Source organism: Neofelis nebulosa, chromosome X (genome assembly GCF_028018385.1).
Source record: "Neofelis nebulosa isolate mNeoNeb1 chromosome X, mNeoNeb1.pri, whole genome shotgun sequence".
Taxonomy (NCBI): Eukaryota; Metazoa; Chordata; class Mammalia; order Carnivora; family Felidae; genus Neofelis; species Neofelis nebulosa.
In genome coordinates this window covers 82633768-82705856 of record NC_080800.1, presented here as the reverse complement: position 1 = coordinate 82705856, position 72089 = coordinate 82633768, and the positions used below count along the sequence as shown (strand labels likewise).

At 39.6% G+C, this 72089-nt stretch overlaps 1 long non-coding RNA gene and 1 pseudogene across 1 annotated transcript; one reads left to right on the top strand and one right to left on the bottom strand.

Annotated features, from left to right (window-relative positions):
- The first annotated feature begins 34617 nt into the window (after nucleotides 1-34617).
- Nucleotides 34618-37669, top strand: LOC131501928 (uncharacterized). The gene is made up of 3 exons (XR_009256929.1): nucleotides 34618-34714; nucleotides 36152-36261; nucleotides 37229-37669. It is a non-coding gene; the product is annotated as an uncharacterized LOC131501928 (long non-coding RNA).
- A 28158-nt stretch (nucleotides 37670-65827) lies between these two features.
- LOC131502944 (ragulator complex protein LAMTOR5-like) lies at nucleotides 65828-66101 on the bottom strand (annotated as a pseudogene).
- Between the last annotated feature and the right edge of the window lie 5988 nt (nucleotides 66102-72089).

Sequence of the window (72089 nt, the reverse complement as noted above, 5' to 3'; positions counted from 1 at the left end):
CAGAGAAAGAACTTCACTGATCTGAAACATACCTTTTTCTCTATTTTAAAAATGTACCAACAATAAGTTCTGATTTTCATATAATTTATACATTAGATTATCATTTCAGTTAAAATTTTAATTGTTGCAAACTTTAACCTGATAATACAGTTTCAAATTTTAACGAATCTTTCCAAGTTTGTGCTACTATAAGCTACTATGAAAAATATTATACATGCATTCTATGTATTTTGTGTTTTTCCATGCACTAATTCCCATAAGTATATTATGTTAGTCAAAACATGAAAACTATCCATTTTAAGAAATTTTTAGGGGCGCCTGGGTGGCGCAATCGGTTAAGCGTCTGACTTCAGCTCAGGTCACGATCTCGCGGTCCGTGAGTTCGAGCCCCGCGTCGGGCTCTGGGCTGATGGCTCAGAGCCTGGAGCCTGCTTCCGATTCTGTGTCTCCCTTTCTCTCTGCCCCTCCCCCGTTCATGCTCTGTCTCTCTCTGTCTCAAAAATAAATAAACGTTAAAAAAAATTTAAAAAAAAAAGAAATTTTTATAAGTGACATACATGTCACTTAAAAAATATATACATATATATTTACACTATGTATACATATACATACATATATATATTCACACTACATATATGTACGTATATATACATATATATATATATATATATATATATATATATATTTACACTTATTTGCATGCTAAAAGAGTGAGGTAATGAGCCTATTTGCTCACCAGTTCACCAATAATTTAAAAAGTTCACATGCTGATAAAACAATTACTGTTTTTTGTTTTCTTTTTATTTATCTATTTAAATTTACATCCAAGTTAGTTAGCATATAGTGCAATAATTATATCAGGAGTAGAATCCAGTGACTCATTCCCCTACATATAATACCCAGTGCTCATTCCAACAAGTATCTTCCTTAATGCCCCTTGCCCATTTAGCCCAACCCCCAACCACAACCCCTCCAGCAATCCTCAGTTTGTTCTCTATATTTAAGAGTCTGTTATGTTTTGTCTCACTTCCTGTTTTTATATATATTTTTTGCTTCCCTTCCCTTATGTTGATCTGTTTTGTGTCTTAAATTCCGCATATGAGGGAAGTCATGATATTTGTCTTTCTCTGACTAATTTCACTTAGCATAACACACTCTAGTTCCATCCATGTAGCTGCAAATGGCAAGATTTCATTCTTTTTAATTGTCTAGTAATACTTCATTATATATATATATAATATATGTATACATAATATATAATATATATGTATATATAATGTATATATACATTATACATATATAATATACATATATATATAATATACATATATAATATATATATGTATATTATATATATATATATATACCACATTTTCTTTATCCATTCATCTGTCGATCGACATTTGTACTGTTTCCATACTTTGGCTATTGTTGATAGAGCTGCTATAAACATTGGGGTATATGCGCCCCTTCGAAACAGCACACCTGTATCCTTTAGATAAATACCTAGTAGTACAATTGCTCGGTCATATAGTTGTTATATTTGTAATTTTTTTCGAGGAATCTCAATACTATTTTCCAGAAGGGCAGCACCAGATTGCATTTCCACCAGCAATGCAAAACTTCCTCTTTCTCCACATACTTGCTAAAATCTGTTGTTACCTGAGTTGTTCATTTTAACCATTCTGACTAGTGTGAGGTGGTATCTCATTGTGGTTTTGATTTGTATTTCCCTGATGAGGAGTGATGTTGAGCATTCTTTCATGTGTCGGTTGGCTATCTGGATGTCTTCTTTAGAGAAGTGTCTATTCATTTTTTCTGCCCATTTCTTCACTGCATTATTTGTTTTTCGGGTGTGGAGTTTGGTGAGCTCTTTATAGAATTTGGATACCAGCCCTTTGTCCTATATGTCATTTGCAAATATCTTTTCCCATTCTGTTCATTACTTTTTAGTTTTGTTGATTGTTTCCTTTGCAGTGCAGAAGCTTTTTATCTTCATGAGGTCCCAATAGTTCATTTTTGCTTTTAATTCCCTGGCCTTTGGAGATGTGTCAAGTAAGAAACTGCTGCAGCTGAGGTCAGAGAGGTTGTTTCCTGCTTTCTCCTCTAGGGTTTTGATGGTTTCCTGTCTCACATTCAGGTCTTTTACCCATTTTGAGTTTGTTTTCGGGAATGGTGTAAGAGTGGTCTAGTTTCCTCCTTCTGCATGTTGCTGTCCAGTTCTCCCAGCACCATTTGTTAAGAGACTGTCTTTTTTCCATTGGATATTCTTTCCTGCTTTGTCAAAGATTAGTTGGCCATACGTTTGTGGGTCTAATTCTGGGGTTTCTATTCTATTCCATTGGTCTATGTGTCTGTTTTTGTGCCAATACCATGCTGTCTTAATGATTACAGCTTTGTAGTAGAGGCTAAAGTCTGGAATTGTGCTGCCCCCTGCTTTGGTCTTCTTCTTCAATATTACTTAGGCTATTTGGGGCCTTTTGAGGTTCCACACATATTTTAGGATTGCGTGTTCTAGCTTCGAGAATGCTGGTGCAATTTTGATTGGGATTGCATTGAATGTGTAGATTGCTTTGGGTAGTATTGACATTTTAACAATATTTATTCTTCCAAAACATGAGCACGGAATGTTTTTCCATTTCTTTATATCTTCTTCAATTTCCTTCATAAGATTTCAATAGTTTTCAGCATACAGATCTTTTACATCTTTGGTTAGATTTATTCCTAGGTATTTTATGCTTCTTGGTGCAATTGCGAATGGGATCAGTTTTTTTATTTGTCTTTCTGTTGCTTCATTATTAGTGTATAAGAATGCAACTGATTTATGTACATTGATTTTGTATCCTGTGACTTTGCCGAATTCATGTATCAGTTCTAGTAGACTTTTGGTGCAGTCTGTTGGGTTTTCCATGCATAATATCATGTCATCTGCAAAAAGTGAAAGCTTGACTTCATCTTTGCCAATTTTGATGTCTTTGATTTCCTTTTGTTGTCTGATTGCTGATGCTAGAACTTTCAACACTATCTTAAACAACAGCAGTAAGAGTGGACATCCTTGTGTTCCTGATCTCAGGGAGAAACCTCTCAGTTTTTCCCCATTGAGGATGATATTAGCTGTGGGCTTTTCATAAATGGCCTTCATAATGTTTAAGTATGTTCCTTCTATCCCGACTTTCTCAAGGGTTTTTATTAAGAAAGGATGCTGAATTTTGTCAAATGCTTTCCCTGCATCGATTGACAGTATCATATGGTTCTTCTCTTTTCTTTTATTACTGTGATGTATCACATTGATTGATTTGTGAATGTTGAACCAGCCCTGCAGTCCAGGAATGAATCCCACTTGATCATGGTGAATAATTCTTTTTATATGCTGTTGAATTCTATTTGCTAGTATGTTGTTGAGGATTTTTGCATCCATATTCATCCGGTTTATTGGCCTGTAGTTCTCTTTTTTTTTTTTTATTGTGTCTCTGTCTGGTTTGGGAATCAAAGTAATGCTGGCTTCATAGAATGAGTCTGGAAGTTTTCTTTCCCTTTCTATTTTTTGGCACAGCTTGAGAAGGATAGTTATTATCTATGCTTTAAATGTCTGTTAGAATTCCCCAGGGAAGACATCTGGTCCTGGACTCTTATTTGTTGGGAGATTTTTGATAACTGATTCAATTAATTCGCTGGTTATGGGTCTGTTCAACTTTTCTATTTCTTCCTGTTTGAGTTTTGGAAGTGTGTGGGTGCTTAGGAATATTTCCATTTCTTCCAGGTAGTCCAGTTTGTTGGCATATAATTTTTCATAGTATTCCCTGATAATTGTTTGTATCTCTGAGGGATTGGTTGTAATAATTCCATTTTCATTCACCATTTTATCTATTTGGGTCCCCTCACTTTCCTTTTTGAGAAGCCTGGCCAGAGGCTTATTAATTTTGTTTATTTTTCAAAAAAAACAACAACAACTCTTTGTTGCATTGATCTGCTATACAGTTTTTTTTTTAAATTCTATACTGTTTATTTCTGCTCTGATCTTTATTATTTCTCTTCTTCTGCTGGGTTTGGGGTGCCTTTGCTGTTCTGCTTCTATTTCCTTTAGGTGTGCTGTTAGATTTTGTATTTGGGGTTTTTCTTGTTTTTGAGATAGGCCTGGATTGCAATGTATTTTCCTCTCAGGACTGCCTTCGCTGCATCCCAAAGCATTTGGATTGTTGTATTTTCATTGTCATTTGTTTCCATATGTTTCTTAATTTCTTCTCTAATTGCCTGGTTGACCCATTCATTCTTTAGTAGGATGTTCTTTAACCTCCATGCTTTTGGAGGTTTTCCAAACTTTTTCCTGTGGTTGATTTCAAGTTTCATAACATTGAGGCCTGAAAGTATGCATGGTATGATCTTAATTCTTTTATACTTATGAAGGACTGTTTTGTGACCCAGTATGTGATCAATCTTGGAGAGTGTTCCATGTGCACTTAAGAAGAAAGTATATTCTGTTGCTTTGGGATGCAGAGTTCTAAATATATCTGTCAAGTCCATCTGCTCCAATGTATCATTCAAGGCCCTAGTTTCTTTATTGATCCTGTGTCTAGATGATCTATCCATTGTTGTAAGTGGAGTATTAAAGTCCCCTGCAATTACCACATTCTTATCAATAAGGTTGCTTATGCTTGTGACTAATTGTTTTATATATTTTGGGGCTCCCATATTTGGCACATAGACATTTATAATTGTTAGCTCTTCCTGATGGATAGTCCCTGTGATTATTATATAATGCCCTTCTTCATCTCTTGTTACAGCATTTAATTTAAAGTCTAGTTTTTCTGCTATAAGTATGGCTACTCCAGCTTTCTTGTGACTTCCAGTAGCATGATAGATAGTTCCTCATCCCCTCACTTTCAATTTGAATGTGTCCTCAGGTCTAAAATGAGTCTCTTGTAGACAGCAAATAGATGGGTCTTGTTTTTTTTTGTTTTTTGTTTTTTGTTTTTTGTTTTTTGTTTTTTTTCCGTTCTCATGCCCTATGTCTTTTGGTTGGAGCATTTAGTGTTATTATAGAAAGATATGGGTTTAGACTCATTATGATGTCTGTAGGTTTCATGCTTGTAGTGATGTCTCTGGTACTTTGTGATCCTTGCAACATTTCGCTCACAGGATTCCTCTTAGGATCTCTTGTAGGGCTGGTTTAGTGGTGATGAATTACTTCAGTTTTTGTTTGTTTGGGAAGACCTTTATCTCTCCTTCTATTCTGAATGACAGACTTGTTGGATAAAGGATTCTCAGCTGCATAATTTTTCTGTTCATCACATTGAAGATTTCCTACCATTCCTTTCTGGCCTGCCAAGTTTCAGTAGATAGATCTGCTACTACTCTTATGGGTCTACCTCTGTAAGTTAGAGCCTGCTTATCCGTAGCTGCTTTCAGAATTTTCTCTTATCCTTGTATTTTCCAATTTCATTATGACACGTCGTGCAGAAGATCGATTCAAGTTACGCCTGAAGGGAGTTCTCTGTGCTTCTTGGATTTCAATGCCTTTTTCCTTCCCCATGTCAAGGAAGGAAATCTCAGCTATGATTTCTTCAAGTACACCTTCAGCACCTTTCTCTCTCTCTTCCTCCTCTCGAATCCCAATTATGCATATATTACATTTCATCACATCATTTAGCTCCCTAATTCTCCCCTCATACTCCTGGATTTTTTTTTTATTTCTCTTTTTCTCAGCTTCCTCTTTTTCCATAATTTTCTCTTCTAATTCACCTATTCTCTCCTCTGCCTCTTCAACCCGAGCTGTTATCGCCTCCATTTTATTTTGCAGCTCATTTATAGCATTTTTAGCTCCTCCTGACTGTTTCTTAGTCCCTTGATCTCTGTAGCAATAGGTTCTTTGCTGTCATGTATACTTTTTTCAAGCCCAGCAATTAATTTTATGACTATTATTTTAAATTCATTTTCTGTTATATTGCTTAAATCATTTTTGATCAGTTCATTAGCTGTCGCTACTTCCTGGAGTTTCTTTTGAGGAGAATTCTTCCATTTCGTCATTTTGGATAGTCCCTGGAGTGGCGCAGAACTGCAGGGATCTTCCTCTGTGCTATCTGGAGTAATTTGCGTTGGTGGGTGGGGCCACAGTCAGACCTGATGTCTTCCCCCAGCCCACCGCTGGGGCCACAGTCAGACTAATGTGTACCTTATCTTCTCATCTCCCAGGGGCAGGACTCACTGTGGAGTGATGTGGCCCCTGTATGGGCTACTTGCACACTGCCAGAGTTTTGGGGCTGCTTTGATGTGATCAGGTGTATTAGCCGGGGTGGATCTGCAAAGTGCACAGTGGCCAGAGGTGCAGACTCAGCTTGCTTTGCCTTCTATTGTCCGCTTTGGGAGGGGCCCTGGCACACCAGGAGGGAGGCAGACCTGTCAGAGGGATGGATCCACAGAAGCACAGCATTGGGTGTTTGGGCTGTGCAAATAAGTTCGGTGATGGGAATTGGTTTCCTTTGGAATTTCAGCTGAGGGATGGGAGAGGGAGATGGCACTTACCAGCACCTTTGTCCCCTCTGAGCTGAGCTCTGTGTTCCCTGGTTCAGCAAATCTCCCTCCCAGTGTTCTTTCACCCTCAGCGCTCTCAGAATGCAGAGCTGTTGAGTTTTAACATTCCAGATGTTAAGTCCCGCAGGCTGTCAGAACTCATGCAGACCAGCCCTTCTGCTTTTTCAAGCCAGACTCGGGGGCTCTGCCTTGCTGGCGGGCTGCCCCTCCACCGCCTCAAGTCCCTCCTTCCAGTCTATGTAGCACACACAGCCTCTCCACCCTTCTTACCCTCTTCCATGGGCCTCTTGTCTACACATGGCTCCATAGAGTCTGTTCTGCTAGTCTTCTAGATGTTTTCTGGGTTATTTATGGAGATGTGTGTGGAATCTAAGTGAACAGCAGGACGAGTTGAGCCCAGCATCCTCCTATGCTGCCATCTTCCTACCCGAGTTCCGGATCTTCTTTTTTCATCCATTCTGTTATCCCGTGTCTTTTGATTGGAGCATTTAGTTCATTGACATTTAGAGTGAGTACTGAAAGATATGAATTTATTGCCTTAGTATTTCCTGTAGAGTTGAAGTTTCTGGTGATGTTTACTGGTCCTTTCTAGTCTTTGTTGCTTTTGGTCTTTTTTTGTTTGTTTTTGTCTTTTCTCCCCTCAGAGAGTTTCCCTTAAAATTTTTTGCACAGCTAGTTTAGTGGTTATGAATTCCTTATGTACTGTTTATCTGAGAAACTATTTATCTCTCTTTTATTTTTATTTTTATTTATTTTTATTTATTTATTTATTTATTTATTTTAGAAAACAGAAGCAAAAGTTTTATTAAATGAAACCAGTTCAGCTTCTCAAGTGAAACTCCATATAAAGAAACATCAGAAAAAATCTGACCAATCAATACTGAGAAAAGGGAACATGATATAATCTTGCGGATGTATGTCTTCGCTAACATATTTAATCTAAATATGGTAACAGTTTCCGTAGGGATTTTTTTTTTTTATTTTTCTTTTTTTTTTTTAACGTTTATTTATTTATTTATTTATTTATTTTTTTTTAATATATGAAATTTACTGTCAAATTGGTTTCCATACAACACCCAGTGCTCATCCCAAAAGGTGCCCTCCTCAATACCCATCACCCACCCTGCCCTCCCTCCCACCCCCCATCAACCCTCAGTTTGTTCTCAGTTTTTAACAGTCTCTTATGCTTTGGCTCTCTCCCACTCTAACCTCTTTTTTTTTTTTTCCCTTCCCCTCCCCCATGGGTTTCTGTTACGTTTCTCAGGATCCACATAAGAGTGAAACCATATGGTATCTGTCTTTCTCTGTATGGCTTATTTCACTTAGCATCACACTATCCAGTTCCACCCACGTTGCTACAAAAGGCCATATTTCATTTTTTCTCATTGCCACGTAGTATTCCATTGTGTATATAAACCACAATTTCTTTATCCATTCATCAGTTGATGGACATTTAGGCTCTTTCCATAATTTGGCGATTGTTGAGAGTGCTGCTATAAACATTGGGGTACAAGTGCCCCTATGCATCAGTACTCCTGTATCCCTTGGATAAATTCCTAGCAGTGCTATTTCTGGGTCATAGGGTAGGTCTATTTTTAATTTTCTGAGGAACCTCCACACTGCTTTCCAGAGCGGCTGCACCAATTTACATTCCCACCAACAGTGCAAGAGGGTTCCCGTCTCTCCACATCCTCTCCAGCATCTATAGTCTCCTGATTTCTTCATTTTGGCCACTCTGACTGGCGTGAGGTGGTATCTGAGTGTGGTTTTGATTTGTATTTCCCTGATGAGGAGCGACGTTGAACATCTTTTCATGTGCCTGTTGGCCATCCGGATGTCTTCTTTAGAGAAGTGTCTATTCATGTTTTCTGCCCATTTCTTCACTGGGTTATTTGTTTTTCGGGTGTGGAGTTTGATGAGCTCTTTATAGATTTTGGATACTAGCCCTTTGTCCGATGTGTCATTTGCAAATATCTTTTCCCATTCCGTTGGTTGCCTTTTAGTTTTCTTGGTTGTTTCCTTTGCTGTGCAGAAGCTTTTTATCTTCATAAGGTCCCAGTAATTCACTTTTGCTTTTAATTCCCTTGCCTTTGGGGATGTGCCGAGTAAGAGATTGCTACGGCTGAGGTCAGAGAGGTCTTTTCCTGCTTTCTCCTCTAAGGTTTTGATGGTTTCCTGTCTCACATTCAGGTCCTTTATCCATTTTGAGTTTATTTTTGTGAATGGTGTGAGAAAGTGGTCTAGTTTCAACCTTCTGCATGTTTCTGTCCAGTTCTCCCAGCACCATTTGTTAAAGAGACTATCTTTTTTCCATTGGATGTTCTTTCCTGCTTTGTCAAAGATGAGTTGGCCATACGTTTGTGGGTCTAGTTCTGGGGTTTCTATTCGATTCCATTGGTCTATGTGTCTGTTTTTATGCCAATACCATGCTGTCTTGATGATGACAGCTTTGTAGTAGAGGCTAAAGTCTGGGATTGTGATGCCTCCTGCTTTGGTCTTCTTCTTCAAAATTACTTTGGCTATTCGGGGCCTTTTGTGGTTCCATATGAATTTTAGGATTGCTTGTTCTAGTTTCGAGAAGAATGCTGGTGCAATTTTGATTGGGATTGCATTGAATGTGTAGATAGCTTTGGGTAGTATTGACATTTTGACAATATTTATTCTTCCAATCCATGAGCAGGGAATGTCTTTCCATTTCTTTATATCTTCTTCAATTACCTGCATAAGCTTTCTATAGTTTTCAGCATACAGATCTTTTACATCTTTGGTTAGATTTATTCCTAGGTATTTTATGCTTCTTGGTGCAATTGTGAATGGGATCAGTTTCTTTATTTGTCTTTCTGTTGCTTCATTGTTAGTGTATAAGAATGCAACTGATTTCTGTACATTGATTTTGTATCCTGCAACTTTGCTGAATTCATGTATCAGTTCTAGCAGACTTTTGGTGGAGTCTATCGGATTTTCCATGTATAATATCATGTCATCTGCAAAAAGCGAAAGCTTGACTTCATCTTTGCCAATTTGGATGCCTTTGATTTCCTTTTGTTGTCTGATTGCTGATGCTAGAACTTCCAGCACTATATTAAACAACAGCGGTGAGAGTGGGCATCCCTGTCGTGTTCCTGATCTCAGGGAAAAAGCTCTCAGTTTTTCCCCATTGAGGATGATGTTAGCTGTGGGCTTTTCATAAATGGCTTTTATGATCTTTAAGTATGTTCCTTCTATCCCGACTTTCTCAAGGGTTTTTATTAAGAAAGGGTGCTGGATTTTGTCAAAGGCCTTTTTCTGCATCGATTGACAGGATCATATGGTTCTTCTCTTTTTTTTTGTTAATGTGATGTATCACGTTGATCGATTTGCGAATGTTGAACCAGCCCTGCATCCCAGGAATGAATCCCACTTGATCATGGTGAATAATTCTTTTTATATGCTGTTGAATTCGATTTGCTAGTATCTTATTGAGAATTTTTGCATCCATATTCATCAGGGATATTGGCCTGTAGTTCTCTTTTTTTACTGGGTCTCTGTCTGGTTTAGGAATCAAAGTAATATTGGCTTCATAGAATGAGTCTGGAAGTTTTCCTTCCCTTTCTATTTCTTGGAATAGCTTGAGAAGGATAGGTATTATCTCTGCTTTAAACGTCTGGTAGAACTCCTCTGGGAAGCCATCTGGTCCTGGACTCTTATTTGTTGGGAGATTTTTGATAACCGATTCAATTTCTTCGCTGGTTATGGGTCTGTTCAAGCTTTCTATTTCCTCCTGATTGAGTTTTGGAAGAGTGTGGGTGTTTAGGAATTTGTCCATTTCTTCCAGGTTGTCCAATTTGTTGGCATATAATTTTTCATAGTATTCCCTGATAATTGTTTGTATCTCTCAGGGATTGGTTGTAATATTTCCATTTTCATTCATGATTTTATCTATTTGGGTCATCTCCCTTTTCTTTGTGAGAAGCCTGGCTAGAGGTTTGTCAATTTTGTTTATTTTTTCAAAAAACCAACTCTTGGTTTCGTTGATCTGCTCTACAGTTTTTTTAGATTCTATATTGTTTATTTCTGCTCTGATCTTTATGATTTCTCTTCTTCTGCTGGGTTTAGGCTGCCTTTGCTGTTCTGCTTCTATTTCCTTTAGGTGTGTTGTTAGATTTTGTATTTGGGATTTTTCTTGTTTCTTGAGATAGGCCTGGATTGCAATGTATTTTCCTCTCAGGACTGCCTTCGCTGCGTCCCAAAGCGTTTGGATTGTTGTATTTTCATTTTCGTTTGTTTCCATATATTTTTTAATTTCTTCTCTAATTGCCTGGTTGACCCACTCATTCGTTAGTAGGGTGTTCTTTAACCTCCATGCTTTTGGAGGTTTTCCAGACTTTTTCCTGTGGTTGATTTCAAGCTTCATAGCATTGTGGTCTGAAAGTATGCATGGTATAATTTCAATTCTTGTAAACTTATGAAGGGCTGTTTTGTGACCCAGTATATGATCTATCTTGGAGAATGTTCCATGTGCACTCGAGAAGAAAGTATATTCTGTTGCTTTGGGATGCAGAGTTCTAAATATATCTGTCAAGTCCATCTGATCCAATGTATCATTCAGGGCCCTTGTTTCTTTATTGACTGTGTGGCTAGATGATCTATCCATTTCTGTAAGTGGGTGTCAGAGTCCCCTGCAATGACCACATTCTTATCAATAAGGTTGCTTATGTTTATGAGTAACTGTTTTAAATATCTGGGGGCTCCGGTATTTGGTGCATAGACATTTATAATTGTTAGCTCTTCCTGATGGATAGACCCTGTAATTATTATATAATGCCCTTCTTCATGTCTTGTTACAGCCTTTAATTTAAAGTCTAGTTTGTCTGATATAAGTATGGCTACTCCAGCTTTCTTTTGGCTTCCAGTAGCATGATAAATAGTTCTCCATCCCCTTACTCTCAATCTAAAGGTGTCCTCAGATCTAAAATGAGTGTCTTGTAGACAGCAAATAGATGGGTCTTGTTTTTTTATCCATTCTGATACCCTATGTCTTTTGGTTGGCGCATTTAATCCATTTACATTCAGTGTTATTATAGAAAGATACGGGTTTAGAGTCATTGTGATGTCTGTATGTTTTATGCTTGTAGTGATGTCTCTGGTACTTTGTCTCACAGGATCCCCCTTAGGATCTCTTGTAGGGCTGGTTTCGTGGTGACAAATTCCTTCAGTTTTTGTTTGTTTGGGAAGACCTTTATCTCTCCTTCTATTCTAAATGACAGACTTGCTGGATAAAGGATTCTCGGCTGCATATTTTTTCTGTTTAGCACACTGAAGATATCGTGCCAAGCCTTTCTGGCCTGCCAAGTTTCAAAGGAGAGATCAGTCACGAGTCTTATAGGTCTCCCTTTATATGTGAGGGCACGTTTATCCCTTGCTGCTTTCAGAATTTTCTCTTTATCCTTGTATTTTGCCAGTTTCACTATGATATGTCGTGCAGAAGATCGATTCAAGTTACGTCTGAAAGGAGTTCTCTGTGCCTCTTGGATTTCAATGCCGTTTTCCTTCCCCAGTTCAGGGAAGTTCTCAGCTATAATTTCTTCAAGTACCCCTTCAGCACCTTTCCCTCTCTCTTCCTCCTCTGGGATACCAATTATGCGTATATTATTTCTTTTTAGTGTATCACTTAGTTCTCTAATTTTCCCCTCATACTCCTGGATTTTTTAATCTCTCTTTCTTTCAGCTTCCTCTTTCTCCATAACTTTATCTTCTAGTTCACCTATTCTCTCCTCTGCCTCTTCAATCCGAGCCGTCGTGGTTTCCATTTTGTTTTGCATTTCGTTTAAAGCGTTTTTCAGCTCCTCGTGACTGTTCCTTAGTCCCTTGATCTCTGTAGCAAGAGATTCTCTGCTGTCCTGTGTACTGTTTTCAAGCCCAGCGATTAATTTTATGACTATTATTCTAAATTCACTTTCTGTTATATTATTTAAATCCTTTTTGATCAGTTCGTTAGCTGTTGTTACTTCCTGGAGATTCTTCTGAGGGGAATTCTTCCGTTTGGTCATTTTGGATAGTCCCTGGAGCGGTGAGGACCTGCAGGGCACTTCCCCCGTGCTGAGGTGTATAACTGGAGTTGGTGGGCGGGGCCGCAGTCCGACCTGATGTCTGCCCCCAGCCCACCACTGGGGCCACAGTCAGACTGGTGTGTGCCTTCTCTTCCCCTCTCCTAGGGGCGGGATTCACTGTGGGGTGGTGTGGCCCGTCTGGGCTACTTGCACACTGCCAGGCTTGTGGTGCTGGGGAGCTGGCGTATTAGCTGGGGTGGGTAGGCAAGGTGCACGGGGGCGGGAGGGGCAGGCTTAGCTCGCTTCTCCTTAGGTGATCCACTTCAGGAGGGGCCCTGTGGCAGCGGGAGGGAGTCAGATCCGCTGCCGGAGGTTTGGCTCCGCAGAAGCACAGAGTTGGGTGTTTGCGCGGAGCGCGCAAGTTCCCTGGCAGGAACTGGTTCTCTTTGGGATTTTGGCTGGGGGATGGGCGGGGGAGATGGCGCTGGCGAGCGCCTTTGTTCCCCGCCAAGCTGAGCTCTGCCATCCGGGGGCTCAGCAGCTCTCCCTCCCTTTGTCCTCCAGCCTTCCCGCTTTCTGAGCAGAGCTGTTAACTTATGACCTCCCAGACGCTAAGTCGCGCTTGCTGTCGGAACACAGCCCGTCCAGCCCCTCCGCCCTTGCCAGCCCGACTTGGGGGCTCTGCTTGGCCGGGGAGCCGCCCCTCCGCCCCGGCTCCCTCCCGCCAGTCCGTGGAGCGCGCACCGCCTCGCCGCCCTTCCTACCCTCTTCCGTGGGCCTCTCGTCTGCGCTTGGCTCCGGAGACTCCGTTCTGCTAATCCTCTGGCGGTTTTCTGGGTTCTTTAGGCAGGTGTAGGTGGAATCTAAGTGATCAGCAGGACGCGTGGTGAGCCCAGCATCCTCCTACGCCGCCATCTTCCGGAAGTCCCCTCTCCTCTTTTATTTTTAATGACAGCCTGCTGGATAGTGGGATGGATCAGTTTTTTGCACAGGTGTGTGTATGTGCAGGAGTGGGAGAGTTGAAAATGGCATCATGCCTGTTCCCAGTCTCTTGCATCAGAACTCTGTGCTCTCGCTCACTGGCCATTAGGCACCCCTCCTTTGTCTCTGGCCTTATTTCACTCCCTGCTTCTGCACTGTCCATGACCAAGGCATCAACCTGCAATGTGGCACCTCTGTCCTGAATGTTATCTAAGATTGGGCCCTGTTTCCAAACCCTTCACTTCTGAGGGCCCTGCAGCTTGGGCCTGCTTTTACTCTCTGGGGGAGGGTCTTGCCAAGCAAGTGTTGGGCGCTGGCTTACCCAAGGGAACACTCATGCAACCATGTCACTGGAGAGGCCCAGAGACTCTCCGGGTGCCTGCCCACCCCAGAAAAAGTTTGTGCGATGGTGTAGCAGCAGTGGTTCAGGGACTATGGCAAATCACAACACACAACTGGTGCCAGGCTTCATGGTTCCCTAGTGTCCTTGTTCCAACACTAGCATAAATGGCTGTTCTCTAGGGTCTGCTGGGACCTTTTCCCATGGGGAGGCCACATGGCCTCTACCAAATGCCCTCCCAGAAGGAGACCTCCTCCATGTGTCCTGAGGATCCCTCGGACCTCACTGTCTCCTCCTGGGGATTTGCCCTTCCCATGAGAGCACCACCAGGTATCAAACTGCAGATTTTCTGACTCTGCACTCCTCTGTTTACAGAGTCCTAATGGTATTGAAACCCTCTCCTTTCTCCTTTTCCCCTTTCTTGTTCAGACCCTTCTGGGTGTTTCTACTCTTTCTCTTTCTCTCCAGCTGCTTTAAGGGGGAATGCTTCTCCTGTACTCTCTCCCCTGTCTCTGTCCTCTCTCTGCAAACGAAATAGCTCCCTACCCTCCATGGCTTCTCTACCCCCAGTTCACCTCTCCGTGCCACCCCCCAGTTCACCTCTCTGTGCCACATACCTGCTGAGTTCTGTGGCTCAGGTTATGTAGATTGTTGTGTTAATCCTCAGATCAATTTTCTATGTGTGCAAAATGGTTTCTTGCTGATCTAGTTGTATTTCAGGGATGAGAGAGGTGGAGAACTTCCATGCTGCTCTGCCATCTTGTCCCCTCCCTGTGACAGTTTTTGAATTGATTCTTGGAATAACATTGCATATATATATATATATATATATATATACACACACAAAACAGGAAGATATAGTGGAGTGAAGATCCAGAATCTATTGTCAGTGGAATAGTTGAAATATGAGAGTGGCTGAAGGCTGGAACTGACCTGAGGACGTCAGAAGCAGGAGCAGTAAAAAATCGGTGGATAAGATGATGGTGTGCACTTGTAATATAATAAAACTTAAGAAAAATATCTGAGTTATTGATATGTGCTTGCCAGACATATCCATCTGGAAAACTTAATGAGAAGCATATTATTTGTGTTTTCTTGTTCTTGTTACATTATCTTCTATACATCAGACATAGCACAGTGCAGAAGATAGCAATGATAATAAGGACTGTACCAAACTAAGCATAAAAAAAAAATAAATTTAGAGTTTTGCTTCTACCAATGACAGATAAGCTAAATTGGACCAAACTTCCAACTAAGAACAACTAGATAATTGTAAAAAATTATTTAAAATAAAGTATTATTTGAAGGCATCAAAGAGCTAATGGTGCTGTAAGATGTTATGGATCAAAAGTAAGAGGAAAAAAGAAAATCCTAATGTTTGGCTCCTTTTCCTTTAGCAGCAATTGATGACTCCTAAGGAGACAGGTAAGATGTTTAAATGCTGAAAATTCATGCCAGATTTTCTACAGTCATAGGGCTAAGTACATAAATGTTGAAGGTGGGGCTTCCAAAGGGAAGGTACCCTGGAAAATCACTCATGCTTAGGGATCTCTGAAAGCTATGCCAGGCAAGTAAGGGTAAATTAGAAATAGACCAGCCCCCCCCCCCAAGTGTCTGAGGTCCAGATTAATAATCTCAACCACTAATGGGATTAAAGGGATTTGGGGTTGTTTGTTGCTGTCTGGCAGTTTATCAGGAAAAACAAACAAACAAACAAAAACCTTTTTCCTGAAGAAAGATAACTTCATTCTATGACTGAAGGAAATAAATCTACAATTTATTACATACAGTTCCCTGAAAATTTTAAATAACTAGGTTAAAAAAAAATAATGATTGAAAATCAAGGAGTGAAAAAAAAAAGAAATTAAAAATAATCCACATGAAATCCAGATAATGGCATTATTAGATATAAACTTTAAAACAATCATGCTTATAATTGTCAAGAAACCCTAAAACATTGAAAATTTTAGCTAACAATTTGATTATATAAAATATGAATGAAATTTTTAGAACTCAAAAGAGCAATACCTGGAATTAAGAATAATTATGGTATTAGTAGCATATGAGACACACTGAAGGAAGAGTTAGAGAAATAAATGAAGAGTGTGAAGAAACTATCCAGAATGAAGTATGGAGAGACAACATTATGAATGATATAGTAAGAGATGGAACAAAGTTAAGGGGGTACAGTAAATAAATCAAACATATGTTTAGGGGCACTTGGGTGGCTTAGTTCATTGAGTGTCCAACTTCTGCTTAGGTCATGAACTTGCGGATCATGAGTTTGAGTTCTGCATCAGCCTCTGTGCTAACAGCTCAGAGCCTGGAGCCTGCTTCAGATCCTGTGCCTCCTTCTCTCTCTCTTGCTCCCCCATTTGTTCTCTCTCTCTCTCTTTCAAAAATACATAAAGATTACAAAATGAAAAAAAAAAATAAATCAAACATGTTTAATTAGAGTCCTATAAAGGAGAGAGAATAGTGCAGAATAGTATTGCAAGATAGAATGCTTCAGAAATTTTGAAAAGTAACAAAAGATATCAAGTCACAGATGTAAGAAGCAGTATATATGCCAAGCATACTGGGGTATGAGGGAATCCATGACCATCATAGTAAAGCTGTTGAAACCCAAATAAAGAGAGAAAATATTTTTTTATGTTTATTTATTTTTGAGAGTGAGAGAGTGAGCAGAGGAGGGGCAGAGAGAGACACAGAGAATCCGAAGCAGGGTCCAGGCTCTGAGCTGTCAGTACAGAGCCCAACATGAGGCTCGAACCCATGAACCACTAGATCATGACGTGAGCCAAAGTCAGATGCTTAACTGACTGAGCCACCCAGGTGCCCCAAAGAGAGAAAATATTTAAAGAGGAAAGAAAAACAACAAATTATCTTAAAAAGAGTGAAAATAAGATTGACATAATTTTTGAAAATAAATGATAGTTTAAAGAAAGTGAAATTCTAACTTCATACTGCTGGAATAAAATAACTGCATACTTAGAATATTGTGTCTGTAAAAAACTTACCTTTCGAAAATGGAAGTTAAAGAAATAAATACCTTAATGCAAACAAAAGCTAGGCAAATTTGTCACGAGCCAAATCAAACTAAAGGTTTATGCTCAGGATAAAAAATATGATCTGAGATGAAGGCATATAAATGCAAGAAGAATGAAGAATAATGGCAGTTGAAAATATGGAGGAAAATCTAAAAGAGTATTGACTCGTTTCATGATTTCTTTGAATAATTTATATATATTATATAAAAATTATATTATACATATATTATATATATAATTAAAATACATATCAATAAATCAGGAGGTGCATTGACAGAGTTTAATACTGAAAGGTGCTAGTGTTATCTAATGAAATGCAAAAGAACTAATTTATATTAAACTGTGATAAAGCAAAAATATATGTTGTAATCTGAAAGGTAAACACAACAAAAAAGATAAAAGCATATTTAACTACCAAGCTAAATGGGTAAAAATTAAATAATTAAAAAAATAATAATAATATTAAACATAACAAAATAAAGGAAAAGGAAACTAGAACAGGAAAATACATGCAGGGGAAACAGTAAGATAACTTAAACCAAATTATATCTTAAATTAAATTACATGTCAATGGCCTGAAGCTTTCAAATTAAAAAGCAGAGATCATAAATCTAGTTTAAAAAATTCATTCAATCAAATTATCCTTAAAAGGGTCGTATATAAAATGTAAGGATATAGAAAATTTGGAAAAAAAAAAAAGATGGCTAAAATATACCACTTAAGCAATGACTGACTGAAAGCTGGTATAACAATTCATAAGAGATAAAATACACCTCAAGTAAAAGTTTTACTAGAGAAAAAGGGAGATTGCAAACGATGGAATGTTTAATTGAAAATAAAAATATTAATAAAACAATTTTAAATTTCTATGCACCTTTTTTTTATAACTATGTGACTTTCTCTGTTTGCCTTTAAAATCTTTTAATTTTTTATTTATTTTTTATTTTTTAATATATGAAATTTACTGTCAAATTGGTTTCCATACAACACCCAGTGCTCATCCCAAAAGGTGCCCTCCTCAATACCCATCACCCACCCTGCCCTCCCTCCCACTCCCCATCAACCCTCAGTTTGTTCTCAGTTTTTAACAGTCTCTTATGCTTTGGCTCTCTCCCACTCTAACCTCTTTTTTTTTTTCCCCTTCCCCTCCCCCATGGGTTTCTGTTAAGTTTCTCAGGATCCACGTAAGAGTGAAACCATATGGTATCTGTCTTTCTCTGTATGGCTTATTTCACTTAGCATCACACTCTCCAGTTCCATCCACGTTGCTACAAAAGGCCATATTTCATTTTTTCTCATTGCCACGTAGTATTCCATTGTGTATATAAACCACAATTTCTTTATGCATTCATCAGTTGATGGACATTTAGGCTCTTTCCATAATTTGGCTATTGTTGAGAGTGCTGCTATAAACATTGGGGTACAAGTGCCCCTATGCATCAGTACTCCTGTATCCCTTGGGTAAATTCCTAGCAGTGCTATTGCTGGGTCATAGGGTAGGTCTATTTTTAATTTTCTGAGGAACCTCCACACTGCTTTCCAGAGCAGCTGCACCAATTTGCATTCCCACCAACAGTGCAAGAGGGTTCCTGTTTCTCCACATCCTCTCCAGCATCTATAGTCTCCTGATTTGTTCATTTTGGCCACTCTGACAGGTGTGAGGTGATATCTGAGTGTGGTTTTGATTTGTATTTCCCTGATAAGGAGCGACGTTGAACATCTTTTCATGTGCCTGTTGGCCATCCGGATGTCTTCTTTAGAGAAGTGTCTATTCATGTTTTCTGCCCATTTCTTCACTGGGTTATTTGTTTTTCGGGTGTGGAGTTTGGTGAGCTCTTTATAGATTTTGGATACTAGCCCTTTGTCCGATGTGTCATTTGCAAATATCTTTTCCCATTCCGTTGGTTGCCTTTTAGTTTTGTTGGTTGTTTCCTTTGCTGTGCAGAAGCTTTTTATCTTCATAAGGTCCCAGTAATTCACTTTTGCTTTTAATTCCCTTGCCTTTGGGGATGTGCCGAGTAAGAGATTGCTACGGCTGAGGTCAGAGAGGTCTTTCCTGCTTTCTCCTCTAAGGTTTTGATGGTTTCCTGTCTCACATTCAGGTCCTTTATCCATTTTGAGTTTATTTTTGTGAATGGTGTGAGAAAGTGGTCTAGTTTCAACCTTCTGCATGTTGCTGTCCAGTTCTCCCAGCACCATTTGTTAAAGACACTGTCTTTTTTCCATTGGATGTTCTTTCCTGCTTTGTCAAAGATTAGTTGGCCATACTATTGTAGGTGTAGTTCTGGGGTTTCTATTCTATTCCATTGGTCTATGTGTGTGTTTTTATGCCAATACCATGCTGTCTTGATGATGACAGCTTTGTAGTAGAGGCTAAAGTCTGGGATTGTGATGCCTCCTGCTTTGGTCTTCTTCTGCAAAATTACTTTGGCTATTCGGGGCCTTTTGTGGTTCCATATGAATTTTAGGATTGCTTGTTCTAGTTTCGAGAAGAATACTGGTGCAATTTTGATTGGGATTGCATTGAATGTGTAGATAGCTTTGGGTAGGATTGACATTTTGACAATATTTATTCTTCCAATCCATGAGCAGGGAATGTCTTTCCATTTATTTATATCTTCTTCAATTTCCTTCATAAGCTTTCTATAGTTTTCAGCATACAGATCTTTTACATCTTTGGTTAGATTTATTCCTAGGTATTTTATGCTTCTTGGTGCAATTGTGAATGGGATCAGTTTCTTTATTTGTCTTTCTGTTGCTTCATTGTTAGTGTATAAGAATGCAACTGATTTCTGTACATTGATTTTGTATCCTGCAACTTTGCTGAATTCATGTATCAGTTCTAGCAGACTTTTGGTGGAGTCTATCGGATTTTCCATGTATAATATCATGTCATCTGCAAAAAGCGAAAGCTTGACTTCATCTTTGCCAATTCTGATGCCTTTGATTTCATTTTGTTGTCTGATTGCTGAAGCTAGAACTTCCAGCACCCTGTTAAACAACAGCAGTGAGAGTAGGCATCCCTGTCGTGTTCCTGATCTCAGGGAAAAAGCTCTCAGTTTTTCCCCGTTGAGGATGATGTTACCTGTGGGCTTTTCATAGATGGCTTTTATGATCTTTAAGTATGTTCCTTCTATCCCGACTTTCTCAAGGGTTTTATTAAGAAAGCGTGCTGGATTTTGTCAAAGGCCTTTTCTGCATCGATTGACAGGATCATATGGTTCTTCTCTTTTTTTTTGTTAATGTGATGTATCAAGCTGATCGATTTGCGAATGTTGAAGCAGCCCTGCATCCCAGGAATGAATCCCACTTGATCATGGTGAATAATTATTTTTATATGCTGTTGAATTCGATTTGCTAGTATCTTATTGAGAATTTTTGCATCCATATTCATCAGAGATATTGGCCTGTAGTTCTCTTTTTTTACTGGGTCTCTGTCTGGTTTAGGAATCAAAGTAATACTGGCTTCCTAGAATGAGTCTGGAAGTTTTCCTTCCCTTTCTATTTCTTGGAATAGCTTGAGAAGGATAGGTATTATCTCTGCTTTAAACGTCTGGTAGAACTCCCCTGGGAAGCCATCTGGTCCTGGACTCTTATTTGTTGGGAGATTTTTGATAACCGATTCAATTTCGTCGCTGGTTATGGGTCTGTTCAAGCTTTCTATTTCCTTCTGATTGAGTTTTGGAAGAGTGTGGGTGTTTAGGAATTTGTCCATTTCTTCCAGGTTGTCCAATTTGTTGGCATATAATTTTTCATAGTATTCCCTGATAATTGTTTGTATCTCTGAGGGATTGGTTGTAATAATTCCATTTTCACTCATGATTTTGTCTATTTGGGTCATATCCCTTTTCTTTTTGAGAAGCCTGGCTACAGGTTTGTCAATTTTGTTTATTTTTTCAAAAAACCAACTCTTGGTTTCGTTGATCTGCTCTACAGTTTTTTTTAGATTCTATATTGTTTATTTCTGCTCTGATCTTTATGATTTCTCTTCTTCTGCTGGGTTTAGGCTGCCTTTGCTGTTCTGCTTCTATTTCCTTTAGGTGTGCTGTTAGATTTTGTATTTGGGATTTTTCTTGTTTCTTGAGATAGGCCTGGATTGCAATGTATTTTCCTCTCAGGACTGCTTTCGCTGCGTCCCAAAGCGTCTGGATTGTTGTATTTTCATTTTCGTTTGTTTCCATATTTTTTTAAATTTCTTCTCTAATTGCCTGGTTGACCCACTCATTCGTTAGTAGGGTGTTCTTTAACCTCCATGCTTTTGGATGTTTTCCAGACTTTTTCCTGTGGTTGATTTCAAGCTTCATAGCATTGTGGTCTGAAAGTATGCATGGTATAATTTCAATTCTTGTGAACTTATGAAGGGCTGTTTTGTCACCCAGTATATGGTCTATCTTGGAGAATGTTCCATGTGCACTGGAGAAGAAAGTATATTCTGTTGCTTTGGGATGCAGAGTTCTAAATATATCTGTCAAGTCCATCTGATCCAATGTATCATTCAGGGCCCTTGTTTCTTTATTGACTGTGTGTCTAGATGATCTATCCATTTCTGTAAGTGGGGTGTTAAAGTCCCCTGCAATGACCACATTCTTATCAATGAGGTTGCTTATGTTTATGAGTAATTGTTTTATATATCTGGGGGCTCCGGTATTCGGCGCATAGACATTTATAATTGTTAGCTCTTCCTGATAGATAGACCCTGTAATTATTATATAATGCCCTTCTTCATGTCTTGTTACAGCCTTTAATTTAAAGTCTAGTTTGTCTGATATAAGTATGGCTACTCCAGCTTTCTTTTGGCTTCCAGTAGCATGATAAATAGTTCTCCATCCCCTCACTCTCAATCTAAAGGTGTCCTCAGGTCTAAAATGAGTCTCTTGTAGACAGCAAATAGATGGGTCTTGTTTTTGTATCCATTCTGATACCCTATGTCTTTTGGTTGGCGCATTTAATCCATTTGCATTCAGTGTTATTATAGAAAGATACGGGTTTAGAGTCATTGTGATGTCTGTATGTTTTATGCTTGTGATGTCTCTGGTACTTTGTCTCACAGGATCCCCCTTAAGATCTCTTGTAGGGCTGGTTTCGTGGTGACAAATTCCTTCAGTTTTTGTTTGTTTGGGAAGACCTTTATCTCTCCTTCTATTCTAAATGACAGACTTGCTGGATAAAGGATTCTCGGCTGCATATTTTTTTCTGTTTAGCACACTGAAGATATCGTGCCAAGCCTTTCTGGCCTGCCAAGTTTCAAAGGAGAGATCAGTCACGAGTCTTATAGGTCTCCCTTTATATGTGAGGGCACGTTTATCCCTTGCAGCTTTCAGAATTTTCTCTTTATCCTTGTATTTTGCCAGTTTCACTATGATATGTCATGCAGAAGATCGATTCAAGTTACCTCTGAAGGGAGTTCTCTGTGCCTCTTGGATTTCAATGCCTTTTTCCTTCCCCAGTTCAGGGAAGTTCTCAGCTATAATTTCTTCAAGTACCCCTTCAGCACCTTTCCCTCTCTCTTCCTCCTCTGGGATACCAATTATGCGTATATTATTTCTTTTTGTGTATCACTTAATTCTCTAATTTTTCCCTCATACTCCTGGATTTTTTATCTTTCTCTCAGCTTCCTCTTTTTCCATAACTTTATCTTCTAGTTCACCTATTCTCTCCTCTGCCTCTTCAATCCGAGCTGTCGTCGTTTCCATTTTGTTTCGCATTTCGTTTAAAGCGCTTTTCAGCTCCTTGTGACTGTTCCTTAGTCCCTTGATCTCTGTAGCAAGAGATTCTCTGCTGTCCTCTATACTGTTTTCAAGCCCAGCGATTAATTTTATGACTATTATTCTAAATTCACTTTCTGTTATATTATTTAAATCCTTTTTGATCAGTTCATTAGCTGTTGTTATTTCCTGGAGATTCTTCTGAGGGGAATTCTTCCGTTTGGTCATTTTGGATAGGCCCTGGAGTGGTGAGGACCTGCAGGGCACTTCCCCTGTGCTGTGGTGTATAACTGGAGTTGGTGGGCGGGGCCGCAGTCAGACCTGATGTCTGCCCCCAGCCCACCGCTGGGGCCACAGTCAGACTGGTGTGTGCCTTCTCTTGCCCTCTCCTAGGGGCGGGATTCACTGTGGGGTGGCGTGGCCCGTCTGGGCTACTTGCACACTGCCAGGCTTGTGGTGCTGGGGATCTGGCGTATTAGCTGGGGTGGGTAGGCAAGGTGCACGGGGGCGGGAGGGGCAGGCTTAGCTCGCTTCTCCTTAGGTGATCCACTTCAGGAGGGGCCCTGTGGCAGCGGGAAGGAGTCAGATCCGCTGCCTGAGGTTTGGCTCCGCAGAAGCACAGAGTTGGGTGTTTGCGCGGAGCGAGCAAGTTCCCTGGCAAGAACTGGTTCCCTTTGGGATTTTGGCTGGGGGATGGGGGGGGGAGATGACGCTGGCGAGCGCCTTTGTTCCCCACCAAACTGAGCTCTGTCGTCCGGGGGCTCAGCAGCTCTCCCTCCCTTTGTCCTCCAGCCTTCCCGCTTTCTGAGCAGAGCTGTTAACTTATGACCTCCCAGACGCTAAGTCGCGCTTGCTGTCGGAACACAGTCCGTCTGGCCCCTCCGCTTTTGCCAGGCAGACTCGGGGGCTCTGCTTGGCCGGAGAGCCGCCCCTCCACCTTGGCTCCCTCCCGCTAGTCTGTGGAGCGCGCCCCGCCTCGCCACCCTTCCTACCCTCTTCCGTGGGCCTCTCGTCTGCGCTTGGCTCTGGGGACTCCGTTCTGCTAATCCTCTGGCGGTTTTCTGGGTTCTTTAGGCAGGTGTAGGTGGAATCTAAGTGATCAGCAGTATGCGCGGTGAGCCCAGCGTCCTCCTACGCTGCCATCTTCCCTCCAACTCTAAGCACCTTTTAATATAGAGCCCAAGTATATACAGCAAAAAGTGATAGAAGTAAAAGGAGAAATGGAAAAATCCAGTCCCAGTAGGAAATTTTAATACACTTCCTTGAGTTACAGAATAAACAGACAAAAAATCAGATAAAGAAGATTTAAATGCGTAGCAAAACTTACTTAATTGACATAGAACACTGCACATGACAACCCATGTAACATTCCAGAATATCATATATGAGCCATAAACCAAGCCTGTAGAAACCTTTATGGGGAGGGAAGAGAAAAGATGGCAGCAGAGGAGGACGCTGAGCTCATCTCTTTCTGCTGATCACTTATATTGCAGCCACATAATCGTAAATAACCCAGAAAACCACCAGGCGTTTAGTAGAATGAAGTCTCCGGAGCCAAGCATAGACAAGAGGCCCACAGAAAAGGATAGGAAGGGTGGACAGGTGGTGCGCACTTCATGGATTGGCGGGGGGGAGCCGGGGCAGTGGAAGGGAAGCCTGCCAGGCAAGGCAGAGCCTCCAAAGTCTGGCTTGCAAAAGTGGAGGGGCCGGACTCCATGAGTTCTGACAGCCAACAGGACTTAACATCTGGAATGTTAAAAGTCAGCAACTCTGCACTTGGAGACGGGAGGGTAAAAGGATGCCAGGAGGGAGAGTTGTTGAGTCCCAGAAGGACAGAGCTTGGTGGGGGAACAAAGGCACTGGCAAATGCCATCTCCTTCTCCCATCCCCCAGCAGAAATTCCAAAGGGAACGAGTTCCAGTCACTGAACTTGCTTGTACCACGCAAACACCCAATGCTGTGCTTCTGTGGATCCATCCCTCCAATAGGCCTACCTCCCTCCCTGTGCTGCAGGGCTCTTCCCACAGGGGACCACCTATGGCAAAGCTAGCTAAGCCTGCCCCTCCCACCCCTGTGCACCTGACGGATCCACCCCTGCTGATATGCCCTTGGCCAGATCCCATTGAAGCAGCACCACAAGCCTGGCAGTGTGCAAGCAGCCCAGACAGGGGCCACACCGCTCCATAGTGAGTCCTGACCCTGGGAGAGAGGAAGATAAGGTACACACCAGTCTGACTGTGGCCCCAGCGGTGGGCTAAGGGAAGACATTGGATCTGACTGCAGCCTCACCCCCCAAAACAAGTTTCTCCAGGTAGCACAGGGGAAGTGCCCTGCATTTTGGAGATCCTGCAGGGACTAACCAAAATGATGAAACAGAAGAATTCTCAAAAGAAACTCCAGGAAGTAGCGGCAGCCAACGACTTGATCAAAACTGATTTAAGCAATATAACAGAACAAGAATTTAGAATAATAGTCATAAAATTAATCGCTGGGCTTGAAAAAAGCATAGAAGACAGCAGAGAATGTATTGCTACAGAGATCAGGGACTGAAAAATGGTCATGAGAAATTAAAAAATGCTATAAATGAGGTATAAAATAAAATGGCGGTGGCCACAGCACAGATTGAAGATGCAGAGGAGATATTAGGTGAATTAGAAGATAAAATTATAGAAAAACAGTAAGCTGAGAAAAAGAGAGATAAAAAAATTCAGGAGTATGAGGAGAGAATTAGAAAATTAAGTGATGCAAACAGAAAAATATCTGTATCATAGGACTGTCAGAAGAAGAAGAGAGAGAAAGGGGCTGAAGGTGTACGTGAACAAATCATAGCTTAGAACTTCCCTGATCTGGAGATGAAAACAGGCACTGAAATCCAAGAGGCACAGAGAACTCCCTTCAGACATAACTTGAATCAATCTCCTGCATGACATATCACAGTGAAATTGGAAAAATACAAGGATAAAGAGAGAATTCTGAAAGCAGCTAGGGATGAACAGGCCCTAATTTAAAAAGTTAAATACATAAGAGTAGTAGCAGACCTATCTACTGTAACTTGGCAGGCCAGAAAGGAATGGCAGGACATATTCAATGTGATGAACAGAAAAATTATGCAGCTGAGAATCCTTTATCCAGCAACTCTGTCACTCAGAATAGAAGGAGAGATAAAGGTCTTCCCAAACAAGCAAAAACTGAAGGAATTCATCATCACTAAACCAGCCCTACAAGAGATCCTAAGGGGGATCCTGTGAATGAAAATTTGCAAGGATCACAAAGTACCAGAGACATCACTACAAGCATGAAACCTACAGACATCACAATGACTCTAAACCCACACCTTTTTATAATAACACTGAATGTAAATGGACTAAATGCTCCAACAAAAAGACATAGGGTATCAGAATGGATTAAAAAAAAAAAAACAAGACCCATCTATTTGCTGTCTACAAGACACTCATTTTAGACCTGAAGACACCTTCAGATTGAAAGTGAGGGGATGGAGAACTATCTATCATGCTACTGGAAGTCAAAAGAAAGCTGGAGTAGCCATACTTATATCAGACAAACTAGACTTTAAATTAAAGGCTATAAAAAAATTAAAGGCTATAACAAGAGATGAAGAAGGGCATTATATAATAATTACAGGGTCTATCCATCAGGAAGAGCTAACAATTATAAATGTCTATGTGCTGAATACGGGAGCCCCCAAATATATAAAACAATTACTCACAAGCACAAACAACTTATTGATAAGAATGTGGTAATTGCAGGGGACATTAATACCCCCACTTACAACAATGGATAGATCATCTAGACACAGAATCAATGAAGAAACAAGGGCCCTGAATGATACATTGGATACGATGGACTTGACAGATATATTTAGAACCCTGCATCCCAAAGCAACAGAATATACTTTCCCCTCAAGTGCACATGGAACACTCTCCAAGATTGATTACATAGTCACAAAACAGTCCTTCATAAGTATAAAAGAATTGAGATCATACCATGCACACTTTCAGATCACAATGCTATGAAACTTGAAATCAACCACAGGAAAAAGTTTGGAAAACCTCCAGAAGCATGGAGGTTAAGGAACACCCTACTAAAGAATGAATGGGTCAACCAGGCAATTAGAGAAGAAATTAAAAAATACATGGAAACAAATGACAATGAAAATACAACAATCCAAATGCTTTGGGATGCAGTGAAGGCAGTCCTGAGAGGGAAATACATTGCAATCCAGGCCTATCTCAAGAAACAAGAAAAACCCCAAATACAAAATCTAACAGCACACCTAAAGGAAATAGAGGCAGAAAAGCAAAGACACCCCAAACCCAGCAGAAGAAGAGAAATAATAAAGATCAGAGCAGAAATAAACAATATAGAATCTAAAAAAAAAAAAACTGTATAGCAGATCAATGAAACCAAAAGTTGTTTTTTTGAAAAATAAACAAAATTGATAAGCCTCTGGCCAGGCTTCTCAAAAAGAAAAGGGAGAGGACCCAAATAGATAAAATGGTGAATGAAAATGGAATTATTACAACCAATCCCTCAGAAATACAAGCAATTACCAGGGAATACTATGAAAAATTATATGCCAAGAAACTGGACTACCTGGAAGAAATGGAATTTTTCCTAAGCACCCACACACTTCCAAAACTCAAACAGGAAGAAATAGAAAAATTGAACAGACCCATAACCAGTGAGAAATTGAATCGGTTATCAAAAATCTCCCAACAAATAAGAGTCCAGGACCAGATGGCTTCCCTGGAGATAATACCTATCCTTCTCAAGCTATTCCAAATAATAGAAAGGGAAGGGAAACTTTCAGACTCATTCTATGAATCCAGCATTACTTTGATTCCCAAAACAGAGACCCAGCAAAAATACAGGCCAATAACCCTGATGAATATGGATGCAAAAATCCTCAACAACATACTAGCAAATAGAATTCAACAGCATACAAAAAAAATTATTCAGCATGATCAAGTGGGATTCATTCCTGGGCTGCAGGGCTGGTTCAACATTTGCAAAGCAATCAACGTGATACATCACAGTAATAAAAGAAAAGAACCGTATGATCCTGTCAATTGATGCACAAAAAGCATTTGACAAAATTCAGCATCCTTTCTTAATAAAAACCCTCGAGAAATTCGGGATAGAAGGAACATACTTAAACATCATGAAGGCCATTTATGAAAAGCCCACAGCTAATATCATCCTCAATATGGAAAAACTGAGAGCATTCCCCCTAAGATCAGGAACACGACAAGGATGTCCACTCTCACTGCTGTTGTTCAACATAGTGTTGGAAGTTCTAGCATCAGCAATCAGACAACAAAAGGAAATCAAAGACATCAAAATTGGCAAAGATGAAGTCAAGCTTTCGCTTTTTGCAGATGACATGATATTATAAATGGAAAATCCGATAGACTCCACCAAAAGTCTGCTAGAACTGATACATGAATTCAGCAAAGTTGCAGGATACAAAATCAATGTACAGAAATCAGTTGCATTCTTATACACTAACAATGAAGCAACAGAAAGACAAATAAAGAAACTGATCCCATTCACAATTGCACCAAGAAGCATAAAATACCTAGGAATAAACCTAACCAAAGATGTAAAAGATCTGTATGCTGAAAACTATTGAAAGCTTATGAAGGAAATTGAAGAAGATATAAAGAAATGGAAAAACATTCCGTGCTCATGGATTGGAAGAATAAATATTGTTAAAATGTCAACACTACCCAAAGCAATCTACACATTCAATGCAATCCCAATCAAATTGCACCAGCATTCTTCTCAAAGCTAGAACAAGCAATCCTAAAATTCATATGGAACCACAAAAGACTCTGAATAGCCAAAGTAGTATTGAATAAGACCAAAGCGGGAGGCATCACAATCTTAGACTTTAACCTCTACTACAAAGCTGTAATCATCAAGTCAGCATGGTATTGGCACAAAAACAGACACATAGACCAATGGAATAGAATAGAAACCCCAGAACTACACCTACAATAGTATGGCCAACTAATCTTTGACAAAGCAGGAAAGAACATCCAATGGAAAAAAGACAGTCTCTTTAACAAATGGTGCTGGGAGAACTGGACAGCAACATGCAGAAGGTTGAAACTAGACCACTTTCTTACACCAGTCAAAAAAAAAACTCAAAATGGATAAACGACCTGAATGTGAGACAGGAAACCATCAAAACCCTAGAGGAGAAAGCAGGAAACAACCTCTCTGACCTTAGTCGCAGGAATTTCTTACTTAACACATCTCAGAAGGCAAAGGAATTAAAAACAAAAATAAACTGTTGGGACCTCATGAAGATAAAAAGCTTCTGCACTGCAAAGGAAACAACCAACAAAACTAAAAGGCAACCGACAGAATGGGAAAAGATATTTGCAAATGACATATCGGACAAAGGGCTAGCATCCAAAATCTATAAAGAGCTCACCAAACTCCACATCCGAAAAACAAATAATCCAGTGAAGAAATAGGCAGAAAAAATGAATAGACACTTTTCTAAAGAGGACATCAAGATGGCCAACAGGCAAATGAAAAGATGCTCAACGTCACTCCTCATTAGGGAAATACAAATCAAATCCACACTCAGATATCACCTCACGCCAGTCAGAGTGGGTAAAATGAACAAATCAGGATACTATAGTTTGTGGCAAGGATGTGGAGGAATGGGAAATTTCTTGCACTGTTGGTGCAAATGCAAACTGGTCCCGCTGCTCTGGAAATCAGTGTGGAGGTTCCTCAAAAAATTAAAACTAGATCTCCCCTATGACCCAGAAATAGCACTGCTAGGAATTTACCCAAGGAATACAAGAGTGCTGTTGCATAGGGGCACTTGTACCCCAATGTTTATAGCAGCTACTTTCAACAATAGCCAAACTATGGAAAGAGCCTAAATGTCCATCAATTGATGAATGGATAAAAAAGTTGTGGTTTATATACACAATGGAATACTACATGTCAATGAGAAAGAATGAAATATGGCCTTTTGTAGCAATGTGGATGGAACTGGAGAGTATTATGCTTAATGACATAAGTCATAGAGAGAAAGACAGATACCATATGTTTTCACTCTTATGTGGGTCCTGAGAAACTTAACAGAAACCCATGGGGGAGGGGAAGAAAAAAAAAGAAGTTAGAGTGGGAGAGAGCCAAAGCATAAGAGACTGTTAAAAACTGAGAACAAACAGAGGGTTGATGGGGAGTGGGAGGGAGGGGAGGGTGGGTGATGGGTATTGAGGAGGGCACCTTTTGGGATGAGCACTGGGTGTTGTATGGAAACCAATTTGACAATAAATTTTGTATTTAAAAAAAATTTACAATCAACACAGTAACAGAAACTTTGAGGCTGTGAAGGGACTCTTAATGCTGAACTTGAAGAGATATGTTGAGAGATAAGAAATCCATCAAGTTTTATTGGTAAAACTTTTTCAATAGTCTATTCAGATTCATTCTTTTAATGCTGACACATTTTCTTTAAAGTAATAAAGAATGGTAATGATAGATAAAATAAACCCACTGCCTGTGAAACCTCAAATTCATGGAGCTACTTAGGGACAGACACTCCAATAGTACCTACCACATCATAGAAATTCAATAATATTTATTGAATTGAAAGAATGGTGTGTGGCATTATGTCTGGAAAAATCACTGGAGCAGACATAAGATTATTAAAAGTAGAAGTTCAGAAGGAATTTAGTTGGTCTTCCAGAGACAGTTCTTGATGAAGGTGTTTTAGTTACTCTGATGTGTCGATTTGGCTAGGCCATAGTACTTAGTTATTTAATTAAACATCAGTCTAGGCATTGATGTGGAGGTATTTGTGGATGTAGTGAACATCTGAAATCAGTTGACTCTAAATAAAGATTATCCCTAACACTGTGAGTAGGCCTCATCCAATCTACTTAAAGTTCTTAAGGGCAAAAAGTGAGGTTTCCCAGAGGAAGAAGAAATTCTGTTGCAAGGCTGTAGCACTAACTCCTGCATGAGCCTTTTGGTCTGCTCTGTGGATTTCAGATCTGCCATAGCCAATTCCTTGAAATAAATTTCTTGAAATAAAATTCTTTGAAAGAAATATATCTTACTGGTTCTGTTTCTCTGGAGAACCCTGACTTATACAGTCACTTAGGGATCTTTGGCTTAATACTTCATAGGATAATATGTGCTACATACCTTTAAAGTCTTTTTGAAATGATATTCTTTCTCCAGTCTTTTAAATATTTGACTTACTTTATACCATATGGGGGAATATATTGGCTTATTTCCTTATTAATTTATTTAATGACAAAGTTATCTAAAACCCATTTTACCAAAATTTATTTTATTTATGGTAGGTTAGTTTAATTCGTTCTGAGAATTTAAAGTATCTTTTTTAGTTTTCTTTTTATATTTTGACAATCTAAATATTACATAAATGTCTTTAGTCGATTTTAGGACACAACCGTTTTATTTTCTTATTTCTATTTTTTAAGTTTTTATTTATTTATTTTGAGAAAGAGTGCACACATGCACACAAGTAGGGGAGGAGCAGAAAGAGGTAGAGAGAGAATCCTAAGGAGGCTCCACACTTTCAGTGCAGAGACTCATGCGAGGCTTGAACCCATTAACCATAAAATTATGACCTGAGCCGAAACTGAGTTGGGAGCATAACTAACTGAGCCACCCAGGTGCCCGTTTTATTCTTTTATTTCTAAAAAGCATTTAAAATTTAACAGCATTTGATCTATGCTAGCACATTTTAAAGTTCCTAGACATTTTTGGCATCCTTTCAAGCATATCCTTTCCTATTTAACACCTGTCAAAGAGTGTTTTGGCTAATTTCTATATGACAATTTCTGTGATGGTTAATTTTATATATGAACGTGACTGGGCTTAGAGATGCCCAGATAACTGTTAAAATATTATTTCTGGGTGTGTCTTCAAGGGTGTTTCCAGGAGAGATTAGAATTTTAACTAATAGACTGAGTAAAAATAATTGCCCTCTCTAATGTGAGTGGGTGTCATCCAATCTGTTGAGGACTCAAATAGAAAAAAAATGCAGACAGGGGTCAAATTTACTCTCTCTGCTCAAGCTGAGACATTCTTCTATTTCCCTTGGCATTGTCACTCTGTTCTCAGGCCTTTGGACTGGACTTGGACTGGAACATATACCATTGTCTGTCCCCTGCCACCTATCACCACACCCCAGGTCCTGGGTTCTTGGGCTTTTAGGCTTGGACTGACTGACTTACTGGCTCTCCTGGGCCTCCAGATTGCATTTAGTATATTGTGGGACTTCTCAGCCTTCATAATTATGAGTCTATCCCTCATAATAAATCTTCTACATATCTATCTATCTATCTATCTATCTATCATATTGGTTCTGTTTCTCTGGAGAACTCTGACTAATAAAGGTATTAACAAGACGGCTATATATACAGATGTAGTTGTGGGTAGACAAAATTATATGGTGGTAGAAGTCTGTGAAAGTTCTCATTGATAGCTACAATTTTCTAGTAAAATATAAAGTAACAGAAAATTTGGCTTGGGGAAATGGTGTTGGGAGTTTGAGGAGAGAGAAGGCATGAATTAATAATTTAGAAAAGTTGGAAAGTTAAGGGACAAGAGGCCCATTGAGTGATTGACTGGCAGCTTTAGGGCCAGATTGAGATTCACCATTGAACTCATAATCATGAATTTAAGCTGAAATTGGTCATGTGGTTGTACATTTTCCTCGAGCCAGGTTTAGCTGTGTGAGTTCAGGCTCTTTGAAGTTTAGCCAGGGTTATGATTTTTCCAGGAAAATAATACAAAGTGAGAGAGGGGCAGGAGAATATGGGGTATATGTAACAAGTGCTAATGAAGACTGAACATAACATTTGAGCTGGAGAAGGAGAGGAGAGAAAAAAATAAGGAAACAAAAGATGATGGAATCTGGTAAGATCAATGGGTTGGAGATTTTGGTGAGGTTGAGAGAAGGTGAGGTTCTGAGTGGGGTGAAAAAAGAGGCGGTGATAGAAAGGGATTTTTGAAATTGAGATTATGGAGGGGCTGTTAAAATTGCTATAATAAACCCTAGGTTGTGGACACGCAAGTGAGTACCTGAGGTGGGGTCAAAGACAATGTCATGAAGGAGAAATGTTCAAGGAACTGAAGAAGTCAGTGTGTCAGAATGGTTGCTCTTGAACTCACCAGGAATTAAGACAGTACTATTTCATTGAGAGTGACTGTGCTCCAGGAGTTAAAATCTTCAAGAAATCAAGAGAGATGGGAAAATGAAATTTGGTAGATGACAAAAATAAAGGCTAGTTTTGGTGACAAGCTGCCAACAGCTGACAGTTTTCAAGGATGTGGGAAAAGAATTGTCTAAAGGGAATAATGAGAAGCAAGAAAGACATTTACTCAAACTTCAGGCTCTGTGGTACAATGGTGGTGGGAGAGAAAAGTCATATACTACTCTTGAATGGGCTTGAGTGGGCTTCAGGGGACAAAGGGTCTTCAGGTGGAGAGCCTGGTTTCTGTTAGGGGAAGACAATAAGGAAACATTTAGAGAAGAAATTGAGGATATGGGGGAATTACTGAGAGTGCATTATGTTTTAGGAGTAGGGAAGGGGTGTGAGAAGTGAACTAGAGAAGGGATGTGGTCATAGCTTTATGGAGGTTAAAATGAGGGAGTTGAGGGGTGACAGTAAATATACCCAAATGTTAAAAACATTCAACTCTGAGTTGTGGAAACACTGGTGGTTATTATATTTAATGCCTGTGACATTGTAGGTACTCAATAAATATTATTTGTTGAATGAGGATGGCTTTCTGCTTTAAAGATTTCTCCAGCAAACATACAAATCTCTCAAATTAACATGAAGTGCTACAAAACTCTCAAACTAACATGAAGTCCTACAAAAGCATAGAAAACAAAACGAATGGAGAGAGGTGGGGAGGGCTTGAAAAATCCTTGTGGAGAAAGTGGGTGCTGATCTATGTAGATCTCTACCGCCACACATGAGTCATATGGAAAATATGGGATACAAGCTAATGACATAGTCCTATCTCCATATTACCTTAATGCTCTAAGATTCTGGAGGAGTTTCAAGAAAATGACTTTGAACAGTAAGTCCTTTAAATTAATACTGGATTCTCACTTTTATCCCCCATCATGGACACTGGGTGGTGCTGCTGTACAAAATTTCTGCTCTATCATGGCTGTATTACTGCAATCTCTAGACCATTATTTATCTAGTGTCTCCTGTTGGGCCAAGAGAGTGCTATGGATTGGGGAGATAAAGATGAATAGCCTCAGTTGGATTCTCCTGTGATTACCCTAAACTGATTACTACCATGTTCAGTGGCTGAAAAAACTGAAAATGTGACTTTTACATGGGAGAGCACCTCTGTCACAGAAATGTCCAGCTATGGGGGTGAATGACTCTGAACTGCCCACCCTCTCAATGAGCGCCCCTCCTCCAAGGCCTAGACAAGGATTAGAACAGATACAACTGAGCATTGCTTCCAAACCATTGTTTGGTTATCACAGTGTACTTAGGCTTTATGGCTGGCTATATAAAGCCCAGAGAGCCTAATTACAGCTCCTTCAGCTTGGATCTCCCAGTTCCAGACGTTGAAAGCCAACTGGACAATAAGTGTCTGCTTACTATAGAGGCCCCAATTATCTTGGAGGGGTGAATAAACTTGGAATAAAGGAAAGTGAAATCTTCAGCACGAACATAGTAGGAGAGGCGGAAGAGGCAGGCAGGCTATTCCTCGCGGAATCGGAGAAGGCCTGGACGGGGTCTGGCGAGGCACCTTGGGTATAACGTCACCAAGACACTGTTGCAGGGCCGAGGTTCAGAGTAGAGAGGAGACAGTGGGGGACAGCCACTTTGCTGAAAGAAGAAAGTGGGGGGAAGGGCGAAGAAGCGGGCCTGGGATCTCCCAGCCAATCAGAAAGGTCTGGGGCGGGGTCTGCTCCGTGATTTATAATTTCAGGGTTCCGCGCAGGAACATTAACCTCGTCCTGAGTGTGGAGAGGCGTTGGTCTAGCTGTAGGTCTTTCACCGGTTTTCAAGCCTTTAGGTGAGGACGTGTGGCCCCCCGGAGCCAGAAGACTATGGGGACAGGAGGGTGCAGCAGCTGCGCGGCGGGAGGTGTCGGTCTTTCGGTAACTGGAGGGGCCAGGTTGGAGCTGGCGTTTGTAACTTAGCCTCCTGGCGAGCCCGCGCCTTTGTTTTCTGTGGCGCCGCCTTCTGCGTGTTGCCAAGTCCTCCCCAGGTAGGTCCTTGGAAGGCCCGAGGGGGCGACCGCTATGGCTGCAAGGCCACAGGAGGGGAGAGGGGCGGGTCCGCTGTGGCTGCAGGCCGAGCCCGAGAGGAGGAGGAGTTTGGGGGCTCCCTGGAATGGGCCATCTGGGGCTGGCCCTTCGCGCTCTCTCCTCCTGTGCCCAAAAGGTAGGCTGCGCGCCTGACAAGGATGATAGTTATTTTAAAATGTAAGAAAACTTTTCCTGACAAAATGCCCCACGCGCCCAGCCCTTTATGATTTGTTAGCCCCTATTTCCCTACCTCTGGAGATTGGCGTCTGACCACTCGTCAAAGGAGGGTTTTAGGGTGACGTCGACGGAAGGGAGGCATGTTCAGGACTTCTTGCTGCTTGGGGGCATCTCCATTCTACTCTGGGCACTAGACGTGCCTTACCCCACCAGGGTGGGGCCAGGCACATGCTTGAGAGCTCTATTTTCAGGTCGCTGGGGTCTCCTGTTGTCTCTTACCGTACAAAACCAGAATGGTCACAGGGCATCTCATCTCCTAACCTCTCCCTTTGCAGAGGAAATATGGTGAAATAAAAATCAATTCTGTTTGTTTACCCCATTCTGCTGAAGGTCTTGGTATGATCCTAATCAGCTGTGCCTTCTTACAGCATTTACAAACCTGTGCCATAAGGAGTTATTATGAGGCATGTAAGTAGTTATGACTGGATTAAATCCCCTTCCTCTCTTGTGACTCCTTAATCTATCTCTGGGCAGATAAAATGGAAAGAAACTAGTACAATTTATGCCAACCCTTTTTGTGTGCTTATTCCTACTCCCCAAGAAAAATGCCCCCCAAAATTAATTGAATGAAAAGTGAAGTTGCTCAAATTACTGCTATCTCCTGTCACAAAATCATTAGCTGGTTAAACACAGTCCTTATTTTTCTTTTAACTCTATATGGAGGTGCTTCTGTCACCTCCATTTGACCCCAGCTGTAATCGAAAAGAATTAGACATTTTGACTCTGGATTTTAGAGCATCTTGGTTTCTATTGCATCCTGATTTAATGGCTTTTACTACCTAACACAAATGGGGCGGTGATGTGTAATTTAGAGTATTCTAATAAAAACATGGCTTTTCTAAGATGTGTGCTGTTGTCTTGAAAATCAGCCGGTAAAATACACATTGATATTAAATATGAGAATTTTTGGCTCTGATTCCTTAGTATGACAATAGCTCTGTGTATTTTAATGTAATTTTTTTTAGTTTTTCTTTTAGTCAAGATGAGTAATAAGCCAGACTTGTCTGAAGTGGAGAAGTTTGGTCAAAACTGAAGAAAACTAACACTAAAAAAAATACTCTGCCTTCAAAGGAAAGTAAGTCATGGATGGGGCTGGGGGTTTCTAATGGAGAAAAACAATGGTGAACATTGATAGGCTCAGTAAATAAACTCTTCTAGTAAATTTTGCCACTAAGTAAGAAATAATTATAGTATCACTGTATTTAATGCAACAGTTAAAAATACCAAATAGTTGTCTTCTTACTTGAATTATACAAATGGTTCTCACATGATAGACCCAAGAAGTAATGGGATAAAAAACTAATTTCTTGTTGAAAATTACTAAAAATATATTTACAATCAATCTTGGAATGTTAGACTTAGTACTAGAAAAATCTTTGTTTTGTCCACTTAATGGTTATTAGGCATTTTCTGCATCTAGCCATTTGGGCCAGGATTTCATTCCTAGAAAACCACACAAACTGCAGTGTTGGCTTTCTCTACCTGATGACAAAATAAGGCAGAGAACAAGTTTAGATTTTGGGTGCACTCAAGGCTCCCAGACTCAAGGGATCAGGTTTGCCCTTGGGAGTTTTAGCCTGATAGAGAAACTCCAAACATATTCACAAAATCGAGGGACATTTTTTGCCATGTCAGTGTTACTTGAGTTTCACAGTTAGTCATAATTGTCTAAAGGGTATAACTTACTAATTACATAGTGATAGTTAAACCTGAGGAAAATGCTTCACTTCTTTAGTCTCAGAATAATCTATGGAAAAAAATGGCAACAGCATAAATCTCCCTCTCAAATGAAAAAAAAAAAAACAGTTGATGTAAATTCTAATGAATGTTCAGGTGGTTAACATTCATGCATGCACAACACACACACTCACATACACATATACACACACACGTGAATGGGGATTTGTGGTTAGTGCCTTGGCCTTCTAAATTTAAAGCAGATATGGCAGCCTTCAATAACTTGGCAAAGAACTCTTGGAAGAAAACTGAACTTCTAGAAATATACCTTCTTAATGATTTTTTGTGTTTGTTTTTTCCCCTAGCTATCCAACAAGAGAAAGAGTGTGTTCAAACATCATAAAATGTGGATCTCCTCCCAACAGAAAATTTCAACACTGCTTTAGTGTCTTAGTTTGGAGCTTGTTTTTTGCAAACTTATGTGTTTGTAGAGATTTTAGGCATCTTCTGATGTCTTCCCATCCATATTCCCTAGCCAAGAGGTCAGGGGAAGCCAGTGTTCCCTTTTTTTAAACTTTCCATTGGTACATACGTTCCAGTTGGCAGATGCTGTTAATAATCTTACCATTGATGACATTTCTGTGTGTAGTCCTTGCACCCCCAAAGGTTAAACTACTTTTAACTTTCTATAGTGGCTGTATTTGTTGTTCCATAATATTCATGAAGTGGCATACATTTGCACCTTCTCAGTTTATTTTCATTTCTAATGTAGCGATAAAATAATAAATATAATCATTGTGTTGAGACTCCGGTGGTCCATTCTTGGTGGTCTTCTAAGTAATGAAAGTACAACAAAGGTACTCTTTACAGCCAAACAAAATAGTTTAAGGAAAGCCACTTTGGGAGATTGGTCAGAGGGATAAGGCTCTCCTTTGTCCGGGTCCAGTGGATTCTGAGTTGGGAATGCTATATGCTTTTCCATGAGTTAGAATCATGATTCTCCCATGAGAACCTTGGGAGAGGAGGTAACGTGGACTAGCCTTCTTATGTAGGAGGTAAGAAAATGACAACACAGGGTCTGAAGTGAACTTCTAAAGTGAATAGGGCTGAGATGTTTAAACTGGGCTCTCTTGCTTTCTGGAATGTGCTTTCAGCTTGATAGGAGACACTCAAGGCTGGGGTTGGATGGGGGAAAGGGGAAGGAGGCACATTCTAGGACACATTGTTCTAAGCACATCACATCTGTTGAACATAAACTCAGATGTCTAATACCTGCTAATGATCTGCAGCGCTGAATCTCTGGTCTCATTCTTGTCCAGAACAGAATTCATTGTTTTGTGAACCAATTACTTTTGGTGTTCATGGTGAGCACAAGGAATACATATAAATGAGAGTATTCCATTCCCTGCTCTTAAATAATATTTTTATCAACTTTTAATTTGTAAAAATCAATCCTTATCATCCCATCAATTATAATTGTTAGCATTTGGGTGTATAATCATCCAGGCTGTGGTCTACTAATACACATGTCATTTCCTACAAAAAATATGCTGTTTATATGTATTTGAAACTTCAAGTGTTACCACCCCCTTTCTAATGGCTTACATATTTAAATAACCACAGGAAGTGGAAACTGTTTTCTTTGCTAGACCATAAACTTCCATAAGCAAAAGAGTAGGTGGGACAACTCTGATCAGGTGTCAGTGAAGTAATGCAATCACAGTGCTTAGTGTAGCCACAGGATTTGAGACTTGGAAGTAACCATATTGGTCACCAACACCTTACCTCTTGCCTGAAGCAACTGTCCAATAGAGTTACTTAGCCCCTTGCAGTGACCTGCTGCTTATACTGTGTCCAAATCTGCCTTCCTCTAACTTGTATCCAATAGTCCTAGGACTACAGACTGGAGACTCACACAGCATAGTTAATCCCTGCTCCAGTATTTGAAGTCCACTGTTGTGTGCCTCCTCCCATACCTCTAAGTGTTTTCTTGATGACAATTCTCATATCCTTTGGACATAAGTTATATACCAGGAAGCCCATCCAGTGGAATTACATCTGGAACCCAGCCGGTAAGCCCACCCAAATGTGGAGGCCAGCCAATGTCAGCCCCCTGGCCTCAGAGCATGGGACAAGAGACTGTGAGAACAAGGTTCTCTCACCTATGAATGTTGTTGTTTATAACCCCTCCAAGGACCTTCCCTTGTGTAATTTGTAAGCAGCACCCAGACACATAGGATAGAGAGAGACTGAAGAAAAAGGAAGGCCACTCCAGGTTAGTAGGTTAAATTTTAATATGCAAAGGGAACTTACATATGGGGCTTGTTTGGGGTGTCAGTAAGACAGATCCCTACACTTACCTGCAAAATCTCAAAAGTTTATAAAGAAACCTTAACTGGGTTCAGTCACATACATAATGTGGGTGTTCTCAACACCATATCACTATCTCAAGACTATGTCCATGGAGTAGCCTCTGAGAGTGGGAAAAGCAAGATGAGCCCACATTCTAAGGACAGAAGGAGGTGGGGAGCCTCCAAATGCCTGGATCCAACTTATGGGTTAACTGGTGGTCACATATTTTTGATGGCATTCTCCAACTGATGTTACCAGATGACTTACCAGTACCCCAAACTGAGCTGACTGGTGAAGGTATTTCTCTGACAAAGTGAATCTGTAAAGTCTGGAAGAGGAGATAGCTTACCCAGTTGTGCTGATACCAATGCAAGGAATTAAGAATCACAGAGAATTATGTATACATACTACCACAAAGGGAAACTAATAACACTTGAATAACTGACCCTAAAGAAACAACTACGAACTGTCTGACAGTTCAGAATAATCCTTTTAAAAAGTTTAGTGACCTACAAGAACACACAGACAAAATGACATAAGAAAAACAATGCATTAACACAATGAGAAGTTCAACAAAAAAATAACCCCCCCAAAAGCAAACAGAATTTCTAAAGCTAAAGAATACAATGACTGAAGAATTCAGTAGATAACTTCAACAGCACACTTGATCAAGCAGAAGAAAAATCCCTGAGCTAGAAGATAAGTCATTTGAAATCCAGTCAGAGGAGTATAAAGAAAAAAGAATGAAAAAAAATGAAGATGCCTATGGGCCTTATGAAACACTATCAAAGGGAACAATGCATGCATCATGGGATTCTCAAAAGGGGAAAAGAAAATGAAAACACAGAAAGTCTATGTAAAGCAATAATGGCTCAAAACTTCCCAAACTTGGGAATAGAAATGAATGTTCAGATTCATGAGCCCCAAAAGACCCCAAATAGGTTGAACCTGTACAGGGTTACACCAAGACACATTATAATTCACTCATCAAAGTCAAAGACAAAGAGAGAATCTTATTAAAAGCAAGAGAAAAGGGATTCATCATGTATGTGTCAGCCCTATGTGTGTGCAAATTTCTCAACAGAAGGTTTGTAGGCCAGGAGAGAGTGGGATGATATATTCAAAATATTCAAAGAAAAAGCTGTCAGCCAAGAATACTATACCTCGTAAAGCTGTCCTTCATAAATGAAGAAGACATAAAGATTTTCCCAAACAAAAGCCAAGAAAGTTTATCACCAGTACATCTGCCTTACAAGAAATGTTGAAGTATGTTTTTCAAGCTGGAATAAAAGGATATGAATTAACATCATAAAAACCTATGAATAGGTAAAACTCACTGGTAATAGTAAATACATATTCAAAGTTAGATTCTCTAATATTGTGAGGGTGATTTGCAATTCACTTACAACTATAGTTTACAAGTTAAAAAACAGGGGTGCCTGGGTGGCTTAGTTGGTTGAGCATGCAACTCTTGATTTCAGCTCAGGTCATGATCCAGGGTCATGGGATTGAGCCTCACCTCAGGCTTTGCACTGAGCATGGAGACCACTTAAGATCCTCCTTCTCTCTCCCTCTGTCCCTCTCGCCCACTGACACTTTCTCTAAAATTAAAAAAAAATTAAAAACAAATGTATTAAAAGTAACCACAACTACAATAACTTGTATCAGATATATAGTACATAAAGGCATACATTGTAGCATCAGTAACCTAAAATGTGAGGAGGGAAGAAGTAAAAGTATAAAGTTTCTGTTGGCCATCAAATTTAAGTTGTTATCAGCTTAAAGTAGGGTGCTATGAATATCAGATATATTACAAAAGCCTCATGGTAACTACAAAGGAAAAAAAACATGCAATAGGTACATAAAAGATTATGATAAAGGTGTCAAAGCATAATGTTGCACAAAGTCATCAAATCACAAATAGTAAAGAGAGGAAGTAATAAATAAAGGATCTATAAAACAGTTGGGAAACAACAAAATCTTAGTAAGTTCTTACCTATAATTAATTACTTTAAATGTGAATGGATTAAGCTCTTTAATTAAAAGACATAGTATGGCTGAATGGATAAAAAACAACAAGATTTAATGATATGCTGGCCCATAAGAGATTCACTTTAGCTTTAAGGACACACATAGACTGCAACTGAAGGAATGGAAAAATACATTTCAAGGAAATGGTAACCAAAAGAAAGCAAGAGTAGCTATACATATATAAGACAAAATAGATTTAAGCTAAAAATGATCAAAAGAGAAAAGGAAGGTTATTATATAGTGATAAAGGGGTCAATTCATCAAGAAGATATAGCAATTGGGGTGCCTGGAAGGCTAAGTTGGTTAAGCATCTGACTCTTGATCTCAGCTCAGGTCATGTTCTCATGGCTCATGGGATCAGAGCCCCACTTCAGGTTCTTTGCTGCAGCACAGAGCTTGGGATTCTCTCTGTCCCTCCCCCACTCACTTTCTCTCTCTCTCTCTCTCTCTCTCTCTCTCTCTCTCTCTTAAAATAAATAAATAAATAAGCCTTTAAAAAAAGAAGATGGAGCAATTATAAACATTTATGCACCTAACATTGGGCACCTAAATATATAAAGCAAATATTAACAGAACTAACAGGAGAAATAGACATCAATACAATAATAGAAATTTTTATGCCCCACTTTCAACAATGGACAGATCATCCAGACAGAAAGTCAAGAAGGAAACTGCAAATATAAACAGCACTATGGACCAAATGGACCTAAAAGACATATACAGAACATTCCATCCAATAACGGCAGAACATACATTCTTCTTAAGTGCACATGGAACATTTTCTAGGTTATACCATATGTTAGGTCACAAACAAAGTCTCAGCAAATTCAGGAAGAAAGAAGTTATATCAGGTAACTTTTGCAACCACAATGTTTAAAAAGTAGAAATCTATAACAGGAGTAAACCTGTAAAATTCACAAATACATGAAAATTAACCATCACATTACTGAACAACCAAAGGATGAAAAAAAAAATGAAATAAAAAACTATTTTAAGACAAACGAAAATGGAAACACAACATACCAAAGCTTACAGGATGCAGAAGAAACAGTTCTAAGAGGAAAGATTATAGTGATAAATGCATACATTAAGAAGAAAGAAAAATCTCAAATGAACAACCTAACTTTACACCTCAAGGAACTAAAAAAAGAAGAAGGAACTAAGCCCAAGGTTAGAAGAAGGAAGGAAATAATAAAGATTAGGCAGAAATAGAGAATAAAAGAACAACAAAAAGATTAATAAAACAGAGGGTCAGGGGAAGATGGCGGTGTAGGAGGACGCTGGGCTAACTGCGTCCTACTGATCACTTAGATTCCACCCACATCTGCCTAAAAAACCCAGAAAACCACCAGAAGACTAGCAGAATGGATTCTCCATCTGGAGCCAAGTGTAGACAAGAGGCCCACGGAAGAGGGTAGCAAGGGCGGAGAGGCAGTGTGCGCAACACGGACTGGCAGGAGGGAGCCAGGGTGGTGGAGGGGCAGCCCGCCCAGCAAGGCAGAGCCCCTGAGTCTGGCTTGCAAAAGTGGAGGGGCCAGAAGGACTGTGTTCTGACAGCCAGCAGAACTTAACATCTGGAATATTATAAGTCAACTGCTCTGCTCAGAGAGTGGGAGGGCTAGAGGACAACGGGAGGGAGAGCTGTTGAGCCCCAGAGGACAGAGCTCAGCTTGGTGGGGAACAAAGGTGCTGGGAAGCAACATCTCCCTTGCCCATCCCCCAGCCAAAATCCCAAAGAGTACCAGTCCCTGTCAGGGAAATTGCTTGCACCCCACAAACACCCAATGCTATGCTTCTGTGGATCCATCACTCTGAAGGGTCTGCCTCCCTCCCGGTGCCCCAGGGCTCCTCCTGAAGTGGACCACCAAAGGCAAAGCAAGCTGAGTCTTCCCCTCTGGCCCCTGTGCACCTTGTGGATCCACCCCGGCTAATACGCCAGATCCCATTTAAGCAGCACCAAAACCCTGGGAGTGTGCAAGTAGCCCATACAAGGGCCACACCAATCCACAGTGAGTCCTGTCCCTGGGAGACGGGAAGGTAAGGTACACATCAGTCTGACTGTGGCCCCAGCAGTGGGCTAGGGGAAGACATCACGTCTGATTGTGGCCCTGCCCACCAACACAAATTACTCCAGACAGCACTGAGGAAGAGCCCTGCAGTTCTGTGTCACTCCAGGGACTATCCAAAATGACAAAATGGAAGAATTCTCCTCAAAAGAAACTCCAGGAAGTAGCGTCAGCTACTGAACTGATCAAAAACGATTTAAACAATATAACAGAAAATGAATTTAAAATAATAGTCATAAAATTAATCGCTAGGCTTGAAAAAAGTACAGAGGACAGCAGAGAATCTATTGCTACAGAGATCAAGGGACTAAGAAACAGTCAGGAGGAGCTAAAAAAGGCTATAAATGAGCTACAAAATAAAATGGAAGCGACCACAGCTCAGGTTGAAGAGGCAGAGGAGAGAATAGGTGATTTAGAAGAGAAAATTATGGAAAAAGAGGAAGCTGAGACAAAGAGAGATAAAAAAATTCAGGAGTATGAGGGGAGAATTAGAGAACTAAGTGATGCAACAAAACGTAATAACATATGCATAATTGGGAATCCAAAGGAGTAAAAGAGAGGGAAAGGTGCTGAAGGCTTACTTGAAGAAATCATAGCTGAGAACTTCCCTGATCTGGGGAAGGAAAAAGGCATTGAAATCCAAGAGGCACAGAGAACTCCCTTCAGACATAACTTGAATCGATTTTCTGCATGATATATCATGATGAAATTGGCAAAATACAAGGATAAAGAGAAAATTCTGAAAGAAGCTAGGGAGAAACATGCTCTAACAGATGAAGGGAGACTGATAAGACTTGTGACGGATCTATCTACTGAAACTTCACAGGCCAGAAAGGAATGGCAGGAAATCTTCAATGTGATGAACAGAAAAATTATGCAGCTGAGAATCCTTTATCCAGCAAGTCTGTCATTTAGAAAAGAAGGAGAGATAAAGGTCTTCCCAAACAAATAAAAACTGAAGGAATTCATCACCACTAAACCAGCCCTACAGGAGATCCTAAGGGGGATCCTGTGGGAGAAATGTTGCAAGGATCACAAAGTACCAGAGACATCACTACAAGCATGAAATCTACAAACATCACAATGACTCTAAACCCACACCTTTTTATAATAACACTGAATGTAAATGGACTAAATGCGCCAACAAAAAGACATAGGGTATCAGAATGGATAAAAAAAAAAAGACCCATCTATTTGCTGTCTACAAGAGACTCATTTTAGACCTGAGGACACCTTCAGATTGAAAGTGACAGGATAGAGAATTATTTATCCTGCTCCTGGAAGTCAAAAGAAAGCTGGAGTAGCCATACTTATATCAGACAAACTACACTTTCAATTAAAGGCTGTAACAAGAGATGAAGAAGGGCATTATATAATAATCACAGGGTCTATCCATCAGGAAGAGCTAACAATTATAAATGTCTATGTGCCAAATATGGGAGCTCCAAAATATATAAAACAATTACTCACAAACATAAGCAACCTTATTGATAAGAATGTGGTAATTGCAGGGGACTTTAATACTCCACTAACAACAATGGATAGAACATCTAGACACAGGATCAATAAAGAAACTAGGGCCCTGAATGATACATTGGAGCAGATGGACTTGACAGATATATTTAGAACTCTGCATCCCAAAGCAACAGAATATACTTTCTTCTCGAGTGCACATGGAACATTCTCCAAGATAGATCACATACTGGATCACAAAACAGCCTTTCATAAGTATACAAGAATTGAGATCATACCATGCATACTTTCAGACCACAATGCTATGAAGCTTGAAATCAACCACAGGAAAAAGTCTGGAAAACCTCCAAAAACATGGAGGTTAAATAACACTCTACTAAAGAATGAATGGGTCAACCAGGCAATTAGAGAAGAAACTAAAAAAATATATGAAACAAATGACAATGAAAAGACAACAATCCAAACGCTTTGGGATGCAGCAAAGGCAGTCCCGAGAGGAAAATACATTGCAATCCAGGCCTATCGCAAGAAACAAGAAAAATCCCAAATACAAAATCTAACAGCACACCTAAAGGAAATAGAGGCAGAACAGCAAAGACACCCCAAACCCAGCAGAAGAAGAGAAATAATAAAGATCAGAGCAGAAATAAACAATATAGAATTTGAAAAAAAATAGTAGAGCATATCAATGAAACCAAGAGTTGGTTTTTGAAAAAATAAACAAAATTGATAAGCCTCTAGCTAGGCTTCTCAAAAAGAAAAGGGAGATGACCCAAATAGATAAAATCCTGAATGAAAATGGAATTATTACAACCAATCCCTCAGAAATATAAGCAAATATCAGGTAATACTATGAAATATTATATCCCAACAAACTGGACAACCTGGAAGAAATGGACAAATTCCTAAACACCCACACACTTCCGAAACTCAAACAGGAAGAAATAGAAAGCTTGAACAGACCCATAACCAGCGAAGAAATTGAATCAGTTATCAAAAATCTCCCAACAAATAAGAGTCCAGGACCAGACGGCTTCCCAGGAGAATTCTACCAGACATTTAAACCAGAGATAATACCTATCCTTCTCAAGCTATTCCAAGAAATAGAAAGGGAAGGAAAACTTCTAGACTCATTCTATGAAACCAGCATTATTTTGATTCCTAAACCCGACAGAGACCCAGGAAAAAAGAGAACTACAGGCCAATATCTCTGATGAATATGGATGCAAAAATTCTCAATGCGATACATCACATTAATAAATGAAAAGAAAAGAACCATATGATCCTATCAATCGATGCAGAAAAAGCATTTGACAAAATTCAGCATCCTTTCTCAATAAAAACCCTCGAGAAAGTCGGGATAGAAGGAACATAGTTAAACATCATAAAAGCCATTTATGAAAAGCCCACAGCTAATATCATCCTCAATGGGGAACAACTGAGAGGTTTCTCCCTGAGATCAGGAACACGACAGGGATGTCCACTCTCACCGCTATTGTTTAACAATAGTGTTGGAAGTTCTAGCATCAGCAATTAGACAACAAAAGGAAATGAAAGGCATCAAAATTGGCAAAGATGAAGTCAAGCTTTCACTTTTTGCAGATGACATGATATTATATTGGAAAATCCGAAAGACTCCACCAAAAGGCTGCTAGAACTGATACATGAATTCAGCAAAGTCGCAGGATACAAAATCAATGTACAGAAATCAGTTGTATTCTTATACACTAATAATGAAGCAACAGAAAGACAAATAAAGAAACTGATCCCATTCACAATTGCACCAAGAAGCATAAAATACCTAGGAATAAACCTAACCAAAGATGTATAAGATCTGCATGCTGAAAACTATAGAAAGCTTATGAAGGAAATTGAAGAAGACATATAGAAATGGAAAAACATTCCGTGCTCACGAATTGGAAGATTAACATTGTTAAAATGTCAACACTACCCAAAGCTATCTACACATTCAATGCAATCCCAATCAAAATTGCACCAGCATTATTCTCAAAGCTAGAACAAGCAATCCTAAAATTCATATGGAACCACAAAAGGCCCCGAATAGCCAAAGTAATTTTGAAGAAGAAGACCAAAGAAGGAGGCATCACAATCCCAGACTTTAGCCTCGACTAAAAAGCTGTAATCATCAAGACAGCATGGTATTGGCACAAAACAGTCACATAGACCAATGAAATAGATTAGAAACCCCAGAACTAGACGCACAAAAGCATGGCCAGCTAACATTTGACAAAACAGGAAAGAATATCCAATGGAAAAAGACAGTTCCTTTAACAAATGGTGGTGGGAGAAATGGACAGAAACATGCAGAAGGATGAAACTAGACCACTCTTACACCATTCACCAAAACAAACTCAAAATGGATAAATGACCTAAATGTGAGACAGGAAACCGTCAAAACCTTAGAGGAGAAAGCAAGAGTAAACCTCTCTGACCTCAGCTGCAGCAATTTCTTACTTGATACATCCCCAAAGGTAAGGGAATTAAAAGCAAAAATGAACTATTGGGACCTCATGAAGATAAAAAGCTTCTGTATGGCAAAGGAAACAATCAACAAAACTAAAAGGCAGCCCACGGAATGGGAAAAGATATTTGCAAATGACATATCGGACAAAGGGCTAGTATCCAAAATCTATATAGAACTCACCATACTCCAAGCCTGATAAACAAATAATCCAGGGAAGAAATGGGCAGAAAACATGAACAGACTCTTCTCTAAAGAAGACATCCAGATGGCCAACAGGCACATGAGAAGATGCCCCACATCGCTCCTCATCAGGGAAATACAATTCAAAACCACACTCAAATATCACCTCATGCCAGTCAGAGTGGCTAAAATGAACAAATCAGGAGACTATAGATGCTTGCAAGGATGTGGAAAAATGGCAACCCTCTTGCACTTTTGGTGGGAATGCAAACTCGTGTAATCCACAGTGTGGAGGTTCCTCAGAAAATTGAAAATAGTCCTACCCTATGACCCATCAGTAGCACTGCTAGGAATTTACCCGAGGGATACAGGAGTACTGATGCATAGGGGCACTTGTACGCCAATGTTTATAGCAGCACTGTCAACAATAGCCAAATTATGGAAAGAGCCTAAATGTCCATCAACTGACGAATGGATAAAGAAATTGTCGTTTATATACACAGTGGAATAGTACGTGGCAATGAGAAAGAATGAAATATGGCCCTTTGTAGCAACATGGATGGAACTGGAGAGTGTTATGCTAAGTGAAGTAAGCCATACAGAGAAAGACAGATACCATATGTTTTCACTCTTATGTGGATCCTGAGAAACTTAACAGAAGTCCATGAGGGAGGGGAAAAAAAAAAGAGGTTAGAGTGGGAGAGAGCCAAAGCATAAGAGACTTAAAAACTGAGAACAAACTGAGGGTTGATGGGGGGTGGGAGGAAGGGGAGGGTGGGTGATGGATATTGAGGAGGGCACCTTTTGGGATGAGCACTGGGTGTTGTATGAAAACCAATTTGACAATAATTAATTTCATATTAAACAAAGATTAATAAAACAGAGTTGTTCCCTTGACAATATAAATAAAATAGACTAATCTTTAGTTAGACTAACCAAGAGAAAAATAGAAAACCTAAATAAAGAAAATTATAGAGAGGAGACAATATATCTGATATCACAGAAATACAAAGGATCACAAGAGATTACTATGAACAATTATACACCAACAAATTGGACATCCTAGGGGAAATGGAAAAATTTCTAGAAACCTACAGAGATGTCTGTTTCCTTCCCCAGATTCGGGAAGTTCTCAGCTATGATTTGTTCAATCACACCTTTCTCTTTCTTCTTCTGGAATTCCTATGATATGGGTATTGTTCCATTTGATTGCATCACCTCTTCACAGAAGACCATGAGGGAGAGGAAGGGGAAAAATAGTTACAGAGAGGGAGAGAGGCAAACCATAAGAGACTCTTGAGGACTGATATCAAACTGAGGGTTGATGGGGGGTGGAGGGAGGGGAAAGTTGGTGATGGACATGGAGAAGGACACTTGTTGGGATGAGCACTGGGTGTTGTATGGAAACCGATTTGACAATAAAGTCAATTTTTTTAAAAAAATAAGAAACCTATAGAGCAAAACAAAAAAACAAAAACAAACAAACAAACAAACAAAGAAAAGCCCCAAACCAGAAAATTTCATTGGTTCATTCTACCAAAACTTTAAATAAGAATTGATGCCAATATTTGTCAAACTCTTCCAAAAATTTGAAGAGGATGGACACTCCCAAACTTGTTTATATGGCCAGCATTATCTTTATACCAAAGCTAGATAAAGACACTAAAAGATAATAAACCTAAATTAATATTGATGAATATAGATGTAAAAATACTCAACCAAATACTTGTAAACTGAAGTCAGCATCACATTAAAAGTATCATACACCGTGATCAATGGGATTCATTCCTGGTATGTAAAGATGGTTCATCATATGGAAATAAATAATCTAATAAATCACATCAATAGAATGAAAGATAAAAATAACATAATCATTGCAATAGAGGCACAAAAAAGCATCTGACAAAATTCAACATCAATTCATGATAAAATCTCAACAAATTGGGTGTAGAGAGAGTACCTCAACACAATATAAGCCATATGCGACATGCCCAGATAGCATCATACTCAATGGTGAAAGTTTGAAAGACTTTCCTCTATGGTCAGGAAAAAGACAAGTTGTCCACTCTCACCACTTCTATTCAACATAGTACTGGAAGTCCTAGCCAGAGAAGTCAGGCAAGAAAAATAAATAAAAGGCATACAAATTGCGGGAAAAATAGTAAAGTTGTCTCTGTTTACAGACAATATGATCTTCTGCAAAGAAAACCCTAAAAACTCCACCATAAAAACTGTTAAAACTACTCAACAAATTCAGTAAAGTTAGGATACGAAATCAACATGGAAAAATCAGTTATGTTTCTATACAGTAACAGTAAATACCTGAATAAATAAAATAATCCTATTCACAATAGTATCAAAAACAGTAAAATACTTAATAAATTTAACCAAAAAAGTGAAAGATCTATACATTAATATAATAATACACTCATGAAAGAAATTGAAGACACAAATAAATGGAAAGGTATCCTATGTTCGTGGATTATAAGCATTAATATTCTTAAAATGCCCATACTACCCAAAGCCATCTACAGATTCAATTCAATCTTTACTAATATTCCAATGCCATTTCTCACAGAAAAAAAAAAAAACACCTAAAATTATTATGGAACCATAAAAGACCCAAAATAACCAAAGCAAAACTTTGAGAAAGAAGAGCAAAGCTGGAGACATCACACTTCCTGATCTCAAACCGTATTACAAAGCTATGTAATCAAATATATTTATGTATTGACATAAATATAGACACATAGACCAATAGCACAGAATGATATCAATGAAATAAGCCCATGTATACATGGTCAACTAATTTTTTTTTATTTTTTTTAATATATGAAATTTACTGTCAAATTGGTTTCCATACAACACCCAGTGCTCATCCCAAAAGGTGCCCTCCTCAATATCCATCACCCACCCTGCCCTCCCTCCCACCCCCCATCAACCCTCAGTTTGTTCTCAGTTTTTAACAGTCTCTTATGCTTTGGCTCTCTCCCACTCTAACCTCTTTTTTTTTTTTTCCTTCCCCTCCCCCATGGGTTTCTGTTACGTTTCTCAGGATCCACATAAGAGTGAAACCATATGGTATCTGTCTTTCTCTGTATGGCTTATTTCACTTAGCATCACACTCTCCAGTTCCATCCACGTTGCTACAAAAGGCCATATTTCATTCTTTCTCATTGCCACGTAGTATTCCATTGTGTATATAAACCACAATTTCTTTATGCATTCATCAGTTGATGGACATTTAGGCTCTTTCCATAATTTGGCTATTGTTGAAAGTGCTGCTATAAACATTGGGGTACAAGTGACCCTATGCATCAGTACTCCTGTATCCCTTGGGTAAATTCCTAGCAGTGCTATTGCTGGGTCATAGGGTAGGTCTATTTTTAATTTTCTGAGGAATCTCCACACTGCTTTCCAGAGTGGCTGCACCAATTTGCATTCCCACCAACAGTGCAAGAGGGTTCCCGTTTCTCCAAATCCTCTCCAGCATCTATAGTCTCCTGATTTGTTCATTTTGGCCACTCTGACTGGCGTGAGGTGGTATCTGAGTGTGGTTTTGATTTGTATTTCCCTGATAAGAAGCGACGTTGAACATCTTTTCATGTGCCTGTTGGCCATCCGGATGTCTTCTTTAGAGAAGTGTCTATTCATGTTTTCTCCCCATTTCTTCACTGGGTTATTTGTTTTTCGGGTGTGGAGTTTGATGACCTCTTTATAGATTTTGGATACTAGCCCTTTGTCCGATGTGTCATTTGCAAATATCTTTTCCCATTCCGTTGGTTGCCTTTTAGTTTTGTTGGTTGTTTCCTTTGCAGTGCAGAAGCTTTTTATCTTCATAAGGTCCCAGTAATTCACTTTTGCTTTTAATTCCCTTGCCTTTGGGGATGTGCCTAGTAAGAGATTGCTACGGCTGAGGTCAGAGAGGTCTTTTCCTGCTTTCTCCTCTAAGGTTTTGATGGTTTCCTGTCTCACATTCAGGTCCTTTATCCATTTTGAGTTTATTTTTGTGAATGGTGTGAGAAAGTGGTCTAGTTTCAACCTTCTGCATGTTGCTGTCCAGTTCTCCCAGCACCATTTGTTAAAGAGACTGTCTTTTTTCCATTGGATGTTCTTTCCTGCTTTGTCAAAGATTAGTTGGCCATACGTTTGTGGGTCTAGTTCTGGGGTTTCTACTCTATTCCATTGGTCTATGTGTCTGTTTTTATGCCAATACCATGCTGTCTTGAAGATGACAGCTTTGTAGTAGAGGCTAAAGTCTGGGATTGTGATGCCTCCTGCTTTGGTCTTCTTCTTCAAAATTACTTTGGCTATTCGGGGCCTTTTGTGGTTCCATATGAATTTTAGGATTGCTTGTTCTAGTTTCGAGAAGAATACTGGTGCAATTTTGATTGGGATTGCATTGAATGTGTAGATAGCTTTGGGTAGGATTGACATTTTGACAATATTTATTCTTCCAATCCATGAGCAGGGAATGTCTTTCCATTTCTTTATATCTTCTTCAATTTCCTTCATAAGCTTTCTATAGTTGTCAGCATACAGATCTTTTACATCTTTGGTTAAATTTATTCCTAGGTATTTTATGCTTCTTGGTGCAATTGTGAATGGGATCAGTTTCTTTATTTGTCTTTCTGTTGCTTCATTGTTAGTGTATAAGAATGCAACTGATTTCTGTACATTGATTTTGTATCCTGCAACTTTGCTGAATTCATGTATCAGTTCTAGCAGACTTTTGGTGGAGTCTATCGGATTTTCCATGTATAAGATCATGTCATCTGCAAAAAGCGAAAGCTTGACTTCATCTTTACCAATTTTGATGTCTTTGATTTCCTTTTGTTGTCTGATTGCTGATGCTAGAACTTCCAGCATTATATTAAACAACAGCGGTGAGAGTGGGCATCCCTGTCGTGTTCCTGATCTCAGGGAAAAAGCTCTCAGTTTTTCCCCGTTGAGGATGATGTTAGCTGTGGGCATTTCATAAATGTGTTTTATGATCTTTAAGTATGTTCCTTCTATCCCGACTTTCTCAAGGGTTTTTATTAAGAAAGGGTGCTGGATTTTGTCAAAGGCCTTTTCTGCATCGATTGACAGGATCATATGGTTCTTCTCTTTTTTTTTTGTTAATGTGATGTATCACGTTGATCGATTTGTGAATGTTGAACCAGCCCTGCATCCCAGGAATGAATCCCACTTGATCATGGTGAATAATTATTTTTATATGCTGTTGAATTCGATTTGCTAGTATCTTATTGAGAATTTTTGCATCCATATTCATCAGAGATATTGGCCTGTAGTTCTCTTTTTTTACTGGGTCTCTGTCTGGTTTAGGAATCAAAGTAATACTGGCTTCCTAGAATGAGTCTGGAAGTTTTCCTTCCCTTTCTATTTCTTGGAATAGCTTGAGAAGGATAGGTATTATCTCTGCTTTAAACGTCTGGTAGAACTCCCCTGGGAAGCCATCTGGTCCTGGACTCTTATTTGTTGGGAGATTTTTGATAACCGATTCAATTTCTTCGCTGGTTATGGGTCTGTTCAAGCTTTCTATTTCCTCCTGATTGAGTTTTGGAAGAGTGTGGGTGTTTAGGAATTTGTCCATTTCTTCCAGGTTGTCCAATTTGTTGGCATATAATTTTTCATAGTATTCCCTGATAATTGTTTGTATCTCTGAGGGATTGGTTGTAATAATTCCATTTTCACTCATGATTTTATCTATTTGGGTCATCTCCCTTTTCTTTTTGAGAAGCCTGGCTACAGGTTTGTCAATTTTGTTTATTTTTTCAAAAAACCAACTCTTGGTTTCGTTGATCTGCTCTACAGTTTTTTTAGATTCTATATTGTTTATTTCTGCTCTGATCTTTATGATTTCTCTTCTTCTGCTGGGTTTAGGCTGCCTTTGCTGTTCTGCTTCTATTTCCTTTAGGTGTGCTGTTAGATTTTGTATTTGCGATTTTTCTTGTTTCTTGAGATAGGCCTGGATTGCAATGTATTTTCCTCTCGGGACTGCCTTCGCTGCGTCCCAAAGTGTTTGGATTGTTGTATTTTCATTTTCGTTTGTTTCCATATATTTTTTAATTTCTTCTCTAATTGCCTGGTTGACCCACTCATTCGTTAGTAGGGTGTTCTTTAACCTCCATGCTTTTGGAGGTTTTCCAGACTTTTTCCTGTGGTTGATTTCAAGCTTCATAGCATTGTGGTCTGAAAGTATGCATGGTATAATTTCAATTCTTGTAAACTTATGAAGGGCTGTTTTGTGACCCAGTATATGATCTATCTTGGAGAATGTTCCATGTGCCCTCGAGAAGAAAGTATATTCTGTTGCTTTGGGATGCAGAGTTCTAAATATATCTGTCAAGTCCATCTGATCCAATGTATCATTCAGGGCTCTTGTTTCTTTATTGACTGTGTGTCTAGATGATCTATCCATTTCTGTAAGTGGGGTGTTAAAGTCCCCTGCAATGACCACATTCTTATCAATAAGGTTGCTTATGTCTATGAGTAATTGTTTTATATATCTGGGGGCTCCGGTATTCGGCGCATAGACATTTATAACTGTTAGCTCTTCCTGATGGATAGACCCTGTAATTATTATATAATGCCCTTCTTCATCTCTTGTTACAGCCTTTAATTGAAAGTGTAGTTTGTCTGATATAAGTATGGCTACTCCAGCTTTCTTTTGGCTTCCAGTAGCATGATAAATAGTTCTCCATCCCCTCACTCTTAATCTAAAGGTGTCCTCAGATCTAAAAATGAGTCTCTTGTAGACAGCAAATAGATGGGTCTTGTTTTTTTATCCATTCTGATACCCTATGTCTTTTGGTTGGCGCATTTAATCCATTTACATTCAGTGTTATTATAGAAAGATACGGGTTTAGAGTCATTGTGATGTCTGTATGTTTTATGCTTGTAGTGATGTCTCTGGTACTTTGTCTCACAGGATCCCCCTTAGGATCTCTTGTAGGGCTGGTTTCGTGGTGACAAATTCCTTCAGTTTTTGTTTGTTTGGGAAGACCTTTATCTCTCCTTCTATTCTAAATGACAGAGTTGCTGGATAAAGGATTCTCGGCTGCATATTTTTTTCTGTTTAGCACACTGAAGATATCGTGCCAAGCCTTTCTGGCCTGCCAAGTTTCAAAGGAGAGATCAGTCACGAGTCTTATAGGTCTCCCTTTATATATGAGGGCACGTTTATCCCTTGCTGCTTTCAGAATTTTCTCTTTATCCTTGTATTTTGCCAGTTTCACTATGATATGTCGTGCAGAAGATCGATTCAAGTTACGTCTGAAGGGAGTTCTCTGTGCCTCTTGGATTTCAATGCCTTTTTCCTTCCCCAGTTCAGGGAAGTTCTCAGCTATAATTTCTTCAAGTACCCCTTCAGCACCTTTCCCTCTCTCTTCCTCCTCTGGGATACCAATTATGCGTATATTATTTCTTTTTAGTGTATCACTTAGTTCTCTAATTTTCCCCTCATACTCCTGGATTTTTTAATCTCTCTTTCTTTCAGCTTCCTCTTTCTCCATAACTTTACCTTCTAGTTCACCTATTCTCTCCTCTGCCTCTTCAATCCGAGCCGTCGTGGTTTCCATTTTGTTTTGCATTTCGTTTAAAGCGTTTTTCAGCTCCTCGTGACTGTTCCTTAGTCCCTTGATCTCTGTGGCAAGAGATTCTCTTCTGTCCTGTATACTGTTTTCAAGCCCAGCGATTAATTTTATGACTATTATTCTAAATTCACTTTCTGTTATATTATTTAAATCCTTTTTGATCAGTTCATTAGCTTTTGTTATTTCCTGGAGATTCTTCTGAGGGGAATTCTTCCGTTTGGTCATTTTGGATAGTCCCTGGAGTGGTGAGGACCTGCAGGGCACTTCCCCCGTGCTGTGGTGTATAACTGGAGTTGGTGGGCGGGGCCGCAGTCCGACCTGATGTCTGCCCCCAGCCCACCGCTGGGGCCACAGTCAGACTGGTGTGTGCCTTCTCTTCCCCTCTCCTAGGGGCGGGATTCACTGTGGGGTGGCGTGGCCCGTCTGGGCTACTTGCACACTGCCAGGCTTGTGGTGCTGGGGATCTGGCGTATTAGCTGGGGTAGGTAGGCAAGGTGTACGGGGGCAGGAGGGGCAGGCTTAGCTCGCTTCTCCTTAGGTGATCCACTTCAGGAGGGGCCCTGTGGCAGCGGGAGCGAGTCAGATCCGCTGCCTGAGGTTTGGCTCCACAGAAGCACAGAGTTGGGTGTTTGTGCGGAGTGAGCAAGTTCCCTGGCAGGAACTGGTTCTCTTTGGGATTTTGGCTGGGGGATGGGTGAGGGAGATGGCGCTGGCGATCGCCTTTGTTCCCTGCCAAGCTGAGCTCTGCCATCCGGGGGCTCAGCAGCTCTCCCTCCCTTTGTCCTCCAGCCTTCCCGCTTTCTGAGCAGAGCTGTTAACTTATGACCTCCCAGACACTAAGTCGCGCTTGCTGTTGGAACACAGTCCGTCAGGCCCCTCCGCTTTTGCCAGCCAGACTCGGAGGCTCTGCTTGGCCTGCGAGCCGCCCCTCCACCCCGGCTCCCTCCCGCCAGTCCGTGGAGCGCGCACCGCCTCGCCGCCCTTCCTACCCTCTTCCGTGGGCCTCTCATCTGCGCTTGGCTCTGGAGACTCCATTCTGCTACTCCTCTGGCGGTTTTCTGGGTTCTTTAGGCAGGTGTAGGTGGAATCTAAGTGATCAGCAGGACACGCAGTGAGCCCAGCGTCCTCCTAAGCAGCCATCTTCCGGAACTCCCCGGTCAACTAATATTTGACAAGGGAAACAAGAATACTAAATAGAGAATAGAGAGTGTCTTCAATAAGTAGCATTGGGGAAATCAATAATTCTATGTAAATGAATAAAAATTTACCCATATATTATACTACTCACAAATATAACTCAAAATGGATTAAACCTTAAATGTAAAATCTGATACCATAAAACTCCTAGAAGAAAATATAAGAAAAAGCTTCTTTGTATTGGTCTTGACAATAATTTCATGGATTTGACACTAAGTCACAAACAATAAAAGCAAAAGTGAACAAGTAGGAGTACATCAAACTAAAAAGCTTCTGTACAACCAAAGAATGATCAATAAAATTAAAAAGCAACCACAGAATTAGAAAAAAAAAAATATTTGCAAAGTACATATCTGATAAGGTGTTGATATCCCAAATATATGAAGAACTACAACTCAATATCATAAAAGCAAATAATCTGATTTAAAATGAGCAAAGGAGCTAAACTGACATTTTTTCCAAAGGAGGCATTCAAGTGAATAGCAAACACATAAAAGGTGATCAACATCACCTGTTATTAGGGAAATGCAAATCAAAATCACAATGAGATATCACCTCACACCTGTTAAAGTGGCTATTATCAAAAAGACAAGATATAACAAGTGTTGGTGAGCATGTGAAGAAAAGGGAATCCTTATTCATATCAGTGGGAATGAAAATTAATACAGCTACTATGGAAAACTGTGGAGGTTTTCCAGAACATTAAAAGTAGAACTACCTTTTGATCCAGCAATTCCATCCCTGGGTATATATCAAACGGAAATGAAATCACAATCTCAAAGAATAGCTGCATCCTCATGTTTATTGTAGCATTATTTACAATGACCAAGACATGGAAACAACCTAAGGGTCTGTTGACAGATGAATGGATAAATAAAATGTGATATATATATACACATATATACACAATAGAATACTATTTTGTTATAAAAAAAAAAGGAAATCCTGCCACTTGTGACAACAAGGTTGAACATTGAAGGCATTATGCTAAATGAAATCAGTCACAGAGAAAGGCAAATATTGTATGATCTCACTTATATATGGAATCTAAAAAAAACTTGAACTCATAGAAACAGAGCATATTGGTGGTTTGCAGGGCCCAGAGATAGGTGGCATGTGGAGTAAATGAGTAAAGGTAGTCAAAGGATATAGACTTTTATTTATAAAATGAATGAGTCCTGAGGGTGTAATATACAGCATGGTGACTCTACCTAACAATACTGTATTGTATATTTGAAAGTTGCTGAGAATGTAGATCTTAAAAATTCTCACTCCCCTGGGGCGCCTGGGTGGCTCAGTCGGTTAAGCGTCCGACTTCGGCTCAGGTCACGATCTCGTAGTCCGTGAGTTCGAGCCCCGCGTCGGGCTGTGGGCTGATGGCTCAGAGCCTGGAGCCTGCTTCGGATTCTGTGTCTCCCTCTCTCTCTGACCCTCCCCCGTTCATGGTCTGTCTCTCTCTGTCTCAAAAATAAATAAACTTAAAAAAAATAAAAAAAATTCTCACCCCCCCAAAAAATAAAGGTAATTATGTCAGGTGATAAATGTGTTAACTAAGCTTATTGTGGCAATCATTTAACCATATATAGATATGTCAAATCATTATGTTGTAAACCTTAAACTTACAATGTTATATGTCAATTATATCTCAATAAACCTGGAAAAACTGAAAAATCAACAATCACTAAGTTCTAACTGCAGCAGTTACATTTATGGGAAAGAAAAAAAGTTACTTGATGGCAGAGCCTAGAGCAGAACTAGAACTTGCTGCATGGTGGACCTGCATTTGTCAAGTGAAGAAACTGAGACTCAGAAGAGACTTTTTGAAATACTTAAATCTTTTTTTATTTCAAGTTTTTATTTCAATTCTAGTTAGTTAACACATATAGTAAAATTGGTTCCAGGTACAGAATTTAGTGATTCATCACTTACATATAATACCCAGCGCTCATCACAAGGGCCCTTCTTAATACCCCTCACCCATTTAAACCTATCCCCTGTCCACCTCCCTCCATCAAGTCTCAGTTTGTTCTCTATAAGAGAAAAAAGAGTCTCTTATGGTTTGCTTAGGGTTGTTAATAGTCTCTTATGATTTGCTTCACTCTCTGGAAAAGAGACATTTTAGGTCACACAGGAGAAGGTGCCACTCAAGAAAAGAAGGTAACTTAGGATGATATACATAATTTCCCTCGGCTGTTTGATAGTTGTTTGAGAATATATACAGCAGAACTTTTAAAAGTGTGGTCCTTGAGTCATGAGCCTTAGAATAACTCCTAGTGATTAGTGAGTATTCCTAGGCCTTGCCCCAGGAGATTCAGATTCAATGAGTCAAGGGATGTTCTTATGTCATAGTTTTGAAAAGTGATGATGTGTATATGACCACTTCTCTCTTTTTGTGATGCATGGCTTCAGATGTTTCCATTATCTGTCTTCTGGGCCTCTTTCATGTATGGTCTTTGTTTACTGGATATGGGTAAATATTATTGATGTCTTTAAAGGAAACTGATGGAGTGATTAGTCTGCAAGACTTTTACTTTAAATCACTTATTCTCCAAGCGTGGTCTCTGAATCAGCAGCATCAGCTTCACCAGGGAACTTGTTAGAAATACAAATTCTCAGGCCCCATCTTAGACCTACTAAATTAGGTCTAAGGGAATGAACTAGTACTCTGTTTTAACATGTCTTCCAGGTGATTTCTGATACATAAATAAGTTTAAGTATCACTGATTCAGGGGTGAACTACCACTGCCTGGGGAGCTCAGTAGGTTAAGCGTCCAACTCTTGATTTCAGCTTAGGTCATGATCTCACAGTTCATGAGCCCTGCATCAGAGTGCAAAGCCTGCTTGGATTCTGTCTCTCCCTCACACTCTGCCCCACCCCTGCTCATGTGTGTTCTCTCCCTCTCTTTCTCAAAATATATAAACATTAAAAAAAAAACACTGCTTTAGATAAATGGTTTACCACTTAAAATTCTTTTGAGGCTGGGATAGCACAGACTTTATCCTTTAAAGGGTAAAGCATTTCTTCAATTAAGCCAGCCGTTGGCAAGAGCCTGTTAAGTCTAAGGATCTGTATATGGAATATGGGAGACAAGGAAAAGAGAATTCTGTTCTCCAAGGACTTATAGATTCATATAAGGAATAAGGCAAGAATTCAAATGAGTGACTTTGTGACTGTGTGAAGATCTTAAGAAAAGAGGGTTAAAAAGAGGGAGAGCCACATTTTGGGGTGTGTATTCAGCTTTTACAGGTCCTTGTGCTGTACATTATTCTGCTTCTTTAAGCTGTACCGACTTAGAATGATCCATGGGCAGAGTACCATTGTTGGAGGTTCGAAATAAAGTTAAAAATAATAAACTCTGTTTAGTGAGTCATAGAAGGGAAAATGTGTATTGCACATGCTTCAACCATGATAGGTTTCTCTACAGCTAGGTTTTGAATTCAGATGTGTTTTCACAAAGGCTGGGCCTGAATTATAAGAGGACAAGCAATTGGTAAACAGAGAATTAGTGGTGGCAGGGACAGATGTGGGAGAGAATAGAAAGGAGCTACATTATTATTATTATTATTACCACCATATTGACAAAGAGGATATGAATATTTCGTCCTTTGATCTCTTGCTTTACATGGGGGGTGGAGAATCATGTGGTTATGTCTCCTGAATCAAGCCCTGGACTTTTCCACCTGCTTCAGAACCCCAGGTTTCCCAATCTAAAGTAGGCTTTCTTAGAAGTGAACTGCCTATGGATATAAATGCTTTTTCTTGGTACCTGGCTGTTCCAGTGTCCTGAACCTAATTCATTCTGATTCATTAGACATCTTGTTGAATACATGACAATTTAAGTTTACTTTTCTATTTTTCTAGAGACAGCAGTGGAGCAAAAACTGGAAGCCAGGGTCTTTCCCTCAGCCTCGGCTCAGACTGTATCTGTGCACAGTAAGTTTGACAGATTGTAGTTCAGCTCCTCTACTTCTATAGTTAAACTTTGTAATCAGTAGCTACTTCCACAGGTTAAATGGTTGTCTTCTCATCCACGTCCTTTGCAAAGGTAACTGAATTACTTGGACAGTGCTTTTACACATTTATCCCATTAATGTACACAGAGAGATATGGCCTTAATTACCAAGAATATAAAAGGGCAAAATGTCTTAAAGAAATAATATATGCTGGAAAAAAAGGTGCAGGAAGTTAATCAAAAGAGAAAAGTCAAACAATTTCATTCCTGCTCCATCTGTGCAAAAGATCAAAAATCTCATTTAGTGTCATGATTTAAAATACTTATGACATGGCAGAGGTATGTGAGTTTTATAAATACCCTAAAATTTAATGAATTCACATTCATGTCTGACAAAAATATCTTGCCTCTGGACACTTAAATACTTTGAAATATATTTTATTATTGGCTGTCCAACTTCCCATCTGTATGATCTTGGGCAAATGATGATCTTTTGTGTTTCAGTTTCTTCATCCATAAAGATGGAGATAATATTTACTTCACAGATATGTCATGAAAGATAATTGAAGTATTCCCCATAAATTAGTCAATGGTGACTCTTATTAGTTTAGCAATGCCTGGTTTAAACAACACCAACTGAAACAGGAATCTAATCTATAAGGGTGGTAAACTGGCAATGTTAGAGGTAGAGAAAGTTCTGGTTCATTAAATCTTCTTTTTAATAGGGATGACACGGACTCCAATGTTCAATAAATTTTCCTTTTCAGTAATAATTATAATTAAGTCCTCAACTTGACCATTTCACTGAATATTTTGTTCTCTCCAGTAATATCAAATGGCGAGGAAACATCTCCAAAGATCCAGGAAGGGATGCTGACATAACTCTGGTAACTAATTAAAGGCAAAAGCATTGGTTGATGGGATCACCAATTCCTCTGTTGTATAACTGTATATTCTACATATGGGAACAGCATTCAGGTTTCTGTAACAATGTTTAAGTGTAGAGAGCTGAATGTGGGTCATCAAATAATAGCAGTTTATTTATTTTTTTTTTTAATTTTTTTTCAATGTTTTTTTATTTATTTTTGGGACAGAGAGACACAGAGCATGAACGGGGGAGGGGCAGAGAGAGAGGGAGACACAGAATTGGAAACAGGCTCCAGGCTCCGAGCTGTCAGCACAGAGCCCGACGCGGGGCTCGAACTCACAGACGCGAGATCGTGACCTGGCTGAAGTCGGCCGCTTAACCGACTGCGCCACCCAGGCGCCCCAAATAATAGCAGTTTAATCCCAACATGGAAACTTTTTCCACTCTCTGCTTCCCACAATTACCTCCACAGTATATTGGACACAATTATGAAACATGGAATGGCTTTGCATATGCTTAAGACAGCTATTGCAATATAGAATTGAGCACAGGAAGTGTTGAACGTGTTAACTACTGCTCAAAAAACTTCCAGTGGTTGCACAAGAAAATATTTTGCAGGGATATTGACTTGAGGTTTTTGTTTTTATGCCTCTGAGCTGATAATAAAGCCTTTGAATAAAAGATAAGGCTATGGAAAAACTTGTTGTAAAGATGGGATCACCTCAGATTGTCTGGGTATCCATGCATTGAAGATACCACCACAGTCTGACAGAGAGTATGACAGAGGGCAGTGTTCAAGTGCTTGGACTTTGGACTCAGACCAACCTGGTACATGATTTTCCATGTACCAGCAGTGTCATCTTTGGGCAGGTTACTTAGTTTCTCTGTCTCTTCTCCTACCTCATCTAAAAATGAGGCTAAAAAGAGTCTATACCACAAAAGATTATTGGGAAAATTCAGTTGAGCTAAGCAGACCATGGAGGAAATATATGTTCCCATCCTCATGGGCTTAATACAAGGACAAACAGCTTTGTATAGAGATAGGAAAAAAAGTGCAGAGCAGAGGAGGGGGCTTTGTAGAAGAGGGCTGGGAGAAGATTCATGCAGACCAGTAATGTAATGCAGTCCCCAAACAATATGTAGAGCTAGCTATATCTCTACATTAATTTGGTACTGTAGGCAGAGGTCTGTTCAAAATGTTTTTATGGAAGCCACAGGAAGCTTCTATTAATCTGATTATTCCTTGCTTTCTAATTGGCTCATGCCAAATAGGAAGAGTATCCAATCACATTTAACATGGTGTAGTTTATTGGCAGACTTTGTTGCATTACATTTTACCTAATTAGATATTGAGTTTATTCAATAACTCATGTGAATACAAGGCCTATAAATACGCCCTACCCTGTCCCCAGGCACTGATGTTTTTCCAAGGTACTGAAAAGGTTTTTACACAATACCTGGACTTTCTGCTAAATTTTCTATGTAACAACAAGGGATCTGATGAAGATGCCTCTAAAACCCTGAAGGAATAGAAGCAAAATACATGTCACTGAGACAATTATTTCATCTATGTCTACAAGGCTCTGAGATAGGTGTACCATCATTTTATAAGAGGCCAGGTATAAAATGAACTCTTTTCTTAATAGTATTTCCCAGTACATCTCAGACAAGGCTCCCCAGTTGTCTCATTACAAAGACTTTTGACTATCACCTTCAAGGGGGTCCAAACAGCTGGCCAGGGAGCTGGCCAAGAACACTAGGTCTGAAGGCAAAAATTCTATCACCAAGAACAGTAGCTGTAAGTGAAGTGTACTCAGAGGGATCCGAGCATCAAAAACCAAAAGCTATTTTTGGAACCACCTAAGTTTTCATAATAAGAACTGTAGCCCAGTAGAGTTTTATCTACTTCACTTTTTGGACTTGTGATGACCTGATGATTTTAAAATATCGTTTTCTTTTACAATGAACTAAGTATTATCAGCTTTAGTTTAATGTATCTATAGTGCAATTTGCTCAAAAAGAAATAGTGAGTTTGTTCCATAATTGATTTGCTAAATAATGACATCCTCTTTATCCATTCATCCATTGATGGACATTTGGGCTCTTTCCATACTTTGGCTATTGTTGATAGTGCTGCTATAAACATGGGGGTGCATGTGTCCCTTCGAAACAGCACACCTGTATCCCTTGGATAAATGCTTAGTAGTGCAATTGCTGGGTCATAGGGTAGTTCTATTTTTAGTTTTTTGAGGAACCTCCATATTGTTCTCCAGAGTGGCTACACCAGCTTGTATTCCCACCAAAAATGCAAAAGAGATCCTCTTTCTCCGCATCCTCACCAACATCTGTTGTTGCCTGAGTTGTTAATGTTAGCCATTCTGACAGGTGTAAGGTGGTATCTCATTGTGGTTTTGATTTGTATTTCCCTGATGATGAGTTGATTTGCTAAATAATGAGTTACTAAATGGTCAGTTCTGAGACTTTCTAGGTTAGCTTTTTGAAGGGTCTGTAAGGTATAAACTACTTCCATAATAAACTTATTTACCTTTTTAAATCTCATTTTCCACAAGGTGGGCATTTTCATAGATATAGTATATATCATATGGCTAGGTATTTAGTGTGAAGCAGATACAGGAATACAGTGGCTTTCTATTAGGACAGATATGAAGAAGATTTTTAAGTACATAAAAAATGATCATTTCCTCATATTTTTCATGTAAAAGTTTAATTCATGTTTAAGTGATATAATTGATATTTAGGGTATTTTTTTAAAATTAATGTCTATTTGTTTTTGAGAGAAACAGCAGGAGTGGAGGAGGGGCAGAGAAAGAGGGAGACAGAATCCAAAGCGGGCTATGTCAGTACAGAGCCCAACGTAGGGCTCAAACTCACAAACCGTGAGATCATGACCTGAGCTGAAGTCAGACGCTTAACACACTGAGCCACCCAGGTGCCCCAAAACATATTTTTAAACAATGTGATGATCATCTTACAGATGATCACTATTACAGTATAGCATTAATTTTTTTATTGTGGTAAGAACAGTTAATGTGAGACCTATTCTCCTGAAAAATTTTAAGTGCACAATAAAGTGTTGTTAACCATGGACACAATGTTGGAGAGCAGTTCACTGGCAATTATTAATCTTGAATAACTGAAACTTTATACCCATTGAACAGCAACTCCCCATTTCCCCGCTCCTCTCAGCCCCTGGCAGTCACCATTCTACTTCTGTTTCTAAGATACATTGACTATTTTAGATACATCATGTAAATAGAATCATGCTGTATTTTTCCTTCTGTGAGTTGTTCATTTCACTTAGCATAATTTCCTCTAGGTTCATCAATATTATGCCAATGTGGCAGGGATTTCCTGCCTTTTTAAGACTGAATAATATTCTATTGTATGTATATACCATATATTTTTTTTATCCATTCAACTGTCAACAGATGTTTAGGTTGTTTCCTCATTGTGGCTATCTATAATGGATGATGCTGCAAGCGTGCAAATATCTCTTCAAGATCCTGATTTCAATTATTTTGCATATATACCCAGATATGGGATTTCTGGATTACATGGTAACTTTATTTATTTTTTCCTCTGGTAGCATTTTATTTTTTTATTTATTTTTTATTTTTTTTCAATATATGAAGTTTATTGTCAAATTGGTTTCCATACAACACCCAGTGCTCATCCCAAAAGGTGCCCTCCTCAATACCCATCCCCCACCCTCTCCTCCCTCCCACCCCCCATCAACCCTCAGTTTGTTCTCAGTTTTTAAGAGTCTCTTATGCTTTGGCTCTCTTCCACTCTAACCTCTTTTTTTTTTCCTTCCCCTCCCCCATGGGTTTCTGTTAAGTTTCTCAGGATCCACCTAAGAATGAAACCATATGGTATCTGTCTTTCTCTGTATGGCTTATTTCACTTAGCATCACACTCTCCAGTTCCATCCACATTGCTACAAAGGGCCATGTTTCATTCTTTCTCATTGCCATGTAGTACTCCATTGTGTATATAAACCACAATTTTTTTATCCATTCATCAGTTGATGGACACTTAGGCTCTTTCCATACTTTGGCTATTGTTGAGAGTGCTGCTATAAACATTGGGGTACAAGTGACCCTATGCATCAGCACTCCTGTATTAGGGTAATTTTTAAATGAATTAACAAAAACATTTTTAATTGAGCTTTAATAATTAATAAAATAAATATTGGCAGATATAACCCATATGAAATCTTTTTTGTATTCTTACTTTTAAAAAAAGAATCCAGAAAAGATCCAAGATTTCCTCCAACCAGATTTATTGAATATAACAAAATTCTATGACCTCAATTGACCTGGATCTGCTGCTTCAAAACATGATCCTTTCTTACTAATATTTTGATGAGTCAGTCCATTGGGTGTCAAAAAGCAGCATACATAAAACAAACTGATGGTTGATGGGGGTGGGAGTTGGGGGGGAAGGAAAATGGGAGATGGGCATTGAGGAGGGCACTTGGGATGAGCACTGGGTGTTGTATGTAAGTGATGAATCATGGGAATCTACTCCTGAAGCCAAGACTACACTGTATACACTGTATATTAGCTAACTTCACAATAAATTATTTAAAAAGCAGCTTACTCTAAAACTAACAGAAAAGTGCCCAATGAACACTAAATAAATGGCCTAACTACTAGAACCTTAATAGTTCTACAAGATAATTAACATAAGGTAAGATCAACCCCAAATGACATGCTGCTGGAGAACTGATATGAGATGTCAAGATGCCATTTTTTACATTGCTACCATGATGCTATCATGTTTCTGGGTCATAATGTTCCCATTATCTGATTCTAGACACACCACAGGAATATCAGTGGGGTCTGAGATTAGCCTAGCTGCTTGCTGGGTTAGAACAGAGATCACCCAGCATGCCAATGTGACAAAGTCCTGCAGCAGCCCAGATTAAATTCTTAGAATCTGTGCAGAGGACTCCAACAATGGATGGATTCTTCATTGTGTCCTCCAAGTACTGCTCCAAGGTTGTCTCCATCCTGCCCATCACCTTCCTGGCCCGACTCCTTACATTTTAAATTTGTCATGCCACAAGGCCAAATAATAGATAAATACATAAAACTTTAGGATACTATAATTCATATTATAAAAATGTAGCCATTTCTGAAAAAAAGCCTTTGATATTGAATGTTAGAATCCTAGAAAATTAACTAATAGAAATTAGTTACTTAGTAAAAGTACTAGTACTATTAGTTACTTACTAATAGAAATTGACTACTTAGTAAAACAGATAATTTTGATATTGTTGAAAAAATCCACGATTTTCCTTTGAACAAATTGTACTACAAAAATATTATGGTGAAATCGATAATTTTTAGTTCATGACAAAAATGTATTAAGAATCAGAAGAATGGTAGGGGCGCCTGGGTGGCTTTGTCGGTTGAGCGTCTGACTTCGACTCAGGTCATGATCTCAAGGTTTGTGGGTTTGAGCCCCGCATCAGGCTCTGTGCTGACCGCTTGCTCAGAGCCTGGAGGCTGCTTTGGATTCTGTGTCCCTTCTCTCTCTGCCCCTCTCCCTCTCACACTTTGTCTCATTCTGTTTCTCAAAAATAAATAAATGTAAAAAAATAAATAAAAAAGGAATCAGCAGAATGGCATAGATTTTAAAAATGAAATAGATCAAATGTTAGCATGCTACAGCTCATCATCCCTTGACAAATCCCATGAGGGGATGAAGTGGGAATAAAGTTAGGTTTAAATGAGGTCAGATGCTCCCCTTTCATGTCCCTGGGAGGAATATAAGGACGTTGTAGGGCTAGAAAACAGAGAGATATTGGAAAGATATTCTCCCCAGACCTCTTATCCCTCCTTCAATTCTTTTCTTATTTCATGCCTTTTCTAGACTTCCGAGCCCCTGAGGTTTGCATTTTATTTCTGTTCCAGATCCCTGATTTTTAATGGCTACTTTTTAATGAAGAAAAACAAAATGTTTTCAGTTTAAAAGTATTATTTCTAGACTTTCTCTCACTGAATCGAGGGACTGGGACTGGGAGGCCTCTCCTGGACAGAGTGGCTCCGCGTAAGAAGGATGTATACTGGGCTTGGGAAAGGTGACCAGCCAACTGAGAGGATGACTAGCCATTTCTGTCTGATTAGGCAGGGCTTGTGCAATAGCAGTTCCCTGAGAGGAGCCAATGCTGCCAAGAGGGCAGAGTCCTTAATATAGTTTCACCATCCTCCCCTCTGTCATATTCTCATCCTCCTGACCCTTAGCACCACCACATCAAAATTTTCTTCTTGGGCTCCTCAACTCTGAATGAGAGAGGAATTTCCTCTCTCTGGGCTTTAATTATCTCACCTTTAAAATGAAACTTGGGGCGCCTGGGTGGCGCAGTCGGTTAAGCGTCCGACTTCAGCCAGGTCACGATCTCATGGTCCGTGAGTTCGAGCCCCGCGTCAGGCTCTGGGCCGATGGCTCGGAGCCTGGAGCCTGTTTCCAATTCTGTGTCTCCCTCTCTCTCTGCCCCTCCCCCGTTCATGCTCTGTCTCTCTCTGTCCCAAAAATAAATAAAAAACGTTGAAAAAAAAAATTTAAAAAAAAAAAAAAATAAATAAAATAAAATGAAACTTCCGGGGCGCCTGGGTGGCGCAGTCGGTTAAGCGTCCGACTTCAGCCAGGTCACGATCTCGCGGTCCGTGAGTTCGAGCCCCGCGTCAGGCTCTGGGCTGATGGCTCGGAGCCTGGAGCCTGTTTCCGATTCTGTGTCTCCCTCTCTCTCTGCCCCTCCCCTGTTCATGCTCTGTCTCTCTCTGTCCCAAAAATAAATAAAAAACGTTGAAAAAAAAAATTAAAAAAAAAAAAAATAAAATAAAATGAAACTTCCAAGATGTCTCCTGGTTCTCAGATTCTGCAAATCTCTATCTCAGTCATGCTGATCTCCCCCCCCCCCCCCAGATACCAGTGGTCAAACGTGGCCTAGAAATTGGCTAAGTGGGTGGCTACCTTTGAAGTGGGCTTTGAGATGCTCTGGAAAAACATCATCCCCTCTTACCTCAAATATCTTTCATGTTATCTTGGAATCTGAAATTTTAACGTTAGTGCTGCATTGCTTTGGGACCTAAAGAGTCTTCTGTTTTTCTCAAGAGTCATTTTCAATAATATGGAGGGCATAATTGAAAAAACCTTTAGCAATGAGTTATAACAATCCTTTACTTTTACATTTCTGTTTGAAATGTTCAAAAAGTTTTCAGATGTGCAGCTCTACATCATGTGGGATATGTATAGCACAACTATTGAATTTGTTGATGGTTGATAGATAACACCCTGGGACATGTGACAAAAGGCCAGAACCTGGGCCCAGGTGACCTCTCCCAGGACATATGTGCATTTTAAAAAAGGAACTTCCTGGGGTTAAGAATAATTAGAAGGAAATACCTCTAAGGTGTTAGGAATTTCAAGCCCCAGGACACAAAACTGAGAAAGAAATTTGGGGTGGCCAAAAATGAGAATGTCACTCTCTCTCTCCTCTTTTTTACATGAGGAATTTCAGCTCTATTTTTAAAATTAATTTACTTTTTAAAATTCAAGTACAATTAACATACAACGTTATATTAGTTCAGGTGTGCAATATAATGAAGCAAAAGTGTAGGAGAGGAGTTAAGATGGTGGAGGGTTAGGGAGACCCTAGGCTTGCTTCCTTCCTCAAACACAGCTAAATATCAAATCATTTTGAACACCCAAGAAATTGATGTGAAGACTGAGAGAGCAAAAGGATATAACTAAAGGTTATATCTGCCACATCCTGGAAGGTAGGAGCTGTGGAGAGTTTATTTGGGGGAGAAAAGAGTTTCAGGTGCTATGATGAGGAGGGAGCCCTAATCACAGAGAGAGGGGAGAGAGAAAAAAAGAGAGAGAAAGAGTGAAAGTGCACACAGGAAATTTCACAAGAACAACTCTTCCCCAAAACCATCCACAGGGAAATGGAGAAGCACGGAATTCATAAGATGAAGAATGCCATTCTTTATCACCAATGATGCCTCCCTGCTTGCCTTTCCTGGTCTCTTGGTTCCATAGTACCCGGGGCACAAAACCCTTCTTGCTACCTGTGATACTGGTTACCCTTTGTTTTTAGGCTTTGGACCCTTCTACCTGGCATCATTGGCAGGGGTGTGCTCCAGGTAGGTCTCATCATTTCCATGGTTCCACTCAGTCCCTTCCTGCTGATCTCCCCTCCTGCCCTACCAAGGTATGCTCCAGGACCAGACTGATGAGGCAGAAGGGCTTCATTAACAGAAGCAGCTGCCTAGGGGCAGCAGGTCGAGGGCTGGGAGGAGGTGATGTACCAGGGTCCCCAAGGGGGTCTCTTGCTGCATGAGTCTAGCCACTACTCTCTTCATAGTCAAAGGCGGGTCTGGGGTGAAATTTAAGGAGGAAGGGGCTCATTCCTTGACTAATAAAAGGCAGTCAGAGTTGAGGAAGTTTCCTCTCCTAGCTCCACTCTTTCTGTGCAGTGCTTTTTGGCAAGTCATTGTCCATCTCTGGGCCTTGATTTCCTCTTTTGCTTGCCTTATCCTTAACTGCTTTGATTTAAGGAAAGGCAGTCCTACTAATCTCAAGTTCTCCTTCCCCCAAGGCTGTTTGAGGACCTTATCTATTGCAATAAGAGGCTCTTGAAGCCTTTGTTCTTAACCACCTTAACTGGGAGAATTAGGTTCTGTCATCAAGGCACACAATGGCAGCTGAAGAGCCCTCCTCTCCCTCATCCCTGGTCAGAGCCAGATCTTTTACTACCAACAGCTTACCTCTTCTTGTCTTCCTCATTCCAGATAACATCAAGATGCCCAAGATTGAAGAAACTGTGCTACAAAATGATCCCCGTGAAGCAGAGAGTGGGGCTTATAAGCCTAAAACACCAGGGAAGAGCCAGGAAAACAAGAGTTTCTGTTTAGATGACCATTCTCCTGGTACATCTAGAATTCTACCATCACATCCTTGGGTAGTGCTTGATAGCAGTTACATTAAAGGAATAGACTGCCTGTGGCTTAAGTGTCTTTAAGGAGCATAGAAGTCTCTTGCAACCTTGCATTTTTTCCTTCCTCATCCTTTCACTACTCCTCTTTTGGATTATTATTTTTGTTGTTTTTTTTTCCGCTTTGAATATTTACATATAGGACCTAGGAACTTTACCAACAGGTAAAATTGAAAGACATTTTGGCTATAGAGAAAGAGGCCAACAAAGCATAATAACTTGTGTTTGACAATCCTTGAGAGTCTTTGGAAATAGATTACATATTTACTTATTTATAAAATCCAGAATAATTAACATACAGTGTATATTAGCTTCCAGTGTACAATGCAGTGATTTGATAATTCTATATATTACTCAGTGCTCATCATGATAAGTCTACTCTTCAACAATTTTAAATTTTTTTTAAATGTTTATTTTTGATAGAGAGAGACAGAGCATGAGTGGGGGAGGGGCAGAGAGAGAGAGGGAGACACAGAATCCGAAGCAGGCTCCAGGCTCTAAGCTGTCAGTCCAGAGCCCGATGCGGGGCTCGAACCCACAAGCCATGAGATCATGACCTGAACGAATTTGGACGCTTAAGCGACTGAGCCACCCAGTGCCTCAACAACTTTTTTCAATGTTTATTTATTTTTGAGACAGAGACAGACAGATAAATCTACTTGTAATGCCCTTCAACTGTTTCACTCATCCCCCTCCCCACCTACCCTCTGGCAACCACCGTTTTATTCTCTATATTTAAGAGACTGTTTTTTAAGATTTTAATTCTGTATGGTTAATATACAATGTTATATTAGTTTCAATATACTGATCCACCAATTGTATACATTACTCAGTGCTCATCATGGTAAGTGTACTCTTAATTATCTTCACCTATTTCACCCATCCCCCCATGCACCTCCCTCTGGTAACCATCAGTTTGTTCTCTATAGTTGGGTCTGTTTCTTGGTTTGTCTCTCTATTTTTTTCCATTTGTCCTTTGGTTTCTTAAATTCCGCATATCAGTGAAATTGGATGGTATTTTTTTTCTCTGATTGACTTATTTCACTTAGCATTATGCCCTCTAGATCCATTCATGTTGTTGCAAATAGCAAGATTTTTTCTTTTTATGGCTGAGTAATATTTCATTATGTATATATACCACATCTTCATTCTCCATTCATTTATTGATAGGCACTTACATTGCTCCCACAATTTGGCTATTGTAAATCATTTTTCAATAAACATAGAGGTGCATATATCTTTTTGAATTAGTGCTTTCATACTCTTGGGTAAATACTTAGTAGTGGAATTATTGGATTATAGGGAAATTCTATTTTTGGTTTTTTGAGGAACCTCCATACTTTCTTCCACAGTGGCTGCACCACTTTGCATTCCCACCAACAGTGCATGAGTGTTCCTTTTCTTCCACATCCTAGCCAACTCTTGCTGTTTCTTGTGTTTTTGGTTTAGCCATTCTGACAGATGTGAAGTGATACTCATTGTGGTTTTGATTTGCATTTCTCTGATGATCAGTGATGTTGAGCATCTTTTCATGTCTTTCCATTTGTTTGTGTCATCTTCAATTTCTTTCATCAGTGTTTTATAATCCTCAGAGGACAGGTCTTTCACTCCCTTTAAGTTTATTCCTAGCCATTCTATTCTTTTAGGTGCAATTGTAAATGGGATTGTTTTCTTAATTTCTTTCTGCTACTTCATTATTAGAGTATGGAAATGCAACAGATTCCTGTGGGGGGGGCCGGGCCCCGGTGCCAGGCTGAGACCGGGTCGAGCAATGTTCCCTGCTGACTCAGTCAACCCGGTGGTTCCCCCTCCCATTCCCCCACTTTCAAGGGCATACAAAAGCCTTGTCAAGACTGAGAAAGTTAATTCCTGAAGCCTGTGGTCTGCAGGTGTTGGCAGTAATGCTACCTCCCTTTTTCTACCCCGAGTCAGATAGAAACAAACATGGGAATTGTGTTTTGCTAGCAATCTTATCAACAAGGTCTTGTTGTGACC